The sequence below is a fragment of the Vulpes lagopus genome, chromosome X, assembly GCF_018345385.1.
Source record: "Vulpes lagopus strain Blue_001 chromosome X, ASM1834538v1, whole genome shotgun sequence".
Classification (NCBI taxonomy): domain Eukaryota; kingdom Metazoa; phylum Chordata; class Mammalia; order Carnivora; family Canidae; genus Vulpes; species Vulpes lagopus.
The window spans coordinates 19,860,092-19,922,600 of record NC_054848.1 but is presented as its reverse complement, the minus strand read 5'-3'; the positions used below and the strand labels follow the sequence as shown (position 1 = coordinate 19,922,600).

Here is a 62,509-nt window from a genome sequence, read left to right as displayed (position 1 = left end):
AAAACACACGTCAGTCGAGTGTTTGAGTGATCAGCAAAGCTTCTGGTCAGCAGTAGGCTATGAGGAGTTAACTTTCTGGTTAGGCAAGAGATACAGATTTTTTGACCTCGTGGGGACTCGGCGCCCCTAACCCCCACACCGTTCAAGGGTCACCAGTACCGAGAGGGCAAAAGGAAAGAACTACATCAAATCAGGTGAGATTCTCAGTGCAGGTGTCCGGTTGACTCCTCTTACCGAGTGGTCATCACACCGGCTCACTCGTGAAAAGCGCAGGCACATGCACAACGATGTCCGGGACGGGTCACCTAAGGGCCCTAGCAGGCTCAGCGTCACTCACGTGGCAGAGCTGACTCATTTCTGAAGTTGGTCGAAATCCTCCCTTACCGGGGCTGGGACAGCAGGCCCAGGACAGTCGGGGTTGATCAAGCAGGAAGCACCAGTTCCCTGCCTCTTTGTTCATCTCTTTTGGGCTGCCAGGCAACACTTCCCTTTTCTCCTAGGGCAAAAGGCAGGCAGCACGCATGTGTACATAGGAAAACACATTTTATGGCGACAGGGTGCCCCTTAGAAAACCGTAATGGAATGAAATATGAGAAGCTCTCAAAAAAATACATGTACACCAACGCTCCTAGCCAACGGTACCCACAATGGCCGAGAGGTGGAAGCAACCTACACGTCCACCAATGAACAACGGGTAGACACAATGTGCTATACGCACGCCAGGGAACGTTCTTCGGCCCGACTAGAATGAACAAAGCCCGATACGTGTTACACCACAGGCGAACCTCAAACACCTTATGCCCAGTGAGAGAGGCCAGGCAAGGAAGGTCACGTGCCATCTGATGCCATCATCAGCAAATATCTACAACAGGGAAGTCCACAGACACAGGAAGCAAACTGGTGTTTCCGGGGCTGGGGGAGGGAGGGGAGGATGGGCAGCCAGGGCTCCCTGGCTCCAGAGCTTTCTTTGGGGTGACGAAACTGTTCTGGAACTAGAGCTGGCGGTCCCAGAGCACTGGAAGCATAGTCAATGCCACTCAGCTGTACGCCTGAAACCGGTTACTCGGTGCTTAGGTGAACTACACCTCCATAAAAAGAAACGGGAAACAGCAAGAACTTCAGGGATATCTTGAGCCCCACTGAGACAAGAAAGCGGGGACAGACAGACACGGGGGAGCCGGGGCTGCTGAACAACTGATGGCCACCAGGAAGAGACAGGGAGAAAGAAACAAGGGTGGAAGGGAATAAAGGGGAAAGGAGAGAAAATGAGTGGGAAATAAATATCAGAGAGGGTGACAGAGCACAAGAGACACCTAACTCTGGGAAACGAACTAGGGGTGGTGGAAGGGGAGGAGGGCGGGGGGTGGGGGTGACTGGGTGACGGGCACTGAGGGGGGCACTTGACGGGATGAGCACTGGGTGTTATGCTATACGTTGGCAAACTGAACTCCAATAAAAAAAATATATTAAAAAAAAAGAGAGAGAAAGAAACGGGTGGATTCCGCTTCGGAACCTGACAGAGAGGTTGCCAACACTTGAAAAGCAAATAAAGAAAGCTCATTCTCGAATGCTTAGCTGTTTAACGCCTGCAAATAACCTGCAGTTCTAAACCAAGCCAACGACCGTCCAGGGAGGAAGCGAGACGCCCCACAAGTGCCTTTTCAAGGCCAGATCGCACCTGGAGGAGAGAGGCTGAGCTCTGCGGGGCCTGAGGGGGCACTGAGCGCAGCCCGGGGGCCGCCACCAAGCAGGGCGCCCCTGAGCCACGCTGCCCGTTGGGAGGCCTCCCACGTCCTCCACACAGGCCTGACAAGCACACCACCTCTCGGCAGGCGTCACCTCTTCTTTCAAAACGCCTTTGTAAAAACTGCAGTGACCACACCGTGCACAGACCTTTTAGAGCACACGCCGAGGCCATTCCTCTCAAAGCTGTCTCTGCTACTTAATAGGTCACTTCAGTACAGACTACGTCCAGGGAAACCATGTTTAGAAAGCTACGACCTTGGCGTCCCACGCGACAACGTGGGCGAACCTTGAGGACGTCCCTTACTGGCCGCGCGGAGTGAGCCAGTCACCAAAGGACACGGCTGCCCCGCGATGCCGCTTCACCCAAGTACCCGAGGCGGTCCGGCTCCGGGAACCAGAACGCAGCACGGTGGGTGCCTGGGCTGCGGAGAGGGGGAAATGGGGAAATGGGGAGCTGCTGCTCCGTGGGGATAGAGTTTCGCTTTCGCAAGAGGAGAACCATTCCAGAGGTCCCTCACGCAACGACGTGGATCCAGTCAGCATCGCTGAACCGCACACTCAAAAACTGCTGAAGCCCGTACACTTCAGGTCAGGGTTTTTAACACATCTGAAAGTTTTCAGATTAAAAAAAATACCAGGTTTAACTGACTGCTAGTGTCGTTTTATCGTTTTCGAGAAATTATAGGCTTTAGGACTTTACTTTTTTTATGATTTATTTATTTATTTATGATAGGCAGAGAGAGAGAGAGAGAGAGAGAGAGAGAGAGAGAGAGAGGCAGAGACACAGGAGGAGCCCGACGCGGGACTCGATCTCGGGACTCCAGGATCGCGCCCTGGGCCAAAGGCAGGCGCTAAACCGCTGAGCCACCCAGGGATCCCCGGCTTTAGGACTTTAGACTGAACCTAGTGTGGAGCTGAGGACACCGCAGAACATTCTCCTAAAGAGAACTCAGTCTACAACTACAGCAACAAAGCAACACAATCCCAGGTTCTTAAATCGCTGCCTTGTTTCTACATAACGCTCATGAGGTTGTGCTTCCGTAGAGTTTAGACATCTGACCGTAAAATACCGATACCTTATGGAAAACAAACAAAAACACCAAAACCACCCAACGTGAAGTCAAAAATCGGGAGGTCACCTGGGTGGATGCTCTGGTGCTTTTAAGATAGACAGAAAATAATGCAAGACTCAGAACTGGGGAGGGGAAGGCGGGTCTCTGGTCATTTTACCTTTGGACTGGCTTGCGGCCTGCTGGCCCTGAGGTGGCCCAGGCATCTGGGCTGCTACCATAGTCACAGCTGCAGGGCCCTGCAAGATTCTCAGCTGTTGTACCTGCTTCTGGAGCTGAGGCTGGGGCTGGGGCTAAGGCTTGGGGTGAGACTGGGAGTCAGACTGGGGCTGGGGCTGGGGCTGAGGCTGGGGCTGAGGCTGGGGCTGAGGCTGGGGCTGGGACTAGGGCTGAGGCCGGAGTTGGGGCCCTGCAAGATTCTCTGCTGTTGTACCTGCTTCTGGGGCTGGGGCTGGGGCTGGGGCTGGGGCTGGGGCTGGGACTGAGGCTGGGGCTGGGGCAAGGGCTGACACTGAGGCTGGGGCTGGGGCTGGGGCGAGGGCTGACACTGAGGCTGGGGCTGGGACTAGGGCTGAGGCTGGAGCTGGGGCCCTGTAAGATTCTCAGCTGTTGTACCTGCTTCTGGGGCTGGGGCTGGGGGTGATGCTGGGGCTGGGGCTGGGGCTGGGACTGAGGCTGGGGCTGGGGCTGGGGCTGGGGCTGGGGGGTGAGACTGGGGCTGGGGCTGCAGCTGGGGCTGACCCCGGGGCGGGGGCTGGGGCTGGGGCTGCGAAGACGACGCAGGGGACAGCTGCAGTGCCTGCAGAGGACGAGGCTGGCTCTGCCCGGGTGTTCTCTGGCTCTCTGCAGAGCCGAGCTGTGCCAGCGCCGACACCGCTGCCTGGGGCTGCGGCAAACTCCCTTCTGCACCGAACTTCACGAGCACGGCTGGCTGAGCAGAAGAGGCCGCTCTTGGACTCGCCGGGCCTTGTGCACTTGACCCCTGTGGCACCGGCGGCGGAGGGCCGGGAGCGAGGGCTTGCTGGAGTTGGTCCTGGGGAATCAGCTGATAGACCTTCTGCTCTGGCTGCTGCCCGGCGTTCAAAAGGAGCGAATCTTGCGGAAGCTCCAGGAGAGTCACTGGCCTGAGGCCTGAAGCGCTTTTTAAGAAAAACTGAACGCGGACCGGGGGCGCAGAGGACACTGCCTCTGGTGGCCGAGCTCCCGAGGGCACGCTGCTGGGCTTACTTGCCGCAGGAGCCGCGGAGCCGGCGGTAGAGCCCTGCCTGGGGCTGCAGGCCCCCGCCACAGCCTGGGCTCCGCCACCAGGGCCCGCCGCTTGGACGACGCTGCGGCCTGCGGACGTGGCCGTGACCGGGGTGGCCGGGCTGCTCTGGGAGGAGCTGGCGGGGGACAGGATGGTCGTGGGCAGCCTGCTAACTCCAGCGTCCTGTGTCACAGAGGACTTCTGGGACTTGACCGTGACCGGGGTGGCCGTGGTTCTTGATGAGGAGCCGGCGGTGGGCAAAGCGCCTGCAGGAAACATGCTGACTCGAATCAATTCCACAGCGGACTTCTGGGGCTTGGCCGAGACCCGGGTGGCCGGGGTGGCCGGGGACCTCTGTGAGGAGCTGGCGGCGGCCAGGGCGGCTGCAGAGAGCGCGCGAACTCGGATCGCTTCCCCAGGCGGCGGCTGGGACTTGGCCGTGGCCGAGACCGGGGCGGCCGGGGTGGCCGGGGGCCTCTGTGAGGAGCTGGCGGCGGCCCGGGCGGCCGCGGGAAGCGCGCGAACTCGGATCGCTTCCCCAGGCGGCGGCCGGGAGTCGGCCTCCCCAGAGGGCTGCTGGGAGTGGGCCGGGGCCGAGGCCCAGACCGAGACCGGGGCGGCCCGGGCGGCCGCGGGAAGCGCGCGAACTCGGATCGCTTCCCCAGGCGGCGGCTGGGAGTCGGCAGGGACCCTGGGCGCCAGGGTCCTCTGCGAGGAGCTGCCGGTGGACAGGGCGGCTGCGGGAAGCGGGCTAACTCCAGTCAGGCCCACGGAGGGTTTCTGGGAAAGACTGGGTGGCGCCGGAGCAGGAGCGGGAGGCGGCGACCGAAGGAAGCTGCTGGCCTTCTCCCCTGGAGGAAAACTGTCACCTGACGAGCTCTCTCCTGAGCTCCAGGGAAGTCTGATGCGCAGAGGTGGGTGTCTGACGCCCTTCCCCAGGACTGGAGACCAAACTGACACCGTCGTCGTCGTCGTCGTCGTCGTCGGCTGTTGCGCTTGTTTCCCGGGAGGAGGCCCTGCCGGGGCCGGCTGAGCCGCTGGGGCCGGGCGACCACGTGGTGGCCGGGCCCCGGGCCTTCTGCTGGCCCACCGCCTCCGGCCGAATGACTAGCCTCCCGGCGTCAGCCTTGGACTCGGGCGGGACACGGTTTGGACGGTCATCTGTGGCCGAGCGCGGAGGAGACGTCGGTCGCTCGCAGCCGGCTCTGTGCCAGGGCCTTCTCTGTCCACAGAAAGGTGGGTTGCTCGGCGGCTGCGTGGAGGCCAGCTCCGTTGTCTGAGGCTCACGGCCGCCTTCACAGCCCAACACACCATCGTCTCTTACCTCGGGGGCTGGCCAGACCCCTGCAGGGGAGACGTGGCACCTGGCCGGCCTCTTCCCTCTGGCGTATTTCTGCACATCCACTTCAGAAGGGACGGCCAAGTCACAGGGCCTCCGTTTCCACAGATCCACACAGCTCCCTGCTTTAGAGATCTTGAGGTCGTACCGCTGCCCGGCTTGGCTTTGTCTGCTTTTTTTGCAAGAGGCCCATAGTCCCAGCTCGGGAGGAGGTGGGCATTGAGACAGCTCCTGCTGGCGAGTCAGCGAGGGTGCGGAATACCTCTTGAAGCTCCTTTTCATCGGGCGAGTGTTCATCTTCTGCTTGTTATAGAGCAGCCTGTTTGCAGCGCAGGCTACTGATAGAGAAGGATCAAGACACAGGGGTTCGGCGGTAGCCAAGATCAGCTGGCTCTCAAGCAACAGTTTCTCTTCCTCGGTCCACTGCTGGCCATCGCTGGTTATGGACTGCATGTCGCAGGCTAAAGTCTGCATCGTGGGGCGCAGGAGAACGTGCCTGGTCTGGTAGCCGGCAGGCTCCCCGTGGCTGCACTGCCTGTAGTCCCGTACCTGTGCTATGACACACCCACAGTGGAAAATGTTAACCTGAGATTGTTCCAGGAGATCCACCAGGGCAGGAGGCAACTCTTCAGCATCCAGGTATTCAAGCAGTTCGCCTTCCTCGTAAGGCAGCCGAATGGTCTCCGAGCACGAGCCCTGCTTCCCCTCCAGCATCAGCGAATATCCCTCCCCTCCTGGGTGTAGGTTGACCACTAAACACGCCAACGACTCTCTCCTAACCAGCTTCTCTAACAAGTTCGCGTTGCTTCTCAGTTCCTCCGTAGCCTCGGGCTCTTTCCCACACTCTTCCACGTAGATGTCATAAAGCTTTTCAAACAGAGATGCTGCCCCACTCGACGAGCATTTCCTTTTAGGAGGCCTCTGCTGCGCACTCGCGATGACATAGTCCGCACGGTCCAGAGCTCGTTCTACAGCCTCTTGCATCGTGCTGCAAAAGGGGCCCTACAAAGTAGAGAAAACGCAAGCGCCTTGAGGACTCTACTTCCATCTCTCACGTCTCACGGCAAGCAAGCGCCGCAGCTGCACAGCGGGAGCCACCAGCCTGACTTGCAAATGGTCGGCCAGAAGCCCGCCCCACGAAAGCACCACCACGCAGCAACCTACCTGGGATTTGGGGAAACAGCTACACGTGTTGGAGCCACCAGGGCGCCGCCTCTGGAGTCGCTGGGGGCTGGGCCGGAAGTGGATGGGAGCCCCCCGCCCCCCTCCCGGGCTCAGTGCCCCTGCCTCCGCCCCCCTCCCCGCCCCCGCCCCCGCCGGAGCATCCGCTTGTGCGCACGTGCGCTCTCTGCAGGCCACGGGCCTGGAGGCCTAGGCCTCCTCCTATTGTGGCCTCCGCCTGCAGGCCACGAGGCCCGTCGCCCGCACCTCCACCTCCACCTCCGCGGCAGGGCCAGACCCTTGCTTTCCACTTAACGCCCAAGGCACGCAACCGACGCATAGGCAACGATCCGAGGAATACGCACTGCCCCCCGCCCCCCCCCACACCCCGTCCACGCCGATTTGCGCAGGAAGGCGGCTTCGGGGAAGCCTTGGAAGCTGTTCCTTTCTTTTCTTGGCCAGCGCTTCACCCACAATCGTTCACTGTTTGAGTCTCCTGTCGTGAACGGCAGGGCTGCGCCTGGTGCCCATCACCACTTGAACACACCCCACAGAGTCCACGTGTGTGGCTCCTGCCTACGTGGAGGCTCGCCGTACTTGGTGCAGGCGTCAGAATCCCTCCTTGAATCTTCCAGTGATCTCCTGCCTGGTGGTTGTCATGTGGATGTGCGCATCAACGTGCCTTCCTGATACTTCAGTATTTACCTCCTACTTCCCTGTGTAGCACAGTAAGGGCGTTTTGCAAAGGATGCCGTAGGCAAGTCGCGCCGGCTGGGAATTACAGTTCGGGATTAAACTATCGGTTTGAAATAAATAAATAAATAAACTATCGGTTTGAGAAGCTGACCTGCGCGTGGATGGAGCTGAGAGCTATTGTCCCGGGTGATGGCAGCGCAGTTCAGTGATCACTCTGACTTGTAGACCACAGCCAGGATCCCAAGGCTGGATTTGGAGGAAGGTGACTAGGTCGTAGGTAACTGATGGGCCCTCCTTTTCCACTACCTCCGCTGCCTTGAGATGTGCGGGCCGTTGGGGACAGGTTTCATGTAAAACAGTCTCTTGAGGGGGATCCCTGGGTGGCTCAGCGGTTTGGCGCCTGCCTTTGGCCCAGAGCGCGATCCTGGAGTCCCGGGATCGAGTCCCAGGATCGAGTCCCAGGTCGGGATCCCGGCATGGAGCCTGCTTCTCCCTCTGCCTGTGTCTCTGCCTCTCTCTCTCTCTCTGTCTCTCATGAATAAATAAATAAATAAAGGATCTTAAAAAAAAAAAAGAGTCTCTTGATATTGACCAGAGACATAGCGATAATAAGATATTCAGAGAAAAGTCTCACAAAGGTGAGGAAGCCAAGACCAGTGGGTGGGGGTCCCAAACCCCGCACAACTATGCAACCGGTGTGGATCTTGACCAATGGCAATGATGACAACTGCGTGGATAGTAGATTCAGTCTAGTGAAAGGGGATTGACAACTTTTCGCCGGAGAGCTCCTGAGAGATGGCCCTGTTTAGGGGACAGACGGGAATACTTTTGTACCGGCCCACCAACTGTCTTTGGGCAGATGGATACTTGGGGAGCGCCTCAAGGGGGCTTGAAATCAAGTTGAGTTCCCTAACTCTTTCACACATCCTCCCCGTCTCTCTTTTTTCCACCCCCACTTGCCCGAATTGAGGCTAAGTTCGAGACTGGATGGCAAAAGCCTATTTTTCTATGCGGTAATCCAGCTCTCCTCCGCTCCAGCCGGGAGCGGACTCCCGGCTTCTTAGCACGGCGAAGGAGGAGGGCCCGGACAGGGGTGAGGCCACCAAGGGGGCCCGGGGCCCGAGGTTGAGGGGGACCCCGGCTCTCCGGGTGGCGCCGGTGCCATCGGGGTCGGCGCCCTACGTGCCTTGCCCACCCCGCCCTGGGCCGGCCCTGCGAATAGGCCCCCTGGCCGCCTGCCGCCTGCCTTCCCTCCCAGCTCATCTCTCTCCCCTCTTTCCCCCGTGTCTGTGCTCCGGCCGCAGTCACCGCAGTCACCGTGCCGCGGACAGCCTGACCCTTCCAGACACACGCGCGCACACACACACACACACACACACACCCCAGCCAAAGCCTGCTGCTGCTGCTGCTGCTGCTGCTGCTGCAGAGAGGCCCCTCCCTGCTCAGGCCCCTGCCGATCTCCACCTCTTCACCTCAGACGTCCTGCCCTGACCTCTGACCTAGGAGAAGCAAGGCAGTCTCCTGCTCGCTGCTGTTCCACCCAAGCACACGTGCCCCACGCCCTGTGAGGGCCAGCCGCCACGCCAGAAAGGAGCTGAGCGGGCGCACCGTTTCTGCTCACCCTGTCCCTGGCTTCTCTGAGGGCAGAGGCGACGTCCCTTCCATCCTTGTGTGGTCACTGACTCGGGCGGCCCGCACTCGGCTCGAGGTCGGCACCGCCAAGGGAAGGGATGATAGACTCCACGCTCTAGTTACCTCAACTCCAGGCTCCTCGGAATCTCGGCAGGTAGATGTATGATCCCCCTTTCAGAGACGAGAAAGGCACCCACAGCCAGGTCTCCTGGCTCTGGTGCTCTGGACCGTGCCAGGATTGCCTGAACCTGGGCATCTGGACACGTGTCGCGTGGGGGCTGCCTGCGCGCTGCAGGCCATCCAGCAGCATAGCATCCCTGGCACCATCCATCCACTGCTTGCCGATAGCCCTCACCCTCGGTTGCCATAACCAAGAATGGCTGGATATTGCCAAACATTCCCGGCCGGCGGGGGGGGGGGGGGGGGGGGTGTCGGCAGGATCGTCCACTGCTCGAGAACCACTCGACTGTACACCTGCCCTGTACACCATGAGCGTGATTCGGATGCAGCCCCTTAGCCCACGTCCCGGAGTATTTGTCACCAGGTAGACAGGGGTATCTGCCACCCTGTCACAGGATGGACCAGACCTGCCACACTGGCTGTGTCTTAGCTTGGCTTTCCCCAGGAGCGTACCCTGAGGAGAGGATCTGAGTGCAAGTGGTTTATCTGGGAGCTCATCCCCAGAAGCAGCGGTATGGGGAAGGGGATGCCTTGGGAAAGAAGACCACAACGGGCACATCACATCCATGGGCAGAAGACCGCTGTGCGCAGCTCGGCCCGGCTGGGGAGCTCCGGGAGGGGGCGGGGCGGGGGCGCGACAGTACCAAAGGATTGTCGGGTTCTTCTACCTGAGAGGCCAGGGAGCGGGGCTGTTTCTCCCTCCACTCTTGTGCCTCATCGGCTGAGGACAGCCCTGGCACTGTTCCCCGTCACTCCAGGTGGCCACCGGTGCTGACGTGGCCACATAATACCCTCACCCGGAGAGTCCCGATCGCTTGCACTAGTCCTCGGTCTGTGGAGACAACGTTGAGCACCGTGGGGATTCGGGCAGAACCCGGGGTGGGGGGGGGGGCATCGGCTCCACCCACGATTGAAGCTGGGTGGGAGAAGCGGGCCCGTTCCTCCTCAGTGCTGTAGAGAAACGTGTGCTCTGTGATATCATCTGGCCGTTTGGAGAGATGAAGTGCTACTCCATCCCCGTGAAATGGGCCATTTCATGGGGGGGAGGAGTGCGTGTGGGGGTGGGGGTGGGTGGGCCTGTGAGTGAGTGTGTCAGCTCTTAAAGCCACCATGGCAGGGATCCCTGGCTGGCTGGGCAGTTTGGCACCTGCCTTCCGCCCAGGACACAATCCTGGAGTCCCGGGATCGAGTCCCGCGTGGGGCTCCCGGCATGGAGCTTGCTTCTCCCTCCTCCTGTGTCTCTGCCTCTCTCTCTCTCTCTCTCTCTCTCTCTCTCTCTCTCTGTATCATAAATAAATAAATATATCTTAAAAAAAAAAAAAAGTAAAGCCACCATGGCCTCCAACAGAAGTGGTGGCCCGCACCTTGCCCCCCCCTCCCCAGGCCTCCTGGCCACAGGTGCACTGGACGAGGCTCCCACCCTGGCCTCGCGTCTACCCCTGCGTGCATCAGTGGGCCTGGCAGCGCTTAGCGTGGTTCAGCCATCCCCCTCACTTGCACTCCCTAATTGCCTGGTCTTCCCACAAGATGAGGGGTTTAAAAAAGAATTGCTCTGAGTGCACACCGTCCTTGGAGCCCTCCAAGCACGTTAATGAGCACGCTGGCTGATTATAAGGACTCCGATGGCTGCCCTCCCCTACAGCAGCCTGACCTAGATGCACACGCTGAGAAAACTCACGGCCAGGCTAAGATATGCTAGTGGGAGAAGAGAGTTCAGTTAATTGCAAGATAATTGAGCTAATTTACAATTAGCAAACTGGTTTGTGCCATACCCATTGAGGTCTAGGTCTAGATTTTGCCACCTCTCCCCTGCTGCAGCTAATTAGAGGGACCAGCCACAGAATGTGGACTACGGGGAGCAAGCGAAGGTGAAGATACGTTGCTTGTTGGCCTCATCTCTGGTTAACCCTCCATCACTTGCCCCGAGACTGATGTGTCTCTCCTGTGATCAGGCCCCAAGACACGTTAGAGCGAATCCCTGGCAGATGGATGCTGTAGCTCCGGGAGAGCGCGGGACTGGAGGCCCCTCCCACAGGCCATGACAAAGATGGGAAGACAGACCTTACCCCCAGAAGCATCCTGCTAGGGAGAGGGCCCGCTGCAGTGGGATTTTCCAGTGGGGGGGGGCGGGGGGGGGGGAGATTGGTCTCCCAGCGCATGCCTGCTCGGCGTGCAGCATGGGCACGTGGGCGTCTATGGCCAAGGAGCAGGGTGGGAGTCAGTGGGTGGAAAAGCACTAAGGGGAAACGTCAGGGGGTATGGGGGATTCTGGCTAAACAGGCCCTTCTCTGCTGAAGACAGGCCAGGGTGATCAGGCTGTGGCTGGGTGATGGTGGAGGATGGAACTTAATGGAAAACTTCTGGGCAAATGTCTTGATGATGAAGCTGTGAGTCTTTGTAGGATAACACTCAAGCACATTATCTGGGGTCACCCTACATACAGACTTGGTGACTACACACGGTTCCTAAAAACCACAGCCAGACTTGGGCTTCAGTAAGTGGCCCTTGACCAGCTTCATCCCAATGAACCAATCTTGAATTGACAAGTTTTGTCTTGTTCAATTAGTCTTCATGAATCTTTCCAGCTTTGCTTTTATAAATCTCATCCTTATTTTTTTTCTGAAAGACTGTCCTTGTGGTCTGCTTTCCCTTGTGTAGTTTTTTTATTTTTTTTCCTTGTGCAGTTTTTAAATGTGAGTAAATCCTCACGACCTCAATTGTCTGAATTATTCTTTCACAGTTTGTGGACTCTATCTCACAGGACCTAATCCTGCTGTATTCAGTCAGATTTCTCCTCTCCTGTCCAGCAGTAAAGTCAACTTAGTCCTAAATCTCAAAGTCTTCTTATTTCCTTTATCATTATTTTCCCCAAGGGATATGTACAGGGAAGCCTGGAATGATCTAAATCACATAGGTGCCAGTGACTAGAAAAATCCAGGAAAGTGCTAAGATGGACACACACACAAAAGGAATGGAAGACAAAATCCAGAACTTGTGGAGAAAAAAACCCCAACTTGATGGTGTTCTTTTCCACGTCTGAAGAAAATCCATTTCTCTAGGATCCAAGACAATATTGTAGGATAGGAGAAACTTTTCCTATAACCTCTTAGATTCACTGTCTGAGGCCTGCTAATTAAACTGACAAAAGAAATTAACAGGAAAAAATGTTTATTACATATGCACATGGGGGCTTCACAGAGAAAAAAGTGAAAACCCCAAGGAGGCAGTTAGATCCAGGGACTTATATAGCATTTTATCAAATACACACACACACACACACACACACAATATAGATAGATATATAGATATAGATATAGATGATATAGATATATTTGTGGAAAAGGGACAAAACAAAAGAAAAGAAGTTTGGGCTCCTACGAGCAGTAATTTGTGGGATGGTAACCACATGGGGACAACAAATGAAAGATAAGGGATATTTAGTAAGGTTAGTTATGCTGATCCATCCTAGGGCTGACTTTCTGTCTTAGTGGTAAAGGTGGTTTTTCTCCTCTAGAATGGGAGAGGGGAGGAGAAACACTTTCACAAAGGGAAATTCATGCCCTGATTTTAGGTTGATGTTGGGAAGACAGAGAACTCTTTCTTCTTTTGAAGTTTCTTAACTGCCTTCATCTTAAAACAAGCCTTACATCAAGGTGGCATTTTTTTGGGTGGCACATTATGGTTTCCTTCTATGTGTTTTACTTTTTTCTGCTTATAAATTAGCTGCATGCTTCCATTCCTGGAAGGCAATTTAAATGATAGTTTTACATTTCTGTCCCTTAAAATAAATGGTCCTTAACTTAAAACTCCCTTTCTAAACAAAACATATAGTGGGCAGCCCAGGTGGCTCAGCGGTTTAGCACCACCTTCAGCTCAGGGCATGATCCTGGGGACCCGGGATCGAGTCCCACATCGGGCTCCCTGCGTGGAGCCTGCTTCTCCCTCTGCCTGTGTCTCTGCCTGTGTCTCTGTCTCTCTCTGTGTCTCTCATGAATAAATAAGTAAAATCTTAAAAAAAAAGTATAGCATTCTCTGTCTCCCCATCCCCAAAGTATCTGCTTGGCAGAGGTCTAGGGTGTCCTGCCCCCAGCACAAGCCCGCCTTTCTTGTATTTGTTCTGCTCTCCCAGGACCTTTACATTGTCACTCTTCAGTCTTCATATACCCTTCCCTCAAAACTTGCCCTGTCCTCCCACCAGCTGAAGCTTCACAAAGGGCTTGAGAGCCCAGGAAATAGTATAAATTCCTTTCAGTAAAATAATAGATTCTAATGATTCAATGTTTGTTTTGAGGCCTGAAAAAGCTACCACACACTTCTCCTTTGTGAGGCAAAATCAATTTAAGATTAAAAACATTAATTAAAAACCTTTCTTGTCCATCAGTGAATGAATGGATAAACAAATTGTGGTGAAATATTATTGGAACACAATGGAATATTATTCAGCCATAAAAATGAGGAATCCAACAACATGGATAAGACTTGAAGGCATTATGCTAAGTGTAGTAAGTCAGACAGAGAAAGACAAATACTGTCTGATCTCACTTATATGTAGAATCTGAATAAAAATAAAAACAAAAACAACACACTCGCAGAGAAAAAGAAATCAGATTTGTGGTTACCAGAGGTAGAGAGTGGGGAGTGGGATCAGGAATTGGAGGAAGATGGTCGAAACCAGTAAGATAAATAAGAATTGGGGTTGTAATGAACAAACTGATGACTATAGTTAACACTTCTGTGTGATATATTTGAAAGTTATTAAGAGAGTAGATTCTAAGAGTTCTCATTTTTTTTCTCCTTTTTTTTTGTACCTATATGAGATGCTGGCTGTTAACTAAGCTTATTGAGGTCATCATTTCACAATATATGTAAGCAAATCATGATGTTGTACACCTTCAACTTACACATTGCTGTGTGCCAATTATATCTCAATATAACTGGTGTGGGGGAGAGTTCATGCTCTGCAAACACCAAAAAGAAAGAGAGAGAGAAAGGAAGGAAAGAAGGGAGGGAAGGGAAGAAAAGAGACCTGTCCTTTGCAAAATGTTTCCATTGTTGTCACTCTCCCCTACTACAGGTCACAAAGCACTTTGGGGTCTACTTGGGTCTAGATTAGAGCTGCCTTGAATTGCTTATGTAAGTGGAATAACCTAACCCTTAATCCTAATCTCAGGACTTTCTTCTAGTTAGGGATTTATCACATCATTTTGATGGCTCATAGTTTTTTCCCATTCAACATGTAAGAATTATTTATTGGTCACCTAACAATCATTAGAGATACAAAAGTGAACAAGCAACGTCTCCATCTTTGAGATGCTTCCAGTATAGGGACAAAAAAAGTAAATATGCAATTATAATAGTATGTACAAGAGCGGGATAAGTATAGTCATGTTTTAAGAACACATTGGACTGGGACGCCTGATGGCTCAGCAGTTTAGCGCCCGCCCTCAGCCCAGGGCGTGATCCTGGAGTCCCAGGGATTGAATCCCACATCGGACTCCCTGCATGGAGCCTGCTTCTCCCTCTGCCTATGCCTCTGCCTCTCTCTCTCTCTATGTGTGTGTCTCTCATGAATAAATAAATAAAATCTTTGGAAAAAAAAAAAAGAACACATTGGACTAGCACTCATCTCAACATTAGGCAGTACCAAACAATTTAAAGCAGATAAATGTGCTTTGCTTCCATTTTCTTTAAAGATTTATTTATTTATTTATGATAGACATAGAGAGAGAGAGAGAGACAGAGAGAGACAGAGTGTGTCACAGGCAGAGGGAGAAGCAGGCTCCATGCCGGGAGCCCGACGTGGGATTCGATCCCGGGACTCCAGGATCGTGCCCTGGGCCAAAGGCAGGCGCTAAACTGCTGCACCACCCAGGGATCCCTGCTTCCATTTTTTGAAATCACACAAGGAGACCACTATATTTGGCTGATCTCATTCATTGTATTCCAGTACATCACAGATGACTGTGCCCCTGACTCCCAGACCAGGGAATAATGGTAGATTCAATAATCACATACTGTGGAGGCCTCCTAGTTCACAGAGTTCCCCTGGTTTTACTCACCCTTTCTCTTTGACATAGATGATCCTGTTAAGGATTGAAACCCGTTGGTAACAGCCAGTCATACTGTCTCTCTGAGAATTTAAAAAAATGTTTACAGAGGTTAAAGAGAGGAAATGTCTGAGGACCAAAGCAGTGGTCCTCAACTTGAAGCATGCATCAGAACCCCTGGAAAGCTGGTTAAAACACAAAACGCTGGGTCTACCTCCAACCCCAGAGCTTCCCATTCCATAGGTCTGTGGTGGGGTCCAGAGCATCTGCATTTCTACCTAGGTCCCCAATGCTTCTGATGCCACTGGTCCTGGCACCACATTTTGAGAACCATTTGATCAGACAAAAGAAAATTGTTCATGTCAAAGCCCCCATCGAGCCTTTGCACTACTAAAAATGGCCTTCAGGGTAGACGGCTTGTTCTTCCACAGGGCACATAATGGGCTTATTTTCTCCATACATTTCCTATGTACCACCGGTATCTGGGCAGGAAGTAGAGGAGGGGGATAGAATCAGCTCGGCCTAATTCAATAATTTAATTTTGAGTTAAGTGCCTCTTTGCAAGTTGCATTGGTTTTGGGAAAGTTTAAATCTACAATTTAAATCTACTATTGCTAAGATTTTCTTTTTTTGTCCTTGAGATAGATGTTTATTTTGCCCAGAATTTACCCACTGGAAACTAGAATAGTAAACACGCGCAGTTTCATCCCACCCTGATGGAAAGCCCACTCAAAAGGATTTGATATATCACACCAGAGCCCCTGGGCCGCTCTGCTGGACTTTGGGAATGTATTGCTTAAGAATCTCAGAGCCTCTGACTGTACCTGAAAATGGGTGGAGAGGTACTTTAGGTCTGTTTCCTAGAAGAAGACCCTGAAATAAGAATGCATTTACAAGTGGTTTTTTTGAAGTAAGTGCTTCCAGGGAGACCTTTAAGGGGGTGACTGACAGATGCAGGACAAGGAAAGAGGGGAAGCCAAGAGTGTGACCTCAGGCAGACCCAGCTCAGTCTAACCTGGGGGAGAACTCTGGAGTGTGAGTTATGCCTCAGAGTTTGTCCCAACTTAAGGCCAGGGAGCTGGGCATTCACACTCCTGTCCTTGTCTATCTCTGGTTCTTTCTGGCTCTGGCTCTTCAAAGCTATTCCAATAACCTAAGAGTAGTCTTCCAAAAAGAGTCTCTGGTACAGGTTGTTAGAAGCAAAAGCACACAAAAGCCAGGGGAGAAGGGTGGAGGAACTGTGGACAGGATCCCAGGGGACCTGGGTGGGCTCAAAGAGTGTACACCACAGAAGTTGATGTACTCTAGCACAGCACTAACCCTGAGGGTGGGCACTGGAGTTTTTCTATTGTGGCTTTGAACACTGACGAAGGGGGCTCTCACATTCTCTCTGGAAGAGACAGAGGAAAATGGGCCTGAGAGTAAGGCTGAGAACTGGGATGTGCCCTCAAAAGGACCCTACCCTCCACAATGAAGTTTTTAATGCCCTCTGGACTATGAGAGGAGTCATATTTAGCATCCAGTTTAAATAGTATTTTCTACTTCGTGATCCCATTAAGTTATCCCCAGCTGGTCAGTAAAGTCTTAAAACATGTTCTCACCTGCTGTTGTCAGGGAATCAAGGGCAGGTCTTTACAGGGAGTGTGGCCCACCCCGTATCACCCTCCTCTGCTCCATGATAGCATTGTCACATGGAGGAAGACATGGCCATAGGTGGTGGCCCAGAGCAGGAGCTCACAAAGCAGAAAAGGAGGTGCCAAGTGGATGACTTTGGAGCAGACAGATGACAAATCCCCCTTTCTTTAAAAAGAAAAGAAAAATGTGCTCTTTTGAGGGGAGTAGGGAGAAACTAGCGCTTGGGTTACACCGGATGTGAGAGGTTTTTATAAGAAATGACATCTTCATACCTCAGCCTTGTAAGGAGCAGATTGTTATCAAAATGGCAATGGCACAAGGCATTGACTCTCTGAGACAGATGAACAGATAATGAACGATATTTCCAGAAAAATGTAGGCCAGGAGTCATATCCAGCTTTTATATCTGACAAAACTAAAATTATAGTTGGGGTTATCATCTTTTCTTAGTAATGCATTTTGACTGTAATTTGGTATTAGACAGTGTTATATACTTAGTAACATTAGTCAGCCTTATTAAAATGGATTTGATGACACAATTTTTTTCTTTTAAAAATATTTTTTTATTCTTTTCAAAATGTAGGATGACTAAATAAGAGGTACTTTGTCTATAGGAACTTCTTCAGGTAAGGTAAAATAGTGAGTTTGAATATATATGTAATTTCAAATGTTAAACTGATATAAATATTAAAATTATATATACATCAAGGCCTGCTATTTTCCATTATATCTTTGTATTTACCACGTATATTTACATGTCATATATTTATATATGGTGTCTAAATAACATTTACATCCAACATTTTAGATTTTGATATATAAAATTATAAAATATATATCTGCATAAATATATATGAATATAATTTTATTTTTTTATTTTATTTTTCTAGGCACCAAGCACACTTTTCATTTTCCGAGCTACATTTGCTAATTCTTGTAAACTTATGCAATCTATGCATTTAGGTGTTGGATGTTGGATAATGAAAAGATTTTGATTTGAGCCCTTGTCCTTAGAAATCTTTCTAAGTGGTAGCATGAGTCTCCTTTTTGACCTCAGCAGGTATGGTACAATAGACATAACTGAGTCTTGGAATGATGACACTGATTTTGCTTTGCTTCTGAATCCTGACCCTAAATTTTGTTTTCATGATAAGTTTCCTGGATATGAATACCTTTTGAGTCCATTCATTTTCTTCTTTCTAGTGTTTTGAGGATCTGCTAATTGAGGTTCTAATGGACCGTAAGCCACACCTGAATAAGCGCTTCACCTTGGGAAGAATTAGAAATAGGAAAAAAAAAAAAAAAGCAGAAGCTGTGATTTTTAAAGTCCTTGCTTGAATATCTGCCATATTTCATATAAATCTTAGGAAGCCCAAAGGCTTCTAGGCAGCACATTTTAATTACAGAGGAAAGAGAAGACTTGTCTTTCAAAATCAAAAGGCATATTTTGCTCATGATATTTTCAGGGTGTGCCTCTTACAGGCCGCTGATGATTGGATAGAGGAGGTGGAGGCTACTAACTTCCCATTTTCTCCTAAGGTCTGGGTGGGGGTAGGGGTGGCGGGGAGAATGTTCCATTTCTGTAGGCCATTTGGTCTGGTCACTGTCTCAACACATACACTGCCAGTTCCTCTCTGCCCTCAATTCACAGTTTACCATCAACAACTCCATCTCCCTGCCCTGGGTGTAACCAGAGACAGAGATAATCCCATGATGTAAATGGAGATTGTGTAAATTAAGTTTTTAATGAAAACTGAGATTACCAGCTCTTCAGTTCCAGTTAGCTTCAGAGAATGACAATGACTAACATTTTTAAAAAAGATTTTATTTATTTATTCATGAGAGACACAGGGAGTGAGAGAGAGGTAGAGACACAGGCAGAGAGAGAAGCAGGCTCCATGCAGGGAGCCAGATGTGGGACTTGATCCCGGGTCTCCAGGATCATGCCCTGGGCCCAAGGTGGCGCTAAACCGCTGAGCCACCCGGGCTGCCCCAATGACTAACATTTATTGAGTGCTCACTGTATAGAGTTGTTTGCACACCTCAAAATCTCTCAAAGTCTAATGTAGTCTCAATTTTATAGTTGAGGAAATAGACACTCAGAAATGTTTTAAAACTCGTCAAAACTCACAGAACTGAGCAAACCCAGGAATATGGAACAGGCCTGTCTGGTTTCAGAGCCTGAGTTCCTATCACCATATTGTTCTTCTGCGGTTGGTTTTGCATTCCCCAAAGACCCTAAATCTCTTACTTGTTTCTGAGTTTTGAGATTTTGGAAACAAAACATTTTATAGAATTACAAAAGGCTGGCATCAGACATTCTGGGAAAGGCAGCATGCACATTTTGCACGCACCTTTCCTCCCTCTCAATTCCAGCTAGCAAACAGCCAAGTTTTGTTAGAGAGGTATGGAGTTCTGCAAACTGCGGAATACAGGTCTTCACAAATTCTCAGCACTATCTATCATATAAAACAGATACACATTGTCTTGCACTGCTATAACATATAACCACAAACATAGTGGTTTAAAACAGCACATATTGGGTGGCCCTGGTGGCGCAGCGGTTTAGTGCTACCTGCAGCCCGCCGTGTGATCCTAGAGACCCGGGATTGAGTCCCACTTCCAGCTCCCTGCATGGAGCCTGCTTCTCCCTCTGCCTGTGACTCTGCCTCTCTCTCTGTGTCGTTCATGAATAAATAAATAAATAAATAAATTTTTAATAAAATCTTTTTTTAAAAAAGCATATATTTATAATCTTAATGTTCTAGAAGTCAACTGTTGGAAACTGATCTCACTATGCAAAAATTAAAATGTCAACAAGGCAACATTCCTTTTTGGAGACTCTAGGGAAAATCTATTTCCTTGCCTTTTCCAGATTCTAGAGGTTGCCTGTGTTCCTTGGCTCTTTCTTCTATCTTCAAGGCACTTTCCTCTATCTTCAAGGCCGGCAGTGAGGCAACTTCTGGTGTCTCCCTCTCTGACTTTCCTGTTTCCCTCCTTCCCTTATAAGGATGCTTGTCATAATATTAGGCCCACCCAGGAAAACAAGGATAATCTCATCTCAAGCTCTATAGCTTAATTTCAACTGCAAAATCTTCTTTGCACTGGAAGGTAACATATGTATTGGCTCTAAAGATTAGGATGTGGACATCTTTGGGGGACCATTATTCTGTCTACTGCAAGTACCTAGTTATATGCAAGGCATGTGCTATGCCCTGGGTAAGCCATAGTGGGCAAAAATAGCAATCCCTGCTGTTAGGGCAGTTTACATTTTGAAGAATGGCATTATTCCCCAACTTCCTACAATTTTGACACACACAAAAAAATTGTGAATTATATATGATACCATATTAACCACGAGAAGCCATTCAATCTCTTCAAGCTAGCAGCTCTGAGCCAAATTCAACTCTTTCCTTGTTTTCAACTCCTATAACCAATTACTTCTCAAGTACCGCTGAACTGAGAAATAACTCAAGTATTTCCTTGCCAGCTTCACTGACACTGATCTCATCAGCTGTGAGGTCACTGTGGTCACTTGATCACCTGTTACCTGTCCTCAACCTCATCCCATGCTAACCCATTGCCCTCACAAGGCTCCACTTAATGTGCTAAACAAGTTACTATTTCTCTTCAAACCATTCATTACTTCCCCACTGTCCCCAAGAAAGAAAAGAAAAGGATGCTAAGGGACTCAAAAGGGCAGTGGTAAAGGAAAAACATGGCTGACCTTTATTGAGTGCTATGTGCCAGGAATAGTTATATGGACAAGGGTTATATGGATTGCCATTTAAAATTCAAAATATCATCATCATCATTTGAATTTACAAATGAGGAAACAGGGACACAAAAGAGTTAAGTGACTTGATCAAGGGAAGAGATAATTAGTGGAACTAGGGGTTAGGCCTCCAACTTATAGAAATTCACAAGATGATTCCAAAATGTACCTGGAAAGAGGAGGATGAAAGTAGCCAAAATTACTTTTCAAAAGAATAAAGTGAGAGTTTTATCACTGCTTGATTCAAAACTCATAAATTATAAAACTACACTAATTAAGACAAAGTGATATGGCCTCTGGGTCTTGGAGAATCTGCGTCAAATATGCATGAGGGAATTTTTTTTCTTTTGGATGATGGAAAAGTTCTATACCTTGATTGCAGTGGCGATTGCACAATTGAAAACATTCTTGAACACTCACGGGTCTGCACACTGAAAAAGGAAAATTTTACTCTCTGTATATAACACTTAATAAAAAACATTCATACTTGACCTCAATGAGCATGGAACAAACCGGTTTACTATTGCAAATTAGGGTATTTATCCTGCAATTAATTCAATTCTCTTCTTCCTCTAGTATATCTTACCCTTTGTAACTGTGATAAGGAACATTTTCATAATTAAAAGTTGATGGTGACAGAGATTCTTTACTTGGCCAAACTTCAGTCAGGCTCCCCAACCTTCTCCTAGGCCCATCCAGCACTTCCTTGTAGGAGGCCATTTGGGCAAGAACCCTGCTCCATCCGTTTAACCAGAAGCCGCCCCACCCTCCATACCCAATCCCATTTCGCATTCTCCACCATCCCCCAGCCGCAGCCAGATCACCCTGGCCTGTCTTCAGCAGAGAAGGGCCTGTTTAGCCAGAATCCCCCATACCCCCTGACGTTTCCCCTTAGTGCTTTTCCACCCACTGACTCCCACCCTGCTCCTTGGCCATAGACGCCCACGTGCCCATGCTGCACGCCGAGCAGGCATGCGCTGGGAGACCAATCTCCCCCCCCCCCCCCCCCCCCCCACTGGAAAATCCCACTGCAGCGGGCCCTCTCCCTAGCAGGATGCTTCTGGGGGTAAGGTCTGTCTTCCCATCTTTGTCATGGCCTGTGGGAGGGGCCTCCAGTCCCGCGCTCTCCCGGAGCTACAGCATCCATCTGCCAGGGATTCGCTCTAACGTGTCTTGGGGCCTGATCACAGGAGAGACACATCAGTCTCGGGGCAAGTGATGGAGGGTTAACCAGAGATGAGGCCAACAAGCAACGTATCTTCACCTTCGCTTGCTCCCCGTAGTCCACATTCTGTGGCTGGTCCCTCTAATTAGCTGCAGCAGGGGAGAGGTGGCAAAATCTAGACCTAGACCTCAATGGGTATGGCACAAACCAGTTTGCTAATTGTAAATTAGCTCAATTATCTTGCAATTAACTGAACTCTCTTCTCCCACTAGCATATCTTAGCCTGGCCGTGAGTTTTCTCAGCGTGTGCATCTAGGTCAGGCTGCTGTAGGGGAGGGCAGCCATCGGAGTCCTTATAATCAGCCAGCGTGCTCATTAACGTGCTTGGAGGGCTCCAAGGACGGTGTGCACTCAGAGCAATTCTTTTTTAAACCCCTCATCTTGTGGGAAGACCAGGCAATTAGGGAGTGCAAGTGAGGGGGATGGCTGAACCACGCTAAGCGCTGCCAGGCCCACTGATGCACGCAGGGGTAGACGCGAGGCCAGGGTGGGAGCCTCGTCCAGTGCACCTGTGGCCAGGAGGCCTGGGGAGGGGGGGGGCAAGGTGCGGGCCACCACTTCTGTTGGAGGCCATGGTGGCTTTACTTTTTTTTTTTTTTAAGATATATTTATTTATTTATGATACAGAGAGAGAGAGAGAGAGAGAGAGAGAGAGAGAGGCAGAGACACAGGAGGAGGGAGAAGCAAGCTCCATGCCGGGAGCCCCACGCGGGACTCGATCCCGGGACTCCAGGATTGTGTCCTGGGCGGAAGGCAGGTGCCAAACTGCCCAGCCAGCCAGGGATCCCTGCCATGGTGGCTTTAAGAGCTGACACACTCACTCACAGGCCCACCCACCCCCACCCCCACACGCACTCCTCCCCCCCATGAAATGGCCCATTTCACGGGGATGGAGTAGCACTTCATCTCTCCAAACGGCCAGATGATATCACAGAGCACACGTTTCTCTACAGCACTGAGGAGGAACGGCCCGCTTCTCCCACCCAGCTTCAATCGTGGGTGGAGCCGATGCCCCCCCCCCCACCCCGGGTTCTGCCCGAATCCCCACGGTGCTCAACGTTGTCTCCACAGACCGAGGACTAGTGCAAGCGATCGGGACTCTCCGGGTGAGGGTATTATGTGGCCACGTCAGCACCGGTGGCCACCTGGAGTGACGGGGAACAGTGCCAGGGCTGTCCTCAGCCGATGAGGCACAAGAGTGGAGGGAGAAACAGCCCCGCTCCCTGGCCTCTCAGGTAGAAGAACCCGACAATCCTTTGGTACTGTCGCGCCCCCGCCCCGCCCCCTCCCGGAGCTCCCCAGCCGGGCCGAGCTGCGCACAGCGGTCTTCTGCCCATGGATGTGATGTGCCCGTTGTGGTCTTCTTTCCCAAGGCATCCCCTTCCCCATACCGCTGCTTCTGGGGATGAGCTCCCAGATAAACCACTTGCACTCAGATCCTCTCCTCAGGGTACGCTCCTGGGGAAAGCCAAGCTAAGACACAGCCAGTGTGGCAGGTCTGGTCCATCCTGTGACAGGGTGGCAGATACCCCTGTCTACCTGGTGACAAATACTCCGGGACGTGGGCTAAGGGGCTGCATCCGAATCACGCTCATGGTGTACAGGGCAGGTGTACAGTCGAGTGGTTCTCGAGCAGTGGACGATCCTGCCGACACCCCCCCCCCCCCGCCCCGCCGGCCGGGAATGTTTGGCAATATCCAGCCATTCTTGGTTATGGCAACCGAGGGTGAGGGCTATCGGCAAGCAGTGGATGGATGGTGCCAGGGATGCTATGCTGCTGGATGGCCTGCAGCGCGCAGGCAGCCCCCACGCGACACGTGTCCAGATGCCCAGGTTCAGGCAATCCTGGCACGGTCCAGAGCACCAGAGCCAGGAGACCTGGCTGTGGGTGCCTTTCTCGTCTCTGAAAGGGGGATCATACATCTACCTGCCGAGATTCCGAGGAGCCTGGAGTTGAGGTAACTAGAGCGTGGAGTCTATCATCCCTTCCCTTGGCGGTGCCGACCTCGAGCCGAGTGCGGGCCGCCCGAGTCAGTGACCACACAAGGATGGAAGGGACGTCGCCTCTGCCCTCAGAGAAGCCAGGGACAGGGTGAGCAGAAACGGTGCGCCCGCTCAGCTCCTTTCTGGCGTGGCGGCTGGCCCTCACAGGGCGTGGGGCACGTGTGCTTGGGTGGAACAGCAGCGAGCAGGAGACTGCCTTGCTTCTCCTAGGTCAGAGGTCAGGGCAGGACGTCTGAGGTGAAGAGGTGGAGATCGGCAGGGGCCTGAGCAGGGAGGGGCCTCTCTGCAGCAGCAGCAGCAGCAGCAGCAGCAGCAGCAGCAGCAGCAGGCTTTGGCTGGGGTGTGTGTGTGTGTGTGTGTGTGTGTGTGTGTGTGCGCGCGTGTGTCTGGAAGGGTCAGGCTGTCCGCGGCACGGTGACTGCGGTGACTGCGGCCGGAGCACAGACACGGGGGAAAGAGGGGAGAGAGATGAGCTGGGAGGGAAGGCAGGCGGCAGGCGGCCAGGGGGCCTATTCGCAGGGCCGGCCCAGGGCGGGGTGGGCAAGGCACGTAGGGCGCCGACCCCGATGGCACCGGCGCCACCCGGAGAGCCGGGGTCCCCCTCAACCTCGGGCCCCGGGCCCCCTTGGTGGCCTCACCCCTGTCCGGGCCCTCCTCCTTCGCCGTGCTAAGAAGCCGGGAGTCCGCTCCCGGCTGGAGCGGAGGAGAGCTGGATTACCGCATAGAAAAATAGGCTTTTGCCATCCAGTCTCGAACTTAGCCTCAATTCGGGCAAGTGGGGGTGGAAAAAAGAGAGACGGGGAGGATGTGTGAAAGAGTTAGGGAACTCAACTTGATTTCAAGCCCCCTTGAGGCGCTCCCCAAGTATCCATCTGCCCAAAGACAGTTGGTGGGCCGGTACAAAAGTATTCCCGTCTGTCCCCTAAACAGGGCCATCTCTCAGGAGCTCTCCGGCGAAAAGTTGTCAATCCCCTTTCACTAGACTGAATCTACTATCCACGCAGTTGTCATCATTGCCATTGGTCAAGATCCACACCGGTTGCATAGTTGTGCGGGGTTTGGGACTCCCACCCACTGGTCTTGGCTTCCTCACCTTTGTGAGACTTTTCTCTGAATATCTTATTATCGCTATGTCTCTGGTCAATATCAAGAGACTCTTTTTTTTTTTTTAAGATCCTTTATTTATTTATTTATTCATGAGAGACAGAGAGAGAGAGAGAGGCAGAGACACAGGCAGAGGGAGAAGCAGGCTCCATGCCGGGATCCCGACCTGGGACTCGATCCTGGGACTCGATCCCGGGACTCCAGGATCGCGCTCTGGGCCAAAGGCAGGCGCCAAACCGCTGAGCCACCCAGGGATCCCCCTCAAGAGACTGTTTTACATGAAACCTGTCCCCAAAGGCCCGCACATCTCAAGGCAGCGGAGGTAGTGGAAAAGGAGGGCCCATCAGTTACCTACGACCTAGTCACCTTCCTCCAAATCCAGCCTTGGGATCCTGGCTGTGGTCTACAAGTCAGAGTGATCACTGAACTGCGCTGCCATCACCCGGGACAATAGCTCTCAGCTCCATCCACGCGCAGGTCAGCTTCTCAAACCGATAGTTTATTTATTTATTTATTTATTTCAAACCGATAGTTTAATCCCGAACTGTAATTCCCAGCCGGCGCGACTTGCCTACGGCATCCTTTGCAAAACGCCCTTACTGTGCTACACAGGGAAGTAGGAGGTAAATACTGAAGTATCAGGAAGGCACGTTGATGCGCACATCCACATGACAACCACCAGGCAGGAGATCACTGGAAGATTCAAGGAGGGATTCTGACGCCTGCACCAAGTACGGCGAGCCTCCACGTAGGCAGGAGCCACACACGTGGACTCTGTGGGGTGTGTTCAAGTGGTGATGGGCACCAGGCGCAGCCCTGCCGTTCACGACAGGAGACTCAAACAGTGAACGATTGTGGGTGAAGCGCTGGCCAAGAAAAGAAAGGAACAGCTTCCAAGGCTTCCCCGAAGCCGCCTTCCTGCGCAAATCGGCGTGGACGGGGTGGGGGGGGGGGCGGGGGGCAGTGCGTATTCCTCGGATCGTTGCCTATGCGTCGGTTGCGTGCCTTGGGCGTTAAGTGGAAAGCAAGGGTCTGGCCCTGCCGCGGAGGTGGAGGTGGAGGTGCGGGCGACGGGCCTCGTGGCCTGCAGGCGGAGGCCACAATAGGAGGAGGCCTAGGCCTCCAGGCCCGTGGCCTGCAGAGAGCGCACGTGCGCACAAGCGGATGCTCCGGCGGGGGCGGGGGCGGGGAGGGGGGCGGAGGCAGGGGCACTGAGCCCGGGAGGGGGGCGGGGGGCTCCCATCCACTTCCGGCCCAGCCCCCAGCGACTCCAGAGGCGGCGCCCTGGTGGCTCCAACACGTGTAGCTGTTTCCCCAAATCCCAGGTAGGTTGCTGCGTGGTGGTGCTTTCGTGGGGCGGGCTTCTGGCCGACCATTTGCAAGTCAGGCTGGTGGCTCCCGCTGTGCAGCTGCGGCGCTTGCTTGCCGTGAGACGTGAGAGATGGAAGTAGAGTCCTCAAGGCGCTTGCGTTTTCTCTACTTTGTAGGGCCCCTTTTGCAGCACGATGCAAGAGGCTGTAGAACGAGCTCTGGACCGTGCGGACTATGTCATCGCGAGTGCGCAGCAGAGGCCTCCTAAAAGGAAATGCTCGTCGAGTGGGGCAGCATCTCTGTTTGAAAAGCTTTATGACATCTACGTGGAAGAGTGTGGGAAAGAGCCCGAGGCTACGGAGGAACTGAGAAGCAACGCGAACTTGTTAGAGAAGCTGGTTAGGAGAGAGTCGTTGGCGTGTTTAGTGGTCAACCTACACCCAGGAGGGGAGGGATATTCGCTGATGCTGGAGGGGAAGCAGGGCTCGTGCTCGGAGACCATTCGGCTGCCTTACGAGGAAGGCGAACTGCTTGAATACCTGGATGCTGAAGAGTTGCCTCCTGCCCTGGTGGATCTCCTGGAACAATCTCAGGTTAACATTTTCCACTGTGGGTGTGTCATAGCACAGGTACGGGACTACAGGCAGTGCAGCCACGGGGAGCCTGCCGGCTACCAGACCAGGCACGTTCTCCTGCGCCCCACGATGCAGACTTTAGCCTGCGACATGCAGTCCATAACCAGCGATGGCCAGCAGTGGACCGAGGAAGAGAAACTGTTGCTTGAGAGCCAGCTGATCTTGGCTACCGCCGAACCCCTGTGTCTTGATCCTTCTCTATCAGTAGCCTGCGCTGCAAACAGGCTGCTCTATAACAAGCAGAAGATGAACACTCGCCCGATGAAAAGGAGCTTCAAGAGGTATTCCGCACCCTCGCTGACTCGCCAGCAGGAGCTGTCTCAATGCCCACCTCCTCCCGAGCTGGGACTATGGGCCTCTTGCAAAAAAAGCAGACAAAGCCAAGCCGGGCAGCGGTACGACCTCAAGATCTCTAAAGCAGGGAGCTGTGTGGATCTGTGGAAACGGAGGCCCTGTGACTTGGCCGTCCCTTCTGAAGTGGATGTGCAGAAATACGCCAGAGGGAAGAGGCCGGCCAGGTGCCACGTCTCCCCTGCAGGGGTCTGGCCAGCCCCCGAGGTAAGAGACGATGGTGTGTTGGGCTGTGAAGGCGGCCGTGAGCCTCAGACAACGGAGCTGGCCTCCACGCAGCCGCCGAGCAACCCACCTTTCTGTGGACAGAGAAGGCCCTGGCACAGAGCCGGCTGCGAGCGACCGACGTCTCCTCCGCGCTCGGCCACAGATGACCGTCCAAACCGTGTCCCGCCCGAGTCCAAGGCTGACGCCGGGAGGCTAGTCATTCGGCCGGAGGCGGTGGGCCAGCAGAAGGCCCGGGGCCCGGCCACCACGTGGTCGCCCGGCCCCAGCGGCTCAGCCGGCCCCGGCGGGCCTCCTCCCGGGAAACAAGCGCAACAGCCGACGACGACGACGACGACGACGGTGTCAGTTTGGTCTCCAGTCCTGGGGAAGGGCGTCAGACACCCACCTCTGCGCATCAGACTTCCCTGGAGCTCAGGAGAGAGCTCGTCAGGTGACAGTTTTCCTCCAGGGGAGAAGGCCAGCAGCTTCCTTCGGTCGCCGCCTCCCGCTCCTGCTCCGGCGCCACCCAGTCTTTCCCAGAAACCCTCCGTGGGCCTGACTGGAGTTAGCCCGCTTCCCGCAGCCGCCCTGTCCACCGGCAGCTCCTCGCAGAGGACCCTGGCGCCCAGGGTCCCTGCCGACTCCCAGCCGCCGCCTGGGGAAGCGATCCGAGTTCGCGCGCTTCCCGCGGCCGCCCGGGCCGCCCCGGTCTCGGTCTGGGCCTCGGCCCCGGCCCACTCCCAGCAGCCCTCTGGGGAGGCCGACTCCCGGCCGCCGCCTGGGGAAGCGATCCGAGTTCGCGCGCTTCCCGCGGCCGCCCGGGCCGCCGCCAGCTCCTCACAGAGGCCCCCGGCCACCCCGGCCGCCCCGGTCTCGGCCACGGCCAAGTCCCAGCCGCCGCCTGGGGAAGCGATCCGAGTTCGCGCGCTCCCCGCGGCCGCCCGGGCCGCCGCCAGCTCCTCACAGAGGTCCCCGGCCACCCCGGCCACCCGGGTCTCGGCCAAGCCCCAGAAGTCCGCTGTGGAATTGATTCGAGTCAGCATGTTTCCTGCAGGCGCTTTGCCCACCGCCGGCTCCTCATCAAGAACCACGGCCACCCCGGTCACGGTCAAGTCCCAGAAGTCCTCTGTGACACAGGACGCTGGAGTTAGCAGGCTGCCCACGACCATCCTGTCCCCCGCCAGCTCCTCCCAGAGCAGCCCGGCCACCCCGGTCACGGCCACGTCCGCAGGCCGCAGCGTCGTCCAAGCGGCGGGCCCTGGTGGCGGAGCCCAGGCTGTGGCGGGGGCCTGCAGCCCCAGGCAGGGCTCTACCGCCGGCTCCGCGGCTCCTGCGGCAAGTAAGCCCAGCAGCGTGCCCTCGGGAGCTCGGCCACCAGAGGCAGTGTCCTCTGCGCCCCCGGTCCGCGTTCAGTTTTTCTTAAAAAGCGCTTCAGGCCTCAGGCCAGTGACTCTCCTGGAGCTTCCGCAAGATTCGCTCCTTTTGAACGCCGGGCAGCAGCCAGAGCAGAAGGTCTATCAGCTGATTCCCCAGGACCAACTCCAGCAAGCCCTCGCTCCCGGCCCTCCGCCGCCGGTGCCACAGGGGTCAAGTGCACAAGGCCCGGCGAGTCCAAGAGCGGCCTCTTCTGCTCAGCCAGCCGTGCTCGTGAAGTTCGGTGCAGAAGGGAGTTTGCCGCAGCCCCAGGCAGCGGTGTCGGCGCTGGCACAGCTCGGCTCTGCAGAGAGCCAGAGAACACCCGGGCAGAGCCAGCCTCGTCCTCTGCAGGCACTGCAGCTGTCCCCTGCGTCGTCTTCGCAGCCCCAGCCCCAGCCCCCGCCCCGGGGTCAGCCCCAGCTGCAGCCCCAGCCCCAGTCTCACCCCCCAGCCCCAGCCCCAGCCCCAGCCCCAGCCTCAGTCCCAGCCCCAGCCCCAGCCCCAGCATCACCCCCAGCCCCAGCCCCAGAAGCAGGTACAACAGCTGAGAATCTTACAGGGCCCCAGCTCCAGCCTCAGCCCTAGTCCCAGCCCCAGCCTCAGTGTCAGCCCTCGCCCCAGCCCCAGCCCCAGCCTCAGTGTCAGCCCTTGCCCCAGCCCCAGCCTCAGTCCCAGCCCCAGCCCCAGCCCCAGCCCAGCCCCAGCCCCAGAAGCAGGTACAACAGCAGAGAATCTTGCAGGGCCCCAACTCCGGCCTCAGCCCTAGTCCCAGCCCCAGCCTCAGCCCCAGCCTCAGCCCCAGCCTCAGCCCCAGCCCCAGCCCCAGTCTGACTCCCAGTCTCACCCCCAGCCTTAGCCCCAGCCCCAGCCTCAGCTCCAGAAGCAGGTACAACAGCTGAGAATCTTGCAGGGCCCTGCAGCTGTGACTATGGTAGCAGCCCAGATGCCTGGGCCACCTCAGGGCCAGCAGGCCGCAAGCCAGTCCAAAGGTAAAATGACCAGAGACCCGCCTTCCCCTCCCCAGTTCTGAGTCTTGCATTATTTTCTGTCTATCTTAAAAGCACCAGAGCATCCACCCAGGTGACCTCCCGATTTTTGACTTCACGTTGGGTGGTTTTGGTGTTTTTGTTTGTTTTCCATAAGGTATCGGTATTTTACGGTCAGATGTCTAAACTCTACGGAAGCACAACCTCATGAGCGTTATGTAGAAACAAGGCAGCGATTTAAGAACCTGGGATTGTGTTGCTTTGTTGCTGTAGTTGTAGACTGAGTTCTCTTTAGGAGAATGTTCTGCGGTGTCCTCAGCTCCACACTAGGTTCAGTCTAAAGTCCTAAAGCCGGGGATCCCTGGGTGGCTCAGCAGTTTAGCGCCTGCCTTTGGCCCAGGGCGCGATCCTGGAGTCCCGAGATCGAGTCCCGCGTCGGGCTCCTCCTGTGTCTCTGCCTCTCTCTCTCTCTCTCTCTCTCTCTCTCTCTCTCTCTGCCTATCATAAATAAATAAATAAATCATAAAAAAAGTAAAGTCCTAAAGCCTATAATTTCTCGAAAACGATAAAACGACACTAGCAGTCAGTTAAACCTGGTATTTTTTTTAATCTGAAAACTTTCAGATGTGTTAAAAACCCTGACCTGAAGTGTACGGGCTTCAGCAGTTTTTGAGTGTGCGGTTCAGCGATGCTGACTGGATCCACGTCGTTGCGTGAGGGACCTCTGGAATGGTTCTCCTCTTGCGAAAGCGAAACTCTATCCCCACGGAGCAGCAGCTCCCCATTTCCCCATTTCCCCCTCTCCGCAGCCCAGGCACCCACCGTGCTGCGTTCTGGTTCCCGGAGCCGGACCGCCTCGGGTACTTGGGTGAAGCGGCATCGCGGGGCAGCCGTGTCCTTTGGTGACTGGCTCACTCCGCGCGGCCAGTAAGGGACGTCCTCAAGGTTCGCCCACGTTGTCGCGTGGGACGCCAAGGTCGTAGCTTTCTAAACATGGTTTCCCTGGACGTAGTCTGTACTGAAGTGACCTATTAAGTAGCAGAGACAGCTTTGAGAGGAATGGCCTCGGCGTGTGCTCTAAAAGGTCTGTGCACGGTGTGGTCACTGCAGTTTTTACAAAGGCGTTTTGAAAGAAGAGGTGACGCCTGCCGAGAGGTGGTGTGCTTGTCAGGCCTGTGTGGAGGACGTGGGAGGCCTCCCAACGGGCAGCGTGGCTCAGGGGCGCCCTGCTTGGTGGCGGCCCCCGGGCTGCGCTCAGTGCCCCCTCAGGCCCCGCAGAGCTCAGCCTCTCTCCTCCAGGTGCGATCTGGCCTTGAAAAGGCACTTGTGGGGCGTCTCGCTTCCTCCCTGGACGGCCGTTGGCTTGGTTTGGAACTGCAGGTTATTTGCAGGCGTTAAACAGCTAAGCATTCGAGAATGAGCTTTCTTTATTTGCTTTTCAAGTGTTGGCAACCTCTCTGTCAGGTTCCGAAGCGGAATCCACCCGTTTCTTTCTCTCTCTTTTTTTTTTAATATATTTTTTTTATTGGAGTTCAGTTTGCCAACGTATAGCATAACACCCAGTGCTCATCCCGTCAAGTGCCCCCCTCAGTGCCCGTCACCCAGTCACCCCCACCCCCCGCCCTCCTCCCCTTCCACCACCCCTAGTTCGTTTCCCAGAGTTAGGTGTCTCTTGTGCTCTGTCACCCTCTCTGATATTTATTTCCCACTCATTTTCTCTCCTTTCCCCTTTATTCCCTTCCACCCTTGTTTCTTTCTCCCTGTCTCTTCCTGGTGGCCATCAGTTGTTCAGCAGCCCCGGCTCCCCCGTGTCTGTCTGTCCCCGCTTTCTTGTCTCAGTGGGGCTCAAGATATCCCTGAAGTTCTTGCTGTTTCCCGTTTCTTTTTATGGAGGTGTAGTTCACCTAAGCACCGAGTAACCGGTTTCAGGCGTACAGCTGAGTGGCATTGACTATGCTTCCAGTGCTCTGGGACCGCCAGCTCTAGTTCCAGAACAGTTTCGTCACCCCAAAGAAAGCTCTGGAGCCAGGGAGCCCTGGCTGCCCATCCTCCCCTCCCTCCCCCAGCCCCGGAAACACCAGTTTGCTTCCTGTGTCTGTGGACTTCCCTGTTGTAGATATTTGCTGATGATGGCATCAGATGGCACGTGACCTTCCTTGCCTGGCCTCTCTCACTGGGCATAAGGTGTTTGAGGTTCGCCTGTGGTGTAACACGTATCGGGCTTTGTTCATTCTAGTCGGGCCGAAGAACGTTCCCTGGCGTGCGTATAGCACATTGTGTCTACCCGTTGTTCATTGGTGGACGTGTAGGTTGCTTCCACCTCTCGGCCATTGTGGGTACCGTTGGCTAGGAGCGTTGGTGTACATGTATTTTTTTGAGAGCTTCTCATATTTCATTCCATTACGGTTTTCTAAGGGGCACCCTGTCGCCATAAAATGTGTTTTCCTATGTACACATGCGTGCTGCCTGCCTTTTGCCCTAGGAGAAAAGGGAAGTGTTGCCTGGCAGCCCAAAAGAGATGAACAAAGAGGCAGGGAACTGGTGCTTCCTGCTTGATCAACCCCGACTGTCCTGGGCCTGCTGTCCCAGCCCCGGTAAGGGAGGATTTCGACCAACTTCAGAAATGAGTCAGCTCTGCCACGTGAGTGACGCTGAGCCTGCTAGGGCCCTTAGGTGACCCGTCCCGGACATCGTTGTGCATGTGCCTGCGCTTTTCACGAGTGAGCCGGTGTGATGACCACTCGGTAAGAGGAGTCAACCGGACACCTGCACTGAGAATCTCACCTGATTTGATGTAGTTCTTTCCTTTTGCCCTCTCGGTACTGGTGACCCTTGAACGGTGTGGGGGTTAGGGGCGCCGAGTCCCCACGAGGTCAAAAAATCTGTATCTCTTGCCTAACCAGAAAGTTAACTCCTCATAGCCTACTGCTGACCAGAAGCTTTGCTGATCACTCAAACACTCGACTGACGTGTGTTTTGTTTATTATTGGTAATATATGCTGTGTTCTTACAATAAACTGTGTTAGAGATAACAAAATATCATGGAAATTATTAGGAAGACAGAATACATGTACTGTAGTCTACGGTATTTCTCGAAAAAATATGCATATAATGGACTTGAGAGACGTAAATCTATATTGTTCAGGGTTCAATTATGCTACAGGGAGACATAGGTGAACTTGGCCATGATTTTTTTTATTTTTTTTAAATTTTTATTTATTTATGGTAGACACAGAGAGAGAGAGAGAGAGAGAGAGAGAGGCAGAGACATAGGCAGAGGGAGAAGCAGGCTCCATGCACCGGGCGCCCGACGTGGGATTCGATCCCCAGTCTCCAGGATCACACCCTGGGCCAAAGGCAGGTGCTAAACCGCTGTGCCACCCAGGGATCCCAAACTTGGCCTTGAGTCATGTGGCACTCCCTTCCCAGGCCAGTAAATAAATTCAGCTTTGTGTGACATTACCATTGTGATATATGGTCATTTCCTTTTAATCATCCCATCAGTATTGGTAATTTGATGCCACTGCCACACGGATGAATAGGAAGGGGTAAGCACCCTTGATGTAAAATCCCACAGTATATTTATTCACTCACCTGTGTACAGAGGACTTCTCACATACCTGGTAATGTGTTAGGCCTCAGCTGGGATGAGAATACAGATACCAAAGTAAAGAAAAATGGCTCTTTAGAATCTGGTTTTATTTATAACTCGTATCATTTCATCCTTTAGCAATTTACGCTACATTCCCAGTAAATAAAGCCTCAATAAAATAATGCAGCGTACATATGCAAAGATGAGTACATAATAAATAGATTGGGAAACAGAAGGCTCGAGATCTTAGTGCCTTTTCACCCTATCACGAGTAGAACACAGACCACAACTTGGTAGAGGTAAGTTTCCAGATAGAAATGTATTGCCCCTCCCCCACCCCTGAAGTCCAGAGATGTGTATCTGCACAGATAATGTGTACTTACCTCATAAATGATAAGTTAAAATAAAAATCTTTCATCCCATTCTCAATTTCTATTTTGAGAAAATCTTAGGAACATTCACTTCTCCTAAGAAACTTCTGTCTTCCACAGGTAACTGAACATGTTAGGCGCCTTGCTAGATAGGGTGTCTCCAGGGTCCTGTTCCCACTTCTCCCACCTTCCAAGCGATACCAGTCCTGTCTTTGGTTTTGTTGTGTGCTGCCTCCTGAAATAGCATCCCAGCCACCCATTCATTAGTGGAAGCCGAGTTTCTTCTCACTACTAAGGATGAGGACGTCCTTGACAATCTCAGTAGTGTTTCAAGTATATATCTTTTTCCATAAAATAATCCTTCATCTGCAGAACTTCAGTATTTCATCTATAGGATAAATGTACTTAGCTGTTTTATTTTTTTTAATGCTTTCATTTTTTTTAAAGATTCTATTTATTTATTCATGAGAGACACACACAGAGAGGGAGAAGCAGGCTCCATGCAGGGAGCCTGACATGGGACTCGATCCAAGGTCTCCAGGATCACACCCCGGGCTACAGGCAGCGCTAAACCGCTGCGCCACCGGGCCTGCCCTACTTAGCTGCTTTAATTGTATCTTGAGAAACACGTAGGCTATAAAATTCAGGATTTCTTCCCACTCAGTCCTTGCAAGGACTATCTAAGGAAGGTACAGTTATTGATGAGGAAACAAGGCATTGGGAGCTAAAGGTCACCTACCTATCAATTATCAGCCCAGATTTGGACCCAAGCCTTTGGGGTAAGAGACCATGTCCTTTCTCACACTGCCCTCTCAGCTGCCTCACTGAGGACAAGACAAAGACCCATCCACAGTGGGCTCAGCATATGTTTGGAGAGACCTCAAGACCTACAGATGAAGTGACAGATTACAGCCTATCATTTAACTATGTGTTGGTGCCATCTCTGCCATAGGTTGGAACCAACTGAAAGAGATTCAGAGTCAGACTGTTGGACATCAATATATTTTCTTTGAAAGTGACACTAATATGTTAGAAAATGTTATTTAGATGTGGGCCAAGCAAGTTTCATAATACTGCTCCCTGGTAGTAGGAACATTCTTCTAGTCCCAGGCGGGCTGGAGAATTGCAGACCCCTCTCCCCGGGCCTGGCCTTCTCACCTGGGAGAATGGAGTGGGCAGAGCAAGGCTAATTTTACTCTATCTCATAAGAGCAAGACAACAGGTGATGATCAAGCTTGCTTAAATTGTACATAGCGGCCAGATTATTTAATGATTATCACAGCAGCCCACCAAGGAGCTGCTTACAAGACATGCATTATTCATTTAATCCTCAAAATGACCCTATTGGTGGTTAGTGTTGTAAACCCCATTTTCAAGTGAGACAGCTGAGAGGATACTGTAACTAATCTAGCTAAGGGAGGAGCCAAGATTTGAATCTAGATAGCCTGGCTCCAGAACCCATAATCTTAACCATTAAGCTGGAGCTGCTTAATAAATTTATAGGGTCAGACTGGGAATAACTAGGGCTAGATATAACTGCTGTTTATAAAGCTATTTTCATAGAAAAATACTCATAAATCAGGGGTGCCTGGGTGGCTCAGTTGGTTAAATATCTGCCTTTGGCTCAGATCCTGATCTCAGGGTCCTGGGATCGAACCCCACATGGGGCTCCCTACTCAGTGGGACATCTGCTTTTTCCTCTCCCTCTGTCCTTCCCCACTCCCTGCCCTGCTCATGCACTCTCTCTCAAATGAATGAAATCTTTTTAAAAATACTTATAAATCATACTTAGAAGATGACCTTTTGGTACAGTGGGACTTTCTCCACATAAAGGTCAAAGATGATCTACCACCCTGGAGTTGCCAGTTATCTGCTATAGTGAAATGAGCATAATTATCCCAAAGTGACCTCATTCTGGTTTGCTGGGAGCAGGGTGGAGGAAGCTTCCACTGAAGGATTTCTGATGGGGCAGCATGTCACCAAAACAGGCTCTAGTGAGAACTGGGAAGGGTACGAGACTTCCCCTGCCTGCAAGCCAACAAGTGAGTCTGCTTTAATCTCTTAGATGCTGGCAGAAATCACAAGAACATTGGGTCAAAAGCAAAGGATTTTATTACCCGTAGCACAACAGGCAGCATGTGCTTCATGTTTGCGTTGGTTCTCTTGCCCCGCCACGTCCTACTGGGGCAACACGGAGACAGGCCCAAGTGGATGCTGCACATGCAGTGGAGGTGTGTCATAGGGGAGGAACCAAGCTTAGGAAATACCAGGATCTTAAAGAGAGCTGCAAGAAAACCTGCCCAATTTTTGCCCTAAAGGGAGACATTATGATACCAGTCAACAAATTTTTCTTTGGCTCCATATGGAGACACAATCTCTGTCTCCTAAGGCTGTTCATTACACAAATTTCCTTGGAAAGTTATCTCAGAATAAAAGCTGTCAGTGCCTCTGCTCACAAAATGTGCAGAAACAAGGGAAACCCAGGAAAAGTGTCTCCCAGCAGACCTCAGGTGCTGATGGCTGAAATTCCGAGCCAACTCCTTTAAATATCTAGTGTCTAGCTCCAGACTGCATGGCACCCAAGTAGTTTGTGTGTCCCTTCCTTGATAAGATTGTTTTCTCATGCTTGTTCTAAAGAAGAGCAATAATGATGCAGGTCCCTCTACTGGAACGTGAACCCACACTGTGTATCCCGGAAAGTATGGTGGCACTGGTACTCTCCTCTGCTGGATGATGGGAGGAAAGGGACCCATGCCTTCTCTTCTCTTGCTATCCTGGCCTTGTAAGTTTTTCTCTCTCCCAATAAAGCTAGTAGCTGAATTTGTTTCAAGCTCTGGTATATGACAGGCGAGACCCAAATGGTCTCAATACAGTAGATAAAGAAAAATAACCAGACATCTTAGAGTTCCCAACAGCCAGAAGGAGAAAGATCAAACAGGACAGACACCCAGCAAAAACAGAATTGCTACAGAAGACAGATAATGACTAAAAAAATAAACCTAGGATTTAAAGAGATTCAAGTATATAGTATTAGGGTGATCAACTGTCCCAGTTTGCCTGGGACTGAGCGTTCCAGGGATGTGACACTTTCGGTGCTAAAGCCAGGACAGTGCTCGGCAAACCAGGGTAAGTTGGTCATCCTATACATGCACACCTCTTCCCACACATAGAAACTCACTGAAATTGGATGCTGTGGTTTCAAACTTAAGGAAACATCAGATGGGGATGCCTGGGTGGCTTGATCAGTTAAGCATTCAACTCTTGATTTCAGCTCAGGTCATGATCTCAGGGTCCTGGGATGGAGCCCCACGTGGGGCTCTGCACTGAGCCTGGAGTCTGTTTGAGATTCTCTCTCTCCCTCTGCCTCCACTCAGGCTCGCTCGCTCTATAAATAAATAAATAAATAAATAAATAATAAATAAATAAACAAACAAACAAACAAACAAACAAACAAATTCTTTAAAAAAAAAGATACGGGGCACCTGAGTGGCTCAGTTGACTAAGTATCTGCTTTCGGCTCAGAGCATGATCTCAGAATGCTGGGATCAAGCCCCATGTCAGGCTCCCTGCTCAGCGGGGAGCCTGCTTCTCCCTGTCCTTCCTGCTCATTCTCTCTCTTGCTATCTCTCAAATAAATAAAATATTTTTAAAAACATAGTTTTAAAAATATATATACATCAGATGAATTAAAGAGGATGGCTACTCTTGCAGCTAGAATTAGTAAGAAGAAATATCTCAAAGTATAATATCTCAAAATGCAAAAAATGTGGAGCTTATAGGGAAAAACTAAGAGTCTTGGTGGAGGACAGATCTAGGAGACATAACAAGCAAAAATAGGCCATCAATAAGGAGAGGGAACTGCTGGAGGAGAAGTATAATTAGGCAAATAAATGAAAATTTCCTTGAACAAAACAAAGGCCCAAGTTTGCAGGCTGAAAAAGTACACCAAGTTTCCAGTAGGTTCCATGAGAATCATAGTAGGTAATCTACAAATTATATTTGATTAATTACCTGTGCAAACAAGTACCGGTTCCCTCCCTTTCACCTAACACAGAGGAGCAGATTATACCTCCAAGCTCCTGACTTAGGGTTGGTTGTTGTGCTTTACTTGGGTCAATGGACGTAATACAAGCAGAAGCCTGAATTTTACCTGCACAGTGGGTTCACCATTGTCAACCTCAAAAATGAAAAAGCCAGTTATTTTACTAGTCAAATTAGTTTATTGAGGAATAACAGAACAATTGCACTTTGGAACATACAAGCCAAAATGAGTCTAAGAAAAAATGAAAACAAACCCAAACATACAAGCCATGGTGAACCCTAGGTAAGCCCAAGGAGATGAAGGGAAGGTCAGCTTTTCTTAGTTTTTTTTTTTTTTAATGGTGGTTGGAATTTTTCTTAAGTTTATTTATTTAAGGGATCTCTACACCCAACGTGGGGCTCAAACCCACAACCCCAAGATCAGGAGTCACATGCTCTTCAAGACTGAGCCAGACATCCCTTTTATTAGGTTTTAAGAGGAAGTTGGGGAGGGCTGTTTTAAACAGAAGTTCCCTGGAGAACAAGAGTTTCAGGTTGTGGTGATTTCTCATTGGCTACAAGCCCTGGTTAGTGCTGTTGCTGAGACAGGAAGGGAACTTACTTCTCTTTGGTTAAAGCAAAAGATGAAAACCCTGTGTGCAAAATGTCTTCCCTAGTCAAGGTAATTCCTACCTTCCTTCTTGCTGCTGGTTATGCAGGCTGTAATGGATGGTACATGCATGAGAGCTCTCCCTTTATTTTTTTTAAGGATCATTTAAAAAAAATGATTTTAAGTAATCATGTGAGTTTGGGGCTCAAACTCACAACCCCCCCTGCGATCAAGAATTACACACCACAGCTGAGCCAGTCAGGCGTGCCCAGAGCTCCCCCTTCAGGGCCTCTCAACCTCATTTTAAATGAAGCTTCCTTTATTTTCACATCCTCCCCTTCTGCTTTCTGCCAGGAGGAGAGCATGCTTTGGGACGCTCCTGATTCAAGGATGATGAGAAATACATCAAGCTGACCAGAGCCCAACCTGAATGTCAGAGTCAAGCCCACCCTAGATTTATAGATGTGTGAGTAACCGAGAATTATAATTTAATGCCAATGAGATTTTTGTGGTAGTTACATAGCATCATTCTGGCAATAGCTGATATACATACTTAGGCATACCTTGGTGAAATTCTAAGTCTCAAGAATAAAAGATAAATCTTTTTTTAAAAGATTTTATTGGCCAGGGCATGATCCTGGAGTCCCAGGATCAAGTCCCACATCGGGCTCCCTGCATGGAGCCTGCTTCTCCCTCTGCCTGTGCCTGTGCCTCTCCCTCTCTCTCTGTGTGTGTGTCTCTCATTAATAAAATAAATAAAATCTTTAAAAAAAAGATTTTATTTATTCGGGCAGCCCGGATGGCTCAGCAGTTTAGCGCCGCCTTCAGCCCAGGGCGTGATCCTGGAGACCCAGGATTGAGTCCCGCATCGGGCTCCCTGCATGGAGCCTGCTTCTCCCTCTGCCTGTGCCTGTGCCTCTCTCTCTCTCTCTCTCTCTCTCTCTCTCTCTCTCATGAATGAATAAAATTTATTTATTTTTGAATGAATAAAGATTTCATTTATTCATGAGAGAGAGAGAGAGAGGCAGAGACACAGGCAGAGGGACAGGCAGGCTCCATGCAGGAAACCCGATGCGGTACTCGAACCCGGGATCCCAGGATCATACCCTGAGTCAAAGGCAGACGTTTAACCGCTGAGCCACCCAGGCATCCCTAAAAGATAAACCTTAAATTTCCACTCAGAAAGAGTAAGTTTTCTACAAATAGAAAATAAGATGAGTGTTGGACTTCTCTAATACAACATACAAAGTCCTAGAAGACAGAAGTTGTTGAAATAATATCTAGACTTTCGAGAGTGCAGGACTACCATCCCAGAACCCTATATACAGCCAGAATTTCATTCATCCGTCAACAAAAAAAGGTAAATGAAAAACTTTTTTCATTTTTTAAGAATTAAAAAATGTTAACAACCACATGACCTATTTGAGAAAAATACTTAAATCATTCTAACCAAATGACGAATGAACAAAAACAGAGGCCTCAAGTATTAAAGTTTAAATGGATAATGATTAGATGTCTGAGAATAAGTAATATGTGGTTTCATCTAAATCAATCATAAATGAACATCTTGGAATATGTAATATGAGTACTAGATAAGGATTTTTTGGTAAGGATTCTTAAAAGAAGTTGCTGCAATGGTAATTTTAATAATAATCTAGAACTAAACTATTTCGGGGTCACTTAGGTATTGATGTGGTGAACATAGAGATAGGGTGGAGAAAGAACATTTGAAATTTGTCAACTAAGGCCAGTGGGGGGAGGAAAGTTAAAATAGTCTAACAATCTCATCTTCTTGGAGTAGGGTTGCAAGGAAAATAAACTGTCTTGGTGAGAAAAGAGTTGAGGGATCTGGTTTTCAAATAATGGTAAAAAAAAAATATATCCAATTAAGAATACCAGAGAATAAATTGCCATTAAAAGAATGGAAAAGTACAATGGCATTTCTAAATTAACAAGGACGAAAAAGAACAGACAGCAACTTCACAAAAGCAAAAGGAAAGGAAAAGAACCATCAAAAGTAAAATGATGCAACATAAATACAACATGGAACAATAAAATCAAGCATATCAATCATTTTAGTAAATGCAAATGATCAGAAATGTCAAAATGAGTCTAAGAAAAAATGAAAACAAACCCAAACATAAAATCATTTATAAGAAATACGAGATAGCAAACCAATGCCATAAAAACCAGAAATGACAATATTACTATCAGGAAAGGATGGAGTAAAAAAAAAAAAAAAAAAAAAAAAAAACAGGAAAGGATGGTGTAGAGGTGCCCGGGTGGCTCAGTGGTTGAGCGTCTGCCTTTGGCTCAGGGCATGATCCCAGGATCTGGGATCAAGTCCCACATCAGGCTCCCTGCGAGGGGCCTGCTTCTCCTTCTGCCTATGTCTCTGCCTCTCTATGTCTCTCATGAATAAATAAATAAATAAATCTTTAAAAAAAAAAAAAAGGAAATGGGGGGAAAGAGATGAAAGAATCTCCAAGGGCCGGAGAGGGACATTGTGGAACAGTTGAAGGCAAAGTTCAAGAAACAAGTGTCAAAAAAAAGAAAAAGAAAAAGAAAAGAAAAAAAAAAAAAAAACAAGCATCAAAAACTGGTATGTTGGGACGCCTGAGTGGCTCAGCGGTTGAGTGTCTGCCTTCAGCTCAAGGCGTGATCCTGGAGTCCCAGACTGAGTCCCACATCGGGCTCCCTGCATGGAGCCGGCTTCTCCCTCTGCCTGTGTCTCTACCTCTCTCTCTCTGTCTCCCATGAATAAATGAATAAAATCTTTTTTAAAAACTGGTATGTCTTGAGCAACACAGCAGCTAAATATGTAAAGAAGAGAGCCTAGGATTGAGTCTGGAAGGGTGCCAATGTTTCTGGGTTGGAAAGAGATAAAGTTCAGATGGGAGCCTGAGGAATGGCCAAGGAAGTAGAGGAAGAACAGGAACGTGGGCAATGGTAATTTCTGGAAGTCTCAGCCAATATACAGGTAAAGGTGACCCTAGCAACAGTGGTTGGGCAGACTCCACCCATGACTGGCTCTAGGGTCAGAGAAGATAGGACCTGGGTGACAATAGCCCCTTCTCCACAGGGTGGCTAGGGGAGACCACGGCCTTTCCACACAACTGCAGCTGCAGTCTGTAGCAGAGTGTGATGGAAACACAGCGCAGAATTAGGTTCTTTTATCTAAATGGAGTGGCATTAAGAAAGGAGCAGCCATCTGGTGTATGGGTGACACTGTGCAACATACCGGTATGTCCACGTAAAAAGAGAGTGCCCATGATTTCCCATCAAAAGGTCTATTTAACTTCCTGAGACTTAAAAAGACAGTCCATGTTAAGATAATATCATGTTTCGGGGCGCCTGGGTAGCCCCGTCAGTTAAGCATCTGCCTTTGGCTCAGGTCATGATCCCAAGGTCCTGGGATGGAGCCCTGCATCAGGGTCCCTGCTCAGTGAGGAGTCTGCTTCTCCCTCTCCCTCTGCTGCTGCCCCTGCTGGTGCTCTCTGTCTCCAATAAATAAATAAATCTTTTTTAAAAAAAGATAATGTGATGTTTCTGACCCACTAAAAATCCCCTCTTCCCTTCTTTAACTAATTGGGAATCTATACTTATTGTTAAGTCCTAGCAATGATTTTAGGGACTTTTTAGTAAAATCTATAGGAAATATAACTGGTTAATATGACAAATACAGGTCAAATCTCATTTCTGTGCCATAAACTGTGCAGAGCTTTGATTTTTCAGACATGGACATCTGTGGCAATTAGGTTATTTTTCAAACAACACTCTCACTAAGCATAGTGACTGTCCCTTTCAACACACACACATACACACAGATAAAGAGAGAGAGAGAGGAGGGCTTTCTTTTTTTCAGAACAGCCAGTAAACTATGAAAAAAATGCACTGCACAAAATACAGACATGAAGTGGATGCCACTGCGACCTTGGATTTCTACCTCTTTCTAATCTTCCAGGTGTTCCTGGTGTTTTCACTGTGTAGGGAACTGGGGTGGGGGGATGAAATGTAGCTGGCCTGATTCTAACAGGAGGAGGGAAGTCAAAGAGGAGCTGGTGTCCCAGACACTTCTTCCCCCTGGTGGGGGAGCTGGGGAGATATTATTAAAGCGGACAAACTTGCAACCAGGAGATGAAAAAGTTCTGGAGAGTGAAAGCACAGCATATTGACTGTAGTCAATAATACTGTATTACAGACTTCAAAATCGCTAAGAGATTCGATCTTAAATATTCTCACTACAAAAAAGAAATAATTATTACATGACATGACAGAGGTATTAGCTAAAGCTATGGTGGTCATCACACTGCAATACATAAATGTATCAAATCAACACATTGTACACCTTAAACTTAACATGTTATATAGCAATTATGTCTCAATTTAAGAAAAATGTTCAAAAAAACAAAAAAATAAAATAAAATAAAAATGTTCAAAAATGGATAACAGCATCCACTCTGGAATTTATCTTAAGAAGAAACAAATAAGATCAGGATCTAGAGCCATCCTACCCAAAGTGTTGTCCCCCGACCAGCAGCATGGGCACCAATGACAGCCAGTTAGAAATGCAGACTCTCTGGTCCCATCGCAGACCTACTGAATCAGAATCTGCATTTTGCCAAGATCACCAATAAGTCTGCCAAGTGCTGCTGCAGAAAATCTCCTGGTTAGCTAATAAAGAACATAGAGTCTTGGGATTGCTAAAGCAGGATGCAGCCTGGACCGTTGTGTTTTTACCAAGTTCCTCAGGTGGCCCCAACATCAGCCAAAATTTGCACATGAGTGCAAGGAGAGCTGCACTGTTAATACAGCAGCCACAAGCCATGAACCACGAGCCACATGCAGTTACTGACAGTTAAACTATAATTACTTAAAATTGAACAAAATTAAAAATTCAGTCGCACTGGCTGTATTTCAGTGCTCCAGAGCCACTCTATTGGGCAGCATGGGTATCACATTTCCATCCTTGCAGAAAGTTCTGTTGGACAGCACTGGCCTCACAGGTTTTTCTCAATCTTGACTACACATTAGAATCACTGGCCATAGTTTGCTATTGTTCTGAGTTTGTTTTAAATTTAAATGCAGAATGTTTATTTTAGGCCTCATCCTGCAGGCATTTTATCTTCAGGGGAACCTGACCTAGCATTTTCTAGTCAGAACACCATAAGGAAAGCTATGACCTTGATCTTGAGAAGACCTCGCAGATTACCTGCTCAGATGATCATGTGAGATATTGTCATTTAAGTTTGCTCAAGTTCAGGTTACTGTGCCAAATTTTACATAAGTAACTTGGTGGATGTGATATTTCTTCATTTTCCCTTTTATTAACTGAAAAGATCACATTAAAGCACTAAGAAAACTTTACAAGTTTTTATACCCCTTACCTATCTGCCTACAGAAACTGATTTTTCACAGGCCACCCCAGCCTGTCTGCTCAAGAGGTTTACAACAATCACAGACTGTATCTCTCTAGATCAGCCCCCACCGCCAACCTGCACAATATACAGAAATATCTCCAAATGCCCGACTTCCAGCTCCTTAGTTTCCGGTATTCTGCACATATTTTCACACAAATGTAAATCCTTCGGCCTCCGTTCCTACAAGGAGATTGGTACCCCCTAGAGACCCTAGGCTGCTATAGTGATGTCCTTTGCTGCTTCTGATTCATAGACATGCCTCCATTTCATACTCAAAGAATCTCCAAGAGTCACTCAACTAGGTTATTTGAGCAGAGTAGTTCTTTATGGAGATTTGCATGGTGGGGCACTTATATGTGCTAGATCTTCTTGTCCCGGCCCAAGCTCCTAGAAGGTCAAGTCGACATTCCACTACATGGAAACATCTTTCCGCTGACCTACAGCTCCCTAACAAAGTGTGCATTTGGATTCTCCTTCCTTTAGGGGTAAGGAGTGGCCCTCATTCTCAATGCAGCTCAGTCCTAATGGTGGGAGAGGACCAATGGCCCTACATGGCTAGTCACTGTCCTTATCAGGGCTGGGACTAGGATGAGGCAGTTGAGGCACTCACTCTCTGGGCCAAACAAGAGCAGGTAAATTTTTGATACTGTGCTCACTCTAGATTTATATATTTTTGCCTTAATTCTGATTTTTGAAAATATACATTAAATTACTTTTGTCTTGATTACTGAAGTTTGTTTGCACTGTTAAATTTTGTGCAGGTGCCTCACTCACCTCATTGTAGTTCCAAGCCTTGATCCTCTCCATCAGACTCCTCTGTCCCTCATTTAATAGAGCCTGGACAGGCCTACTGCTCATGCCATCACATCACACTTAGTATAAATCCTGAATGGTACCCCTTTTAGGTGCCCTGAGCTACACACAGATGATTGCTACCTAGTTGTAATCACGCTATTCACCATTTGTTGTATTATGCTTAATTTTCATAAATATTTTTTTCATAAACAATTTTCCTTGTTTCTAGGTTGCCTTAATTGCCTCTTTTGACAGCTGGAAGATAGTCTACACAGCCAATGCACTATACTTAACTATTCTATTATTGGGTATTCAGGTTAGTTTCCATTTCTCATTCATTAATGAGCCTTTAGGTCTACAAAGAAGCAAAGTAGTAAGGTAGAGGCTTGAGTGGGAGGGAAACCACTCTGCCAAATCAAGTTGGAGGCTTTTTGGATGTCGTTTTGGAGTTTGGGGATTCTTTTTGTCCGCCTGCTTTCTGGTGGGCTGCAAAGAGGAGAAGAGAGTTAAGCAAAAGCTGGAGCCCATGTTGGAAGAAACAGTGGAGGGGCACTGGAAGGAGTTGCATGCTATGAAATGGAAGGTATCCACTATGTGGAGCTACAGGGAAACCCCACTGTTACTGCCATGTTTTCAGTAACCATCTGAACTGACAGTGGGAACTGATGCAGAGAAGCACAGAAGGGCACTGCAGCACAGTATTTTGCATGTATACAAAAGAAGCCACGGAACAGATCAATTCCATGTAACAAAGGCAAGGACAGGATTTACGTCAGATAAAGAGGAGAGAGAAGAAAAAAAAAAACAGCAGACATTTGTAAATGGTGACATTTTCTTTCTTTACCCTAGCATCGCTTCCAAGGCTAATCAGCCGGCAATGAACCGAAGGAGCCGGCACAGGTGCCTAGCGACGGAACACCAGGAGGAACGCACCTGCGGTCAAGACCAGGCCGCTGCAGGTCTCTGGCTGCAGCTTGGAAGAGCCCACTCTGGGAACCACGGGGCATGGCAGGAAGGGGTGGGGAGGGGTTGTTGCAGGATTTAGGCAAGTATTGGGGGATTCTAAGGAGAGTTTAAGGAAGTGGGGACATGTTCTGAATTACTTGTGGTCAAGAGGCGGAAGCAATATAGTCATCAGGTGACCTCATTTTTATTTAAGAGGTGGGAAATTTGAGAAAAGGCTACAACTGTCGTTGGTAAAGGAGCAGCAGTGAGTCTCATTGCTCAGAGGTGGGGGATCGTTAATCATTTTCCTGGTTGAGGAGAGGCCTTGTCTCTGTCTAGTTCCCAAAGTGGTCACAGAGTGGCCTTCCCTGGACATTATCTTCTGTGAATGCTATTTATCATCAGCTGGGAACATCACGCCCAAGCTGCCAACAGGGCTGGTTTTTACTCTCTCGTCCCTCTTTTAGGTCAAGGACAGACTAAATCAGCCTGCAGGATGTTTTTTGTTTTATTTATTCATAAGAGACACACAGAGAGAGGCAGAGACACAGGCAGAGGGAGAAGGAGGCTCCTTGTGGGGAGCCCACTGTGGGACTCAATCCCAGGACCCCAGGATTGCAACCTGAGCTGAAGGCAGATGCTTGACCACTGAGCCACCCAAGTGCCCTTGCAGGATGTTAACCTATAGAGTCCAGGTCCACACAAGTCAGGGTGTTCTGCCCTTGAACAGCAGCATCAGTCACCAAGGGTCATTCATGGATGCACCAGGAGATCCTGGGAAATCTACTTGGATGTGTTTGGAACAGGCTGCTTCTACTGTATGTCTGCCAGTGTCTTCTGATGGCGCGTACATTTCAGTTATGCCCTTGTCCTTATCCAGTTTTCCTGAACAGATGCAAATGCTGAGTCTTAGCTTCAGTTCTCTCCAAATGCAGATCCCATGGTCACATCACACAGACAGGTAGTTCACTGGGGAAAGTAATCCCTTTTCAGCAAGGGTGGCTCATCCGCATCAGGGCCCACCCGAGGGCCTGTAGAAGATACACCTCAAAATGGTCCATCAGAGGCCCAGAAGAGAAGAGTCTTGACCCCCCAGCCCATCCTCAGAGCTGAGGGTCACCCACGAGCCCCTCACCCTTCCAGGTGTGTGGATTTCCCAGAATGACTGGGCAGCTCCCATAGGTGTCTCCTGCCCAGCAGATGTGAGGCATTTGCTTGATATGCGAGAGATGAGTGGATAAATGAAAATAATTCCAGTATTTTGCCCCTGAGAATTTTCAATGATTTCTGTGGTCACCACATTAGTAGGATCAGGTTCCAAAAAGGCTGTCTCATATTGATATGTTGAAAAACCATACACCTAACCAGGTTGCCTGGCTTTACCTAGAGGATCCCCATGACCCCTTAGAGCTTCTTTGAGTAGTTAGCCAGAGTTCTGCCTGGCTCTCCCAGGCCACAGAACCTTCTGTCCTTGTAGGCAAAGGCACATATCCCTACAGACCAGATGCACTTTGGGCCCAATAATAAGAAAAGGAATAAAAGAGAGAAGGAAGACAGACTAGTTCTATCCTTCCTCTATACCATCAAATTGGCTGCACACCTTCTTGGGAAACTATATGGACAACGTACACATTTCCCCCACTATCCAAAAGTAGAGCATTCCTATTAAACCTTTTGTAAGCCAAAATGGCAAAAATTGGGGAAGCAATTATCGTTAATTTATATGGAAAATTTTTTGAGCATTCTCCGACCCCAAAAATAACCTATTAGGCTTTTCTGATACCTTAGGACACATCTTACTGATAGATCCACAAAATAAATTGAGATAAAGCACAGATGCTCACAGACCCAGTTCAAAGCTCCGGCAGCTTGATGCCAAGTGTAGTTTCCAGGGAAGGAGCCTGGTGGGGCCCCTCTTGCCACTCAGGGTGTGAGCTGCCTCTTTCAGGCTCACTGTGACACAAATGCTGAACCCTAGTTTCACATTCCACCTTTTTTCCATAAAAGCAAAAATCCTCTTCAGATTTCTTGTGGTTAGGGAAAACAGGTATTAATGTAGGCTTTTCACAAAAGCAAAGTGTTGTAAGACAAACTTTTGAAAAGCGGGGGATACCCGTACCTCTATTTTTAGCAGTGTAACTCCAGCAAACCTCTGCAGCATTCAGCCGGTTAAGACTGGCCAGAACTGAAAAGGACCTCAAAATGTAATGATTGAAACTAGTAATGCACATAAAGAGCTAGACCAGTTTGTCTCATTCAAAATCCTATCTCTTTGTGAGCAATTTTCTTCCACTTCAAAATCTCTCATTATATACCCTTTCATTCAAAATGTTAATTTTCCCTCCTCTTGTAATTTAACCATCTACTAATCATTTCTGGGATGGAAACACATATTCCTAAGTGAAATGCTTGTGAAGAGCTGAATTAAGCAGACAGAGGGGTTGTTTCTCTAATTTCTTGTCTAATGGTTAATAGAACTGCTAAGGAAGAACTTTTTCAAAGTCTTAAACAATCCATGATAACGTTTTTTTTTTGCAAACTAAACTTTTTTGGGCTGGACAAAAGTTTATATCTTAGTGAAGTGGAAAAAAGACCAAAATAATAAAAACACATTGCCCCAGGGACACCTGGGTGGTTCAGTGGTTGAGCGTCTACCTTTGGCTCAGGTTGTGATCCTGGGGTCCTGGGATTGAGTCCTGCATTGGGCTCCCCACAGGGAGCCTGCTTCTCCCTCTGCCTATGTCTCTGCTTCTCTCTGTGTGTCTCTCATGAATAAATAAAAATCTTTAAAATTCATTCATTCTCATGAATGAATAAAATCTTTAAAAAAAAACCACCTTGCCCCAAAATATTTGCAAAGCTGATTAACAGTCCACAAAAATACAGTGCAATTCTCTCCAAATAAAAGGAAAGCTATGAAGATATGGATTCTAGCCTTGGGTCTTCTGGTTACTAGCTTACTTACCTTGGGCATTTGTCTGCATCTCCCACCAAATTTCTGAGTCCATTTACAACAAAAATGATTGAAATTGAATTAGGAAACAAAAAGAAGACAATAGCAAGGAAGTCTTACATAAAGAAGAGACTATCAATGTGATGGGACAGGGAAGAAGTCATTCTCTCTGACTTCCTCTACTGTCGCCTCTAGCCAGCCTGCCTCACTGCTCAAGCGACTCTCCAACCAGAATAATTTATGGTCTCCTTTAACAAAACAACCGTCTCAAGGATGTCGGCAGTGAGCAAGACCAGCTAAGACCTTCCTGTGTTTGAAGTTCAGAGATAAACAATTGGCTCCAAATTAGATTGCATTTATAAACATAAAGTAGAATCTACATATGGCCAACAGTTCCTGCCGAACCTAATGTCATCCTTTGCCACGCTCAAGAAGAAACCTTACAGATCTGAGCATTTTGAGAGCCTCCACTCCCTGCTGTCCTCACAAAATAATTTCCCAGGCCATCAGACGTAGGCTGTGGCAAATGACACAGAGGGCCCAATTCTTTACCCCTCCCTGGATCCATACCCTTTGCCGTATGATTCTGCAGAGTGCTCCTGCTGTAGTACTCCATGCCTTGGCCGGGTATGGAGCCTGGGTTTGTGGGGGCCGGGGCAAAACAAAAATGAGGAACCCCTTGTTCAAAAGGCAGCAAATGAGTGCTATTACAGCTGCTAAAGTATAGAGCTTTTTCCTTTCTTCCACAGTATGTCTGCCTACCTTCCCTTTCTTTCTTTTTCTTTCTTTCTTCTTTCTTTCTTTTCTAACATGTCATGGTGTCATTTGCTCTTTAACGTCATTCTAAATAAAGAAAAAATTTAAGTTGTCAGCATGAATTTTACAGTTCATCTTTATATTTTGTGAGAAGTGACACTTGAGGCTGGGACAACCATGCAAAGTGCATGCAGCAGGGACCCTTGTGCAAGAATAAATATGCCAAAAAAAAAAAAGAATAAATATGCCGTGTCTCCCCTGGCCTCAGGAGTTCTAGAGTATGGATGCAGGAGGCATATTTAACTTTGAACTCCCAGAGCTGGGCATGGTGCCTGGTACACAGTAAACAATAAATATATATTTAAGGAAGGAAGAAGTGAGTTTGAAAATCAGTTGTGCTTGGGAGAATGTGAAGAAATTGGCACACTCACCTATCACTGGTGAGAATGTAAAATGGTGCACCCACTTTGGAAAACCATCTGGCAGGTCCTCAAAAAGTTAAACATAAAGCTCTTGTAGGACCAGCAATCCCACTCCTAGGTGTATCCCAAGAGAATTGAAAGCATGTGCTCACTCAAAAATTTGTACATGAATGTTCATAGCAGCATTGTTGATAATAATAGCCAAAAAGTGAAAATGATTCAAACATGCATCAACCAATGAGTGGATAAAAGAACTGTGTCCTGTCGGTACAACAGATATTCAGCCATAAAAAGAAATGAAGCACTGACACATGCTACAACATGGGTGACCCCTGAAAACACTACACTACGTGAAAGAAGCCAGTCACAAAAGATTACGCATTGCATGATTTCATTTGCATGAAGTGTCTAGAAAGCAGATTGGTGATTGGCAGGGGCTGAGCAGACGGGAGAATGGGGAGTGACTGTTTAGGGGTAGAGAGTTCCTTTTTAAGGTGAGGAAAACATTTTGGAATGAGATAGTAATGATGGTTGCACACCTTTGTAAATGTACTAAAAACCACTGCATTTTACAGAGCTGAGAATTCTATCTTAAACTTAAAAACACAGTTCTGCTTGGGGCCATTTCTTATTAGTGGTGTGGCCTTGGAAAAGTTATGTAACCTCTCTGAACTTCAGTCTCCTCAACTGTAAAGTAGGAAGAAAATAATGCTTGACACAGAATTGTTTGTGGAGATGTAGCTGGCTATTAACTGTACAGCAGCTTCACCAGACAACCTTTAGGACCTCTGCTCTTACCTGCTGCCCTCAGGGCCAGGCACAATGCCTCCCCAGGCTTGGCTGGTCTCTAGGCTCTAAGGGGCAAAGTATCAAGGCTTCTGGTAATTTTTTCCTTCTTTTTTTTAAAAGATTTTATTTATTCATGAGAGGCACAAAGAGAGAGAGAGAGACAGAGACACAGGCAGAGGGAGAAGCAGACTCCATGCAGGGAGCCCGATGTGGGACTCGATCCTGGGTCTCCAGGATCACACCCGGGGCGAAGGCGACGCTAAACCGCTGAGCCACCCAGGCTGCCCGGCTTCTGGTAATTTCTGCTTAGTCCAACCACCCTCAGTACCTAAGTGTGAAATAGTGTGAACAGTGTGCCTGATTTCTTACTGGACCCAGACACACTTAGCAGGAATACAGTTTCAGGGAGGAGAGGGAAGCCCCAGTGTCTGGCACAGCCAGGGCTAAACAGACCCATGCGAGACTCCAGGCAGCAAGGGATACCTGCTCAAGCAGAATGATCTTGAACTGTATTTGTTCAAAATAATTTAGCGAGGGTGGGGAGTATTGATAAGGAGTGTTTCCATATTTCCACCAGAGGGCGCTGTCTGCCTCCTTGGTGGCCCCAGCAGTGTTCCACAGGAAATAGATGTGGAATTAGCTGGTACCATATGACCAATTCTTTAAAGTTTTAACACGATGAAAGTGACTCCCCAGTCTACACTTATAATCCTAAACTTCCCTCCAAACACTGGTCCTACATTTTCAGCTTTCTGCTTCCTATTTCCACCTGGATGTCCTGCTGACATAGAATTCACTATGCCCCAAACTGAGCTGCTTATCTTGGTGTGTGGACCTATGACAACTAATTCTATTCTGCAGAAGGTGAACTGCAAAGGGATCCCTGGCTGAAATCTGCGCGCTGCTTGCCATGTCAGGTACTCGGGAGAAAGCAGCGTTTTTTCTACTCTGCACAGAGGCACCATAGCGGCTAGCGGCAGTCCTGGGCACCACACTCATCTCTGGTACTCAACTTGGCCATCTGCATGTAGGTGATTTTTTCTACTCCACATCTGCCCCCATCCCTGAATGCCCAAATCCTGTTTTCGTCCCTGAAGATCCATCACAATTGTTGCCATCGCCATAAAACCTTTTCTGGGCTGCTTCCTCTCCTGCACTCCCACCACCCTTAGGTCAACTCTTCTTCATCCAAATTTCCAAAGCACCTTACTATACTCTAACTGTGGCCATTTCCCCCTTTATGCCTGGTAATCAGCTATATTTTTTTGCGGTAAACAACGCTTAACATTAAATCTACCATCATAACCATTTTAAGTGTACAGCTCAGTAGTGTTAAGCATACTCACATCATTGCGCAATAGATCTCTAGAACTTTTTCACCTTGCAGTACTGAAACCTTATATACATTAACCACCAATTCCTCCAGCCCCTGGTAACCACCTTTCTACTTTCTGTCTCTATTATTTTGACTACTTTAGATACCTCACGTAAGTGGAATCATCCAGTATGTGTCCCCGTGCAAACTGGTTTCTTTTGCTTAGTATAACATCCTCGAGGTTCATCCATGTGGTAGCATGTGACTGAATTTCCTTCTTTTTAATTAATTTTAATATCCCATTATATGTATAGACCACATCTTTGAAAAGATTTTATTATTTATTCATGAGAGACACAGAGAGAGAAAGAGAGGCAGAGACAGGCAGAGGAAGAGGCAGGCTCCATACAGGGAGCCCAACATAGGACTCGATCCCGGGTCTCCAGGATCACACCCCAGGCTGCAGGCAGTGCTAAATTGCTGTGCCACCCGGGCTGCCCCATATTTTCTTTATCCATTCATCTACCCGTGGACATTTCAGTGGATTGTTTCCACTGCTTTGCTACTGTGAATAATGCTGTGATGAACGTGAGTGTGCAAACAGTGCTGCGAGATCCTGCTTTGAAGTCTTTCAGAGATATCCAGAAGTAGGATTGCCAGATTATAGGGTAGATGTACTTTTAATTTTTGAGGAACCTCCATACTGTTCTCCACAGTGGCTGCCCCATTTTACATGCTCACCCACAGTGCAGAGGGTTCAGACTTCTCCACATCCTCATCAATACCCTTATTTTCCTTTTTTTTTTTGATAATGGCACCCAGCTATTTCAGTAGAGGGGAGGGCTATATTAGTTTCCTCAGGATGCTGTAAAAAATAACCACAAACCGTGTGGTTTAAAACAATAGCAATAGAGGTGCCTGGGTGGCTTGGTCAGTTAAGTGTCTGCCCTTGGCTCAGATCATGATCTCAAGGTCCTGGGTTTGAGCCCTATGTCAGGCTCCCAGCTCAGCGAGGAATCTGCTTCTCCCTCTGCCCCACCTCCTTCTGTTCTCTGTCAAATAAATAAAATCTTTAAAAAAACAAAACAAACAACAGTAACATATTCTCTTGTAGTTCTGGGTTCCAGAAGTCCCAAATCATGGTGTGGGCAGGGCTGGTTCCCCCTAAAGTCTCCAAGGGAGAATCCGTTCCATGCCACTGTCTCAGCCTCTTGGTGGCTACCAACCTCACTTGGCACTCCTTGGCTTGCAGCTGCAGTTCAGTCTCTCTTCACCCCCATCTTCACATCTTTTCTCTAGGTCTTCTTTTCTGTCCCTTATAGACATGGATTTAGGGTCCACCCTAAAGGGGTAGGGGGCACAATTCAACCCACTACAGTTGTCGTTATGACACTAAGCTCCTTGAGATCCTGAGATCCATGTCTTGTGCATATTTGTTTACACTCAAGTGTCTAGCACCATGCCTTAAACAAAGAAAGCACACAGTATGCTTCTAGAGGTCCCAGGTAGGTGGACTGGTGGTCTGTCAGATGATGAATATTGTCTCACCTATTGGACTGACACCTAATGCCGTCAGAATTGGGAAGTGGGCATCACGGATTCACGCACCCCACAGAAACTCAATCATCATTCCAGGTATGAGTTTTAAAATCTAGGGCAGAGATCTCAGTGAAAAACCACTCATGGCTTCGTAGCCACATAGCTTAAAAGGAAAACTCCCAATTCTTGCAAATATATCCCAGATGAAGCCTGGCTGTCCTTGGGAGATGAAGGTAAACTTGGCTGAAACCACAAGTTTCACAATGAGAGTCCACAGCCCTCCCCCTGAGTCCTGCAAATTCTCAACTCCCTCTTTCTTGGTTCTGACTTGTTCCTGTGTGTGTTCCTGACTCCTTTCCTTGCCAAAGGTCAGATGCTTTGCCAGAAGCTGTGCAAGATCCCCAACCACCTCCCCGGCACAAGCAGTCTGTAGTTTGGAACTTCGCTAAAGATTTGGGGGTTACACAGTGCACCCCCAATCTTTGGCCATCTTGCTCATTCCACTTTCTCCTCGTTTTACTTGGCTCTGTCCTTTCCCATCTGGTTCAAAACACAAACTCCTTTCCTGTCTCATCCAGGCAGTTTTGCTCGCATTCCTCCCTCTGATATCTCGGCTTCTACTCTAAACTGGCTTATTTTTTAAAATTTAAGGAAAGCAAGCAGGCAGAAAATAAAAGAGAGTTGGGAGGGGGGAGGGAGGGCCTGGGACATTCTAAGAGGAAGTCTCATGCCAGCTTTAAAATAATATTATTTTCTTTTCTTGTACTTTATAAATATTAATAATAAGTAAAAGTTGGAAGTTCTTTGAGTAGAGAAAGAAATTTAACAACAGCCTTTGGTCCACTTGCTGTAGACTTCCCCCAAACCTTGGCCTTCTTGCCAGAGTGAAGCAATCCTCTTCTCAAGTTTACATTTAATTATAATTGCAACTGTCATGATGATTAAGCCTCTCCCTTTGTCATTGTCTTTTCTTGGCATCATTTCTTTGGCTCAGCTTATGAGCTATAGACCGTATGAATCACAGCAAATCTGTGCTTTTTAACTGTGGCGAAACCATAGGCAGCTTTTTGTTTATTCCCAGAATCCGTTCCAAAACAGCTGTTAAATGTTCATCCTTGGTTTTGTCATCTTATTTCAGAGAATTGTAACAGCAGCATCTTCTGTTTTTAATTCTCCTGAAGAAAGAAAAAAAGAACTCCTCAAGTTTGTGTGCTGTGCGTAGGTGCTAGTTAATGCCTTATTTCCTCTCATTTCCTTAATCAGGAAATTTCATAGTTCAGCAGGGGCAAGGTTCCCAGGAATGTGGTTCTGACCTCAACCAGGCTGTGTGAAACGCTCGACCATGAAAACAGCTTGCTCTGCAAGCCTCTGAGTGTTCCAAACTGAGGGCGACCAGAAGCTTCCATGTGACAAAGTCGTGAGGAAAGTTTATAAATTTTTCATGGTTAGTGGTGGCTCCATCTCTAGTAGAATCAATCAGCTGAAAAGTAATACATGAAGTCATAAATCAGCTGGTAGTCTGGACACAAATTGGCTGGTGGGTTTTACTTTAGGGAGATTTCCTTCTGAAAAGTTGCACTGGAATGAGGGACACAATACCACGTAGTATGAAAAAGCACTCAGAAAAATCAAGACAAATTGTGCCTTATCTGGGTGCAAGATATTGCTTAGTTTAGAATCATTGTTTGAAGGCTAACAGCTTACCAAAACGACCATTTTTCAAACGTCATGAGTCATGTTTAAATTGCTTTATACCAATGGTTTTCACGCCGTAGCTATCCCTTGGAACAACCCGAGGAGAGTTTTAAACTGTGTGCTGGTAGCTGTTCCCTACCCCAGTGGTTTTGAATCACTGGTCTTGAGTGAAACTTCGACATTGGTCTTTTTAAACTGCTCTCCAGAAAATTCTCATGTGCAGCCAGATTAGAGCCACTGCTTTCTGAAAATCACAAGTGCAAACAACCTTTGAAATCTGTATGTTGTGTATGGGGTACACACATTGCAACTGTGTACACCGCAGTAAGTCAACTGGTTTTATACCTGCGTGTTTTTTTCTTTATTTTTTTTTATTATTAGTTTCAGAGGTAGAGTTCAGTGATTCATCAGTGCTCACTCCATCATGTGCCCTTCTTAATGCCCATCACCCAGTTGTTACCCCATCCCCCACCCACCACCCCTCCAGCAACCCTCAGTTTGTTCCGTAGAATTAAGAGTCTCTTATGGTTTGTCTCTCCCTCTCTGATTTCATCTTATTTTATTTTTCCCTCTCTTCCCCTATGATCTTCTATTTTGTTTCTTAAATTCCACATATGAGTGAAATCATATGATAATTATCTTTCTCTGATTGACTTATTTTGCTTAGCATAATACCTTCTAGTTCCATCCACATCATTCCAAATGGTAAGATTAAGATATCTTTTTTTTTTTTTTTTGATACTTGCCTGTCTTTTAAATAGAATTTGTGCTCTTTCTATCAGAGGTAATTTAGCCCATGACAAATAATCTTTGACAAGCCTCACATTCACTTCTGTGTGATTTCGAGTGTCTGTGTGTGTCTCTATCTCCCCTCCACTCTCACCCCTCCAGAGATGCAAACCTAACTTTCAGTCCACACGGTCTTTTAGAGACTGAAAACCTCCCCTGCAGTTCAGACTGCCCTGGTGGACTGGCTTCTGGAACACATACATTATCCTCCGTTTGAATGAGTATGATACTCTTGCCCTCCTCAACCTCAGCAGGGGGTAGTCACCAAAATGTGAGCCCTTGCACAACAACAACAACTCCCAGTTTTCCAAACTGGTCCTTGTCCAGTATCCTCCGTTTCAGGAAATGGCCCCCCAGATCCACTCTCTTATTAAACCAGTAACTTGGACTCAACCTTGATTCTTTCCTTCCCATCATCCCTCACACCTAATCCCTTGCACTCACCCTCACCTTTAATCAACTCAGTGTCCAGGAGGGAACTCAAGTTCACCAGCTTTTCACCCCGCCCACCCTCAGCCAGTTCTCACCCCGCCCACAGCTACCTGCCGGCGCCCAGCCAGCTCCCAGCCCTCAAGGCAGTCCCACCTCCACGCTGCGGTGCCTCCCAAATGCATTAGCCTCCCTCTCCGCTTTCACCCATTGAGTCATTCCACACACCCAGCAGCCAGAGTAATCTTCCCACACGGTGGTCTATAAACCACTTTTCTGCTGAAAGCCTTTCGGTAGCTGCCCATTTCAAGTGGAGTAAAATCCAAACTCCTCAACCATCACCATGCGACCTGGCTGCTGCTGCTGTGTCCCAACCGGGAGTTGTGTCCCTCTCCTCCTCCTCAGGCTCCAGTCACACTAGTTGCTACCCATTCCCGGAGCATGACAGGCTCTGCCCTGCTCTGGGCTCTCTCTGATGCCTTGCCCGGCTGCCTCCCTTATCCTGTCGCCCACTCCTTTCCACAAAGGTCCTCCCTGACGATTTTATCTCTGTTGCTGCATCTACGTATTTCCTCTTTAACAATTATCTACCTGTTTGTCTTCTCTCTCCCCCCAAACTAGAATTGAAGCTCCATGAGGAAAGGACTTTCTGATTCACAGCTGTGTTCCCAGCCCCTAAGAGCATACCTGGCACGCAGTAGGAACACTCCAGATATTTGTGGAGTCATCGAATGAATGACTGGAAAGAGGAGCAGAAGGAAGGGACTGGGTGATCCGTATCAGAGGTAATGCAGCTCTGCAGGATTAAGGGTTGATTGCAGCTTTGGAGAAAAGGCATGTCAGCTTTCACTTAATGTGTCCACTGTGACCATTAGCTTTTGCTGACACAATTATCACTCAAGTCCTTCTCATAATGTGCACCAATTAGGACTCTGGTTACAAATACAAAAACCCACTTAAGCTAACAAACCAAAACAAGAATCCATGAGAGGCCTTTCGGTCTGCCTTATGGAACCTAAACCCTGGACACAGAAAGGGACTAAAATCAGGAAACTGAAATCTCTGGAAAGCTGGGGGTATTTCTCTTTCTTCTCTCTCTCTCCCTCCCTCCTGCTTTTCTCAGCACAACCATTTCTTTCTTCTCTCTCTGCATATCAGTTTTCTGCACACCTGCCACTCATGGTTTCTGAGTTTTTATATCTGTGCTGTGCTAGAACCCACATGGGGGTTGGGTCTCACGGAACTGAACCTTCACGTTGCCCATTGCCTGAGAGAGATTCTGATTGCCCTAGCTTGGGTTAGGCCTCAACCCCAGACAGCTTCCTGGAGGCAAAGAGATAGAAATACAAATACTAACACTCCCTCCAAGGGATATCACCTTGAAATTCCCCAAGGGTGAAGGAGTTTAAAGGGACAACTCCTGGTGACGAGGGGAATCACTGGCTTCTTGGCTAGGGGGCCACCTCAAGTTATCTACTAGGTCATGCTCCTCCCCTCCAGGCTGTCTTTCTACTTGCTCCTTACACCTAGTTTACCTCTGGAGAGTCCAGGCTTTGGGCTGACTCTTTAATTCCTGGAAGCTTCTAGACATTCACGTGGCATAGTATGGGAGAGAAGGGAAGAAGAGAAGCACTTTTATGCCACAGAAAGAGATTGAGATCAAGAAAAGAGTATTTTAGGCATCAAAGCATGACAAATTATTTCTTAGAGCAGAATTAGATTAAGAAAAGAATAAGTGCATATTAAGTATGAAAGCTTGATGGATTATTTTCAGTTGTTGCCTTTGAGTCATTTGTTCCAACCTAATGACTCAGCCACTAGGAGATTCTTTTGTAATATGATCAATCTTATCTTCTTGCTCATATGGCAAGTTCAAAAGATAATATAGTTCTGATTAAATGTTGCATTGATGAAGCAGCCTGTTTCTTAGTCCTTATGCTCACTTTCATGAAGCATTGTCTTCCAACAGTGACATGTCAATCTATAGTAACAGACCCATCAATATATTTGAATAAAAAAATAAATGGTTGAATTTGGGTGTAGGATTTTGAGTTTTATGGAACAATGTCATGTAAGATAAACAAGGGACATATTTAGGAAAATCTCCCTTAAAGGCTATATGATATATTGGTTAATATTCTGGCTTTATGGCCTAAGGATTCATACCCTGGTTTTTGCTGCTTATATAGTTGTATGATTGTCAACAAAATATTTGTTTTTTAAGGGTTTTTTTTATTTACTTAAAAGAGAGAGAGAGAGAGAGAGCATGAGCAGGGGAAGTGGCAGAGAGAGGAGAAGCAGACTCTCCACTGGACAGGGAGCCCAACACGGAGCTGGATCCCAGGACCCTGAGATCATGACCTGAGCCCAAGGCAGACATTTGACTGAGCCACCCAGGTGACCCTAACTTCTTATTGTAAAATAGGAATAGTAACAGCACTTGCCTCTGAAGAGCTGGGTAAGGCTTACTTGCATGAATGGATTGTATCAGTTAGGGATTGTACTGGACTGCAAACAACAGAATCCCTGACTAAACTGTAGCTTCAACATCACTATATCGCACACCTGAAACTAATAGAGCACAATATATTAACTGTAGTGGAATTAAAATAAAAATAAATAGTAGCTCCAGCAGACCAGCTGATTCATTTTTCTCACTCACTAGGAAGCCCAGGGTAGATAGTTGCCGGCCTTGGGTACAGGGCTCACAGATTTTGGAGGTGAGATCTTTGGTTCCTGTGATCTTTCTCTCATGATCCCAAGATGGCTACTGTGGCCTCGGCCATCCCACCCATAATCTTAACAGCAAAAAGGAGGAAAGAGTAGTGATTGAATCAAGAGAGCAAAAACTTTCCCACATGTTTAAGTCAGCACAGGCTAAGTGCTATGACGGAAAAAAAAAAAAAAACACTTATCAGTGGATTAACATGATGGGCATTTACTTCTCATCCTTGCCAAGGTCAGTTGATAGTTGATAGGGTAGGGGCTAGGGGAAAAGGATAGGTTGCCGCTTGGCTCAGTGCAGTCACGTAAGAACCCATTTAGAATATGGGGCTTCCAGGGTCACACTAGGCATGAAATTCTGCCGGCAGAAGAGGGAAGATAGAGCGTGGGGAAGTGTGTAGAAAGGCTTATGGATCAGGCCTAGAATTGAAGTACTAGTCTTTTGTTCACATTTTATTGGCCAGATTTCAGTTGCCTGGGTGCACAGAAATGTAAAGGGATCCAGAAAATATAGACCCTCAATGAACAATTCCTCCCAGCAACATCTCGAGGCCATGGAAGGGGAGCATGGACCTCTGCAGGGAGAGCTATCTCTGCCACACTGGAGATCCATAGCAACTCCTACATAAATTGTATTGCCTAGAATTGTGGTGCTTGATCACCACTGCTGGCAATAAAGGCAGGGAAATGTAGTCTTCAGCCAGCACGGTCACAACCCTGGACAGCTTAGGTTTCTTTTAATAAGGAAGAAGATACTGTGTAGGCAACTATCAGTGTCTGCCTCCTGTGAGAAAAGTACTTAACACAATGCCTGGCACTTCATAGTCAGGGAATGCTAGCTACTGTCACTGCTATGATATCTTCCTTAGGGACAGATGAGCTATGTGGCATAGCTGTATCTCCTGCTGTAAATAACTTGCTTGGCATTCTGCTTTACTGAGTGCTGAAACTAGAGTCAGAAAGCCTGGATTTATTTTAATTATTTTAAAATATTTTATTTATTTATTCATGGGGCGGGGGGCAGAGACACAGGCCGAGGGAGAAGCAGGCTCCATGCAGGGAGCCCGATGTGGGACTCTGTGGGACTCGATCCCGGTCTCCAGGATCACACCCCAGGCCGAAGGCGGCGCTAAACCGCTGAGCCACCCGGGCTGCCCAGAAAGCCTGGATTTAAATCCTGGGGTGGTGACTTCCGATCTTCTCTGAACCTCAGGTTTTTAAAAAAATATTTTATTTATTTGAAAGAGAGAGAAAATGAGCAGGGGGGAGAGGCAGAGGTAGAAGGAGAAGCAGATCCCCTGCTGATCAGGGAGCCCGATGCAGGACTCAGTCCCAGGACCCTGAGATCATGACCTGAGCCGAAGGCAGATCCTTCACCAACTGAGCCACCCAGGCACCCCTGAGCCTCAGGTTTTTGATGGAAAAAATGGGAAGGCTTAGACCTACCTCACATGCTTGTTGTGTGAATCAGCTTAGACATTCTAAGAGCTTAGACATGGCTAAGAGCATTCTTTCTTACCTACTACGTACACGATATTAAAACCAAATCTCAAATGGAAGCAACCTAAATGCCCATTATATCAGTTTCCTAGGGCTCCCATGATAAAGTACCACAAACTGTGTGGCTTAAAATTAAGGGATTTATTCTCTCATGGTTCCGGAGGCTAATAAAAGTCTGACATCAAGGTGATGCCAGGGCCAGGCTCCCTTGCAAGACCCTAGGGGAGAATCCTTCCTTGCCTCTTCCAATTTCTGATGGGGGCTTGGTGTTCCTTGGCTTTCCACTACATCACTGCACTCCTGCCTCTGCCTTCACACAGTGTTGTCCTTGGCATGCATGCCTCTCTTCTCTTCTTCCTGCAAGGACACCAGTCATATTGGATGAAAGGCCCATCCTAGCGCAGTACAGCCTCATCCTAACTCATTATATCTGCCGTGACCCTGCTTCCACATCAGGTCACACTCTGAGGTTCTGGGGGTTAGGACTTCCACGCATCACTGGGGAAAGGGAGGACACAATTCAACCCAAATGTAATTAATGTTCCTTATGTGATGAATGAATAAACAAAATGTGGTATATCCATATAATGGAATATTCTCTGGCAATAAAAAGGAATGAAGTGCGGATGCATGCCACAACGTAGATGAATCTTGAAAAAAGAGAGCCAAGTGAGAGAGGCCAGACATAAAAGGTTGCATATTATATCATTCCATTTATATGCACTGTCCCCATTAGGTACAAAAAATAGAAAGTAAATTAGGGGATTGTTCAGGGCTGGGGGAAGGCTGGAGTGGGGGAGCAGATTGCCAAAGAGTATGAAGTTTCTTTCTAGGAGGGACAAAAATGTTTTGAAATTGACAACGGTGACAGTGGTACAAAGAAAGCCAGCAAAGGAAATTCTGGCATTTTTAATAAGTTTGGGACTCTACTTCAATAAATGACACTTCCAGGGTCCTGAAAGAGCCTATCCATGTGACCCTGCGAATGCTGCTGGAAAGCTGAAAGGAGTCCTGGGTTGGGCAGAAGAAGGTAAGACTTTCGTGGGAGGAGGAGATGGAGTTGGCCAAGTGGATTGGTGAGAACTGACACCCACTGGCCTCTAATTCCAGCTCTGTGCTCCACAGCTGGGAGTGTCCCTAACTAGGGATGGAATGTGCTTCTTGATCTGTAGCAAGGCTACACCCGGTAGCTTAGCCCAGCCTGGGGCTGTCTGTGCCATTGACAGGAGCAACCTCATGGTTTTCTCTTCCCTGCTCTCCTCAAACCTAAATTTACACATAAGGTGACCTCTTTCCAGGTCACCTTCAGCCAGCCATTCAAGACCGTGTTGTGAAAATGTCCATGGGACGATGCCTGCAATGTCACAAAAGGATACTAAAATTTGAGTGATCCACTTATCTATCCCAGAGCACCTAAATATCCCAAGTCCATTTCATCCTCCAGATCGGAGGCAGAGAGAGAAGGCAACTGAGAGCCGCTATTTGGATGTTGGGTGCTGTCCCATTCCTGGCCCCGGGGCTGCGGGACATACAGAGACGGGGGACACCAGAACCTGCTCTCAGGGATCTCTGAATCTGCTTGATGACAGTGTGGGCAGTCTGTAACTCCAGCTACCTCCAGAAGCCCTCCGCGAGGGGACATCCCTCACCCTGCACACCCCCCCCGGGATCTTTTTTTTTTTTTTTTTTTTAAAGATTTTATTTATTTACTCATGAGAGGCACAGAGAGAGAGGCAGAGACACAGGCAGAGGGAGAAGCAGGCTCCATGCAGGGAGCCTGATGCAGGACTCGACCCCAGGACTCTGGGATCACACCCTGGGCCAAAGGCAGACGCTGAACTACTGAGCCACCCAGGTGCCCCCCCCGGGGGGGGGAGGGCCTTCAAAGACCTCTCCACTTTCTCTACGTGCAGTATTCCAAGGCAAGTTTCTCCAACTCTCTCTTCATCTCTCCCTGCCTCAGACCTCCACCTTTCAACAAGTAATACCGCTTTGCGAGGCGGCTCTTTCTTGCCTCCCCTCCGCCCCCAGATCAGCGGGGCCGTTTCTTCGGTTTCCAGTCACCCCGAGGTGAAATACA

At 49.0% G+C, this 62,509-nt stretch overlaps 2 protein-coding genes across 2 annotated transcripts; one reads left to right on the top strand and one right to left on the bottom strand.

Moving 5' to 3' along the window:
* Positions 1-2,046: 2,046 nt before the first annotated feature.
* LOC121482442 (transcription factor SPT20 homolog) lies at positions 2,047-6,385 on the bottom strand. The gene is given in 4 exon segments (XM_041740365.1): positions 2,047-2,168; positions 2,977-3,109; positions 3,616-5,079; positions 5,081-6,385. Coding segments are annotated over 4 exon segments (3,024 nt in total).
* Positions 6,386-26,364: 19,979 nt separating this feature from the next.
* On the top strand, positions 26,365-30,696 carry LOC121482441 (transcription factor SPT20 homolog). Its single transcript, XM_041740363.1, has 3 exons — positions 26,365-29,130; positions 29,636-29,768; positions 30,575-30,696. The coding sequence occupies exons 1-3, from the start codon at positions 26,365-26,367 to the stop codon at positions 30,694-30,696; spliced, it is 3,021 nt and encodes a 1,006-aa protein (XP_041596297.1).
* Positions 30,697-62,509: the final 31,813 nt, after the last annotated feature.

What these genes read in the sequence shown, in the direction of transcription:
- LOC121482441 (XM_041740363.1), top strand. Translation starts at nt 26,365, where the DNA reads ATGCAAGAGGCTGTAGAACGAGCTCTGGACCGTGCGGACTATGTCATC. An exon ending in GCCAGCCTCGTCCTCTGCAG is followed by an intron (nt 29,131 to 29,635) that starts GCACTGCAGCTG and finishes CCCCAGCCTTAG; the next exon opens with CCCCAGCCCCAGCCTCAGCT. An exon ending in GGCCGCAAGCCAGTCCAAAG is followed by an intron (nt 29,769 to 30,574) that starts GTAAAATGACCA and finishes CCCTCTCCGCAG; the next exon opens with CCCAGGCACCCACCGTGCTG.